General features: G+C 38.0%; 2 protein-coding genes across 4 annotated transcripts; one reads left to right on the forward strand and one right to left on the reverse strand.

Annotated features, from left to right (window-relative positions):
* Positions 1-5,908: 5,908 nt before the first annotated feature.
* On the reverse strand, positions 5,909-40,607 carry TfIIA-S (Transcription-factor-IIA-S). 2 transcript variants are annotated; one of them, XM_068347415.1, is made up of 4 exons: positions 40,393-40,607; positions 35,150-35,254; positions 11,126-11,255; positions 5,909-6,060 (listed from the first exon to the last, which is right to left on the reverse strand). In XM_068347415.1, the coding sequence occupies exons 1-4, from the start codon at positions 40,462-40,464 to the stop codon at positions 5,924-5,926; spliced, it is 444 nt and encodes a 147-aa protein (XP_068203516.1). In that variant the 5' UTR covers positions 40,465-40,607; the 3' UTR covers positions 5,909-5,923. The 2 variants fall into 2 exon arrangements, with proteins under 2 accessions (XP_068203516.1, XP_068203517.1); XM_068347416.1 differs by lacking the exon at positions 5,909-6,060 and adding an exon at positions 7,245-7,533.
* Positions 40,608-48,387: 7,780 nt separating this feature from the next.
* Positions 48,388-69,981, forward strand: Ilp7 (Insulin-like peptide 7). 2 transcript variants are annotated; one of them, XM_068346909.1, is made up of 6 exons: positions 48,388-48,469; positions 50,886-51,064; positions 61,071-61,156; positions 62,589-62,752; positions 67,177-67,300; positions 69,202-69,981. In XM_068346909.1, the coding sequence occupies exons 2-6, from the start codon at positions 51,050-51,052 to the stop codon at positions 69,401-69,403; spliced, it is 591 nt and encodes a 196-aa protein (XP_068203010.1). In that variant the 5' UTR covers positions 48,388-48,469; positions 50,886-51,049; the 3' UTR covers positions 69,404-69,981. The 2 variants fall into 2 exon arrangements, with proteins under 2 accessions (XP_068203010.1, XP_068203011.1); XM_068346910.1 differs by lacking the exon at positions 48,388-48,469 and having other exon boundaries at positions 50,856-51,064.
* The last annotated feature ends 2,108 nt before the right edge of the window (positions 69,982-72,089 follow it).

Genomic DNA, 72,089 nt, shown 5'->3' on the forward strand with positions numbered 1-72,089 from the left:
TGATAAAAGAGCATATATATATATATATATATATATATATATATATATATATATATATATATATATATATATATATATATATATATATATATTAGTATATAATTTGAGAACATCTAGCTGGGGCAGAATATGAGAGCCTGGTTGTGCTAGGTGATTTAAATGCAACTGTATGGTAAATCACAAAAAGAGAGGGAGGTTTTCAGTAGGCACGGGAGTCAAGGAGTAAATGGAAATGGAGAATGTTGTAATAATATATTTTTGGAAATGCAGTTGATCGTTGGAAAGGTATGGTTTCAAATATAATATTCCTAAGAATATTTTTGAAAGATAGTGCATGGATGAGAAAGTGCATGGATGAGAAAGGTTGATGGCTTTAAAGGTGAAAAGTGGAGAGCATTATCTTGATATGGATAAAGGAAAGATAAGACGGATATTATTATTGGTATTATTACTTGCTAAGCTACAACCCTAGTTGGAAAAGCAGTATATATAAACTATGATACGTAACTAATATAATAATTAAATGGGGAGAGCTTGTGAGAGAAAAAAATTAACAGTGTAACAGGGTTGAATTGAAGGGATTGAAAGGCATAAGAGAGAAATTTGTAAAATTTCATGTTGGAGCAGAATAACAATAGAGATTTTTTTTGTGTGTAGAAGGATAGGAAGTTGAAGCATAAAGAGTAATTGGTATAAAGAGGAAATAAGCCATTGATTTGTATTTGGTTTAAAGAGGAAATTAAAGACTGATTTATATTTGGTACAAAAATGAAATAAAAAACTGATTTATATTTGCTGTGAAGAGAAAATAAAACACTGATTTATATTTGGTATAAAGAGGAAATACGAAACCGATTTATATTTGGTGTGAAAAGAAAATAAACAACTGATTTTAAGTCAAAATATCATATGAGGCGCAATTAGATTTAAAAATGTACAAAAATGTGCAGGTATAAAAAAATAAATAAAATAAAAAAACATATTAATTACATTAGAAGGAAAATATGTGTTTAAAAACATTCCTTACCGAAAGTATATACAGAGGTTGAATGAACAAATGGGTGGCAGATGCCAATCAAACGTTATCTTTGCCTTCACTGTCCTGCACATTATCTTTTTTACCTTCACTAGGTCCTTCTTCACCTTTTATATATATATATATATATATATATATATATATATATATATATATATATATATATATATATATATATATATATATATATACATATATATATATATACATATATATATATATACATATATATATATATACATATATATATATATACATATATATATATATACATATATATATATATACATATATATATATATATATATATATATATATATATATTATATATATATATATATATATATATATATATACATATATATATATACATATATATATATATACATATATATATATATATACACATATATATATATATATATTATAATATATATATATATATATATATATATATATATATGTATATATATATATATATATATATATATGTGGGTGTGTGTGTGTGTGTGAGAGAGAGAGAGAGAGAGGGAGAGAGAGAGAGAGAGAGAGAGAGAGAGAGAGAGAGAGAGAGAGAGAGAGAGATTAAATCTACTAAAGTTTACCACATGCATTGTACACTAGAAAGTTCTCCATTTTGCAATTAGGCTTTTGAGGATTTCTATCCATTAAAATAAATTTCTTTTAATTTATGGAAGGAAAACATTAAGAGTTTTCTTTCAGAAAAAAAGGTTACATAAAATTTGCCTCTATAAACATCTCCGTTTTCTTTGTCTAACTTGAACAATAAACATTTTCTATTGTTGTTGCTATGACTGACTCGGGAATATTGATAAACAATTTGGATTTGTATGTCTGGCTTATACTACGTCTTTTATGATATTGTAATGATGATATACCATTAATATAAACTGTAAATCCCAAAGATATCAATCTTTATCAATGTTAATGTTACAAAACGTTCTGTGAATTAAATGAGTTGAAGTTGTAATTAACCAGATTTTGAAGTTTGTTTGATACCTAACTTTTTTATTCTCTTTTTTTATAAAAATGTTATAAAGCAATGTCTTGTTCATCATCCTATTATCACCAAAGGAGAGAGAGAGAGAGAGAGAGAGAGAGAGAGAGAGAGAGAGAGAGAGAGAGAGAGAGAGAGAGAGAGAGAGAGAGAGAGAGAGAGAACTACAACTAAAATTAATCAAAAACAGACATCTGTTAAAGAGTATTCAATGCTTGTATTGGAATATATTTATTAATCTGGGAAATATGCCCCATTGGAGAGAGAGAGAGAGAGAGAGAGAGAGAGAGAGAGAGAGAGAGAGAGAGAGAGAGAGAGAGAGAGAGAGAGAGAGAGAGAGAAACTACAACTAAAGTTAACAAAAACAGACATCTGTTGAGCATTCAATACTTGTATTGGAATATATTTATTAATTAGGGAAAATTGGCCCAGTGTCAAGGACTGAGACACTACGTAGCCTAGCGCCTGGTGCAACTGGGGGAAACGTCACCCCAACCAGCGGCAGCTCCCCCACAGGTTCAGAGGTTGAACAGCAAAATGGAAGGAACGGAGCTAGCAACAGAGGTAGTATGTTAAAAAAGAAAAAAAAAGGAGTGCAGCTTACAGCGGACAAACGACGTTAACACCCCACACCCACCCCAGGACTCCCTAATGTATGAAAATTTCTCTTAGCGATGAGATTAGTTGTTCTTGAAGAGCATTCTCCTTCCCACGATTTCCATCTTATGATAAATTTCAATTCCATTTATGGTACTATGGTTCATGGTCATTGCTTTTCAACTATCACCAAGATCTAAACTTAGCTACATTCTTCCTTTCATTTTCTCTCTCGATTTTCCATTCATTTCAACGACAAAGCCAAATGTCCCAATAAACTTGTTACGTTACTAGTAACCCCGTTAATGAGCAACTTTGATGACGTGCATACAAATTCAAATCAGTTAATGAGAATTATATTGGTCTCTGAGCAAAAATTTCATTCATTACAGTACAGTATGCGATACTTTGTGAAAAAGTACTAACAAGACTAGCAAATTCTTTAGAATCAATCAATCAATTTCCTGTTCCCAACACCACTACATTACTCCAACACATAGATCAGCAGGCAATCTCTAACTTTTAAGAATCTGTACACACAAGCAATGTTCACGCAATGCTTCGAGGTCACTAAAAGGGCCAACCTCACCCTTCAAGCGTTTTCGAAAGAAATTTCGACATTGTCCACTGCCTTGATATGATTGACAAAGCTTGAGAAAGAGGTCACCAAGAGAATTTTCTATTTTGCAAGGAGGAAATTGTGGCCTGAATGTGATTCTGTGATTCATGGATTCAAACTGATCCAGGAGGCAGTTAACAATGAAATTGTGTCCTTGGGCAAGACAACGGGGTTGGAGATGGACAAGGGCAGCAGCAACGAACCTCTAGACAAGCATAGCAAGTGGCTGATAACCAAGGATATGGTGAAGTTATGTGACGAACTGCAATAAGAGGTTGTGGAAGAAATTTCATCTGAGGAGGAGCAGGGACAGTGTTAAGCCTTTCGCTTCAAGAGATACAAGATACTGAGTGAAGAAAACCATGAAAAAGTTTGTAGAAAAACATCACCCAGATAAAACATCTGCATATGTTTCTCTCTTTGGAAAACTAAAGAAGGATGTTAATTTTTATAATCTAAAATGTCTAAAATGACAATCGAAGAACATTGGCACGCATGGAAGAGACTGTGATTTGACCAATTCGTAAGTAAACCTTTCTAGAGATATTCTGACCAAAATTTCTTTCCTCTACACCAACCAAAACTATTGCCTAGTTTTCAGGAACCAAGTGTGTCTTATGTATTTTAGGGGGAAACTTCGACTACATGAAAACTTAATATGGCCATATGGTGGTTGAAAATTAAGTGAAAGAAGAAAATATTCAATTATCATTCAAGTAGAGGAAGAAAGTACTGTATGTTTAATGTGCAGTTGTAATTTTAATTAACAAATAGAAGATTTCACGTCATCCCATTCACATATCTATGAATGTTGGCAAATATTCTTCGTAACATTGTTAGAGAACCCGATGGTTTTCATTTTGGAAACACTTTAACAACAAATGGATTAGAAGAGATTGAACATCCTATAAATATACAAGCTGGAGTAGCAGCAGATGACATCAGATACACGTTTGCTTATTGTTTCCTGAATGAAGTAGGGGTTTTAAGTTGGTAATACAGTATATTAAAATGACATTGAAAAAGTATGTAAACTTTCTCCTACCTAGTAGTAAGTGCCTTTATGACTAAACATGAGCATTATCTTATGTACGCAGTATTCTTACAATGGTAACAAATGATTAGCCATGTTTTACTTGATAAAAACGCTTGAAAAATCAGATAAATAAATAATAAAAAACACACCATATTCACATTTCTCCTTACCATTAAGATTCTTGAATCCTTCATTCAAACCACAGCATACTTCTCTCCAAGCAGATGTAACAAAATTATGACTTTTATACTCCTACATACTTTTCATATAAAACTGGACTCGTTTCGACTAAAGAAATGTGAAGTTCGATATCAATATCTTGATCCATATCCATATAATTCACGATAAGTTTTCATGATGAAAAGCAGTGACCTATTGATGTTCATCACTTGTAAAGGCGGAAAAAAGCTACCTGATGTGAAGATGCACATCGAACATGATGGCAAACTACAACCGCCAACGGTAGCGGCACTGTTTCAAGCCACTGGGACACCGCTCATGCAGTGTTAGCGCGACGGCAAAAGTGAAAGCCTCAATTAGGTTTACCAGTCAACTTGTGAGCGCGGTGCCGCTCCGCTGGCGAAGGCAGATTTAAATCGCATAATGTGAAAGGGCCCTAATTCTCTGCCTCCCTCTTGATCTTCTGCCCCTAACAGGTTACTCCCAAGCCCTCACTCGCTGCTTTTATCCTACAGTATTCCTCAAACTTAACCCTCACAGCTTCCCTCCTGACTTACAGTAAATCCCAAGTATCTAAATTGTTCTAACTGTTTTATAAATGAACTGCTACTTTCCTGTACGGCTATCCTGTCCCTAGCTTCCTTACTGATCACCATAGCTTCAGTCTTATCTAAATTGACCCTCAAGCCACCCCTTTCCAAAGTCTCTTGTCACCCTACAACCCTTTTCTGTAACTGCCTTCTACAACCCTTCTCTATAACCACCTTCTCCCTTACCTCAAGCATGGCAACCACACCACCTCAAAAGTAAAGGGAGAGTTAATACGCAGTCAATATTTCTATATTTGTGAATTTATTTGTATTCAATTATCTAATGCTAGGGATTATAACTTGTTTACTAAATTTCATTAGAACCCTTTAAAAATTAGTGTATGTATCAAAGGGTGGAATGCATAGAGTAAATTTCCTTAATTTCGTACGGGAAAACTTGTTTCTGTTTACGAGCTTTTTAATTTATGAGCTTGCTCCCTGAATGAATTAAAATCTTAAAAGGAACCACCTTATAGCCTATATAAAGATTTATTGTACAAAATTAATGCCCAATTAATTGATATTTCTCATATATATATAAAATAGAATTGTTTACCAAATATGAAATTTGCAGAAAATAAAACTGACGTTTTCCTGGCACATGTAAAATAGAATTGTTTACCAAACATAAAATTTGCAGAAAACAAAATTGATGTTTTCCTGGCAAATTGAAGAGAAAAAATGAATTTAATACGTGGTGCTTTCCGGACGTAATACACAGAAAATAGTATTATGTAGTGCTTAGTGCTTACTTACAATATTAAGTGCAGAAAATATTGAATAGTTTTCCTACTACGAAAAGTGCAGAAAATAATATGGAATGGTGTTTTCCTAGTATACAGGTGCATTACATAAATAGAAGTGCATACCTGGAATAAAAAATGCAGATTTGCCTGGACATTTTCACTGGGGTAATCAAGATTTGCTTAAGCCAATTTTTGTTCAGGAGGGTTGCAAAATGCAGTGGCACCACTCGTTTGAATCCTAGTCGGAAGAAAATTTGAATATCTAAGTTTCATATCCATTATGTACAAGGAGACAATTGCCCTGATATCAAGTCATGTAAAGTAAGTGCCAAATCTTATCCCACAGAACAGAATATACATCAACATCTTAATATTTTGAAGATCGCATCAGTTTTACATCATTCACTAACAATCTTTCTCCATAAGCACTAGTCATAAGAGGTACCCCAAATATTTGTTACATATGTATTAGACTTCACAAATTCTACATTAAATTTCGGCACATTTTAAACTTTTTCTTGTCTGTGTAGGACAAAACAAACATAACAAATGAATTGAAGATATACGGGTATAAGCTGATAAGGACATCAGCCACATTACAAAGATTTGAAGTTCTCTCACACTAGAGTTAGAGTACTGTTCACTCATCTCTTAATGCAGGCCTAATATTTTCAAATCCTGAAAAGTATCCAGTTAAACAGAATTGTAAAAATTAGAGAAGCACTATTGCTTACCAAAAATCATTATTATTTTCATTGACTCCAATGCCAATATTACTTACTAAATTATCATTTTAAAAGGCTTTATGAATAACAACTTCACTGAAATGTATTTTGTGCAATGCCACTTATTTGTTCTTCTATATTACTGTACACACTTTCACTTGAATGATATCTCACAGACTGAACTGGATTTAAGATATCTGGGTCAACTGATGCAGCACAGGTCAAAAGATTATTCTTTTTAATGTGAGGTGCAATTGGGAAAATACCTTAAACAAACTATTTAGGTGAAGGGAAAGAGGTTGGACAGCAAGATATAAGAGCAACAGAGTAAAAAAAGACCCTTGAATGAAGCCTTTAGTACTGACAGGACTAACCCAAGGGATGGGCCATCCCATGGGTCCATATCATGCTACTACTGTTACCATTATCATTGTTGGTTAGGCCGAGTCCATATTTCTAAACCAAAAATCTTATCAATTCAAAGACCTAACTATTACTTACATAGAGTAATTGCATAATTGCATAAGAGGTAATATTTACATCATGCTAGGTTAATTTATACCAACAAACCCTGTTATAAGAAAAACAACTTTGTACCGATATCCAAATCAACACCACAGGTCCTTTCTACTCCTCATTCCAACCACAATGAGACAATTCTTTTGCAAGCTTCATGTGGATAAGTAAAATATAAATATCACCTTACAACTTTATTTTTTAACTATGACAATAATAAAAATATTCATTCTGCAATACTCATATAACACACTTTAATTTGGTAAAAAAAAAATTAGGAAATTAGTCAATGAAATATTCACTTTCCAGTCTGTGAAGAAATAAATTACATCAAGCAAAAGTACATGCTGTGCTTTTGATGTCATACCAAAATAAAAAAAAAGAAAACGTCACAACAAATACCCACACTACACGTTGCCAGACAATGGTTTCTTCCCCACACCTTTAATCTGCATTTCCAGGCCCTGGCCCTGAAACAATCAAGACAATACAGATGTATCTGTAGCCATATTATATTGGAAACACTAATTTCTTACATTAGGAATCCTTAAGTTAGCAGACATCATAACTTTATTCCTTAAGTCCTCAACACTTGGCATGTGGAACGGTCCAGACAACACACTGTACCGGTACAGTACACGATTGAGTTTCTTGTAGAGTGAAATATTCAGTGCGTATCCAGTTGCTGCAACATATTTTTTGAGAGTATATGAAGTAGCCGCTAAACTTAACAGATCTCAACTTCTCTAAGATGGTTTCATTATTAGGGTGGTTTTGAAAATATATTTTCTAAACATTGCAAATCATTGATATATCTCAGAAGCTGTACAATAAATGTAAAGGGCAATATAGTAAGGCCCAAAATTATACAAAATTACCGTTAGCTGGGGAATAGTGTATCTCAAATATTCATATGAACGCTATACAATACTATATGGTCTTAAGCTATCTGATAAACTGAGGGGCTACTTCATTCAACTAAAACAGAAGACTACCAACAGGTGATACCAGGTGAAACGATTCCTGTACACTGCTTTTATAATTACTTTAAAATTTGTAACTATTCTCCCTGAATTTGTTTTCCACATGTCCTTATACCTGGTCTTCCAATCTCACTGTTTATCAACTGGCATGCAGAATTATAACAAAAAGCTTGACAATCAAAATTACATATAATTTTTCTTAAAACTGTTCCACCTTCAATGAATCATGAAACAAGATGTCCTGGTTACACGACTTTCACAATTACGGCCAATTCCAACAAGTGTTTCTTCCACTGATCCACGGTGTTCCGGATGCAGTACTTGAATGGTTTTAAAATTCACTTAGCCTTGGAGCATGTTTGTCCTGTTTGGACTTATAGTTTTAAGAAAGATTTTACCTTTTCAGTATTAAAACACAAAGAAAAAACTCATTGATGGGAAACATAAAAACAGGTATCTTATGAAAATAAATGTGGCAATTATTGTGCTTATGTTATTAGATTCCCTAATCAATATTTAAAGCTAAAGGATATTATGAGAGTAAACACATTAGAGTACAGCAATAGTTACAAATATAAGTATTTGATAAGTTAAAAGAACCTAAGTTCTATTTTTACAAAAATACTCAAGCTCCTATAAAGTAACAAATTGGAAGATATTGATAATATAGATAGCCAAAATATTATTACAACTTACAATAAATTAAATCAATTAAACCTCTGATTACAGTAGTTGCATACTTGACAAAAGTTTGTCCCAACATGTTCAAATTCACTTTGTGTGTTCATTGTAAACATTTTCAACATTCTAAAAATTCTATGACCTTAGGGTTTGACAGTTTTTTATTAAGTCTAAACATCCTAAAACAATGCAATCTTTTTAAATGACCAGCATAAGAGTGGTTGGAGACAACTTTCAAAAGACTAAATCTACCATGCCAGGTACTCCATGGAGTATTAACTATAGTCCATTTCTTTTAGCGAGGCAGATTTGCACCGACTCGCAGCGGTGCCCTTTTAGCTCGGAAAAGTAGTCCTGATCGCTGATTGGTTAGAATTATCTTGTCCAACCAATCAGCGATCAGGAAACTTTTCCGAGCTAAAAGGACACCGATGCGAGTCGGTGCAAATATGCCTCGCTAAAAGAAATGGACTATAGTGATGATAATGCTGGCCAATTTTCATTTAATCCCATGCAAAATGAAGCTTTTAATTTCTAACAGAAATCTACAGAAGATTAGTGAACTGATGGTCAGTGGAATAAGAGCCTAAAGTCAAGACAAGGAAAAATTAACCTTTTGATTATTTGATCTATGAAAATTTTCCACACCATAATTAGGTGTGGGATGGTAACACTTATAACACATCTAACTAGGCAAACTTGATAATGCTTCCTACTTTCAATTCTGAGATTACTATTAAAGAGCATTGAAGACATTTTATTCAGTTTTAACAGATAGTTTAGTCTTGTTTGTGTTACTTGTATGTTCACATCTTTCACTTTGCCAAAATGGAAGTAACATGTCCGGATGTCATCTTAAGCCAATACAGAAAGCATTCTGCTAGGCAATCTTCAATAAGCTTTATTTCAAAACAGAACTTTGGCAATCGCCTTTCATACATTTCCCCAAAATTTCTAATTGTTTTGCCAAGTATCAGCATTCAAATTCTGTTATAAGTGTCTTGATTGGTTTTATCAATTTACATACTGCTTGCCAAGTACTTGCACGATGAGATGTTAGTTGAATTGAATATATATTGCACTGCCCCACAGATTGCCAACTTGTTCTGATTTGATTGACGAACGTTCGATTTATGAACCTGGCACTGGAACTGCTAGAATATTCATATCTGCTCCTTGGTTCTACTCACTGGTATGGTGAGCTAGTGTATTATGCAGTTAATATACATACACTAGGCTACACCCTGGCATTTGTTTACAGTATCATGTTATATGGAAACTGTCTCATTATCCCAATTTACTATTCAAGTGCTGAAATCTCAGCAGCTGGCTTATAAATGTTGATACTCAAATGTATGTTAAGTCATGGTGGTCCTTAGCTGTAATATTACTGACTATTTCACAGTTGCTATCTTTGTTTACAATTGTTTATTTACCTTTACTTTCATCTATATTTTATAGTAACTCTCATAATCTTTGCTATTGTTCTCTTCAATGGAAGTTTCCTCAGGATGTTAGCCACCTTTTTAGCCTCTACAGAGTAATGTTTACAAGTATAAAACATACAGTGATCATAATCTCTCGGTAAAATGTTAACTAAATATGAAGTTCCTCACTTCCCCGAAGTTCTCGGACTGAACCAAATAGACTCTTCTGCCAACTGTAACATGGCGTCTCAAATAAAACATCGGACACACCTGCACAGTACCAGCTTCGTGACCTTATAATGTGAACTTCCATAATCCTTGAATGATGACGCTGAAACAAGCTCATGTCATTTATTTCTTTTGGATGGTAAAATAACAGCAACTTTATTTTTTCCAAATGTTTGACAGCTGCATAGCATCACATTAATGCAATAACAGAATACATCCATTTTTTTTTTATATCACACACTAGTAAATCCTAATCACCTTTTTTGTAATGAATGCAACCATTTCCCAAGTATTGATACACTCTAACTAAAAAAAACATGAAATGTTAAGTGATTTATTAAGACACTAACCTACTTATGCTATTATCCTTTTATGATACAAGAAGATGCAAAATTAACATTAAGAACACGCTAAGTATTCAAACTCTACTACAACAGTTTCAGAGTATTCACCACAATGAACTCACTACACAAACCACAGCCTTAACACACCATAACTATTTCTGAATATTGTAATTCCAACTTCCTTTTTCTATACCTTTGGTAATGACACAAGCTTCCTTCGGTAAACATATCACACGCACCCGCGCAGTAGTAGTATGGTACATTAATGAAAAATAATAAAACGTTTCCGTGAAAATAAAATGCGCACTAAAGAAACTCCGTATATCTCAAATCATGACCCATGCGCAGATCAAGTACTACTGTGTACAATAAAACCATTCGCCTATTTACTAGACTCACCTCTGCCATCACAAGCAACAATTTTCAACTTGTCAACTTGGGCAAACTCTTGAACATCTTTAAACTCCACTTCTGACATTAAGAATGTCCAGACATTATCACAAAAACGATAGGTGTTGAGCTTGCTAGCCTGTAAACAGATAAGAATGATAAAAATAAAAAATAATTCACATACATTCCTAAAGCTAGAATCACTTGGATTTATGCTACTTACAGACACATTTAAAGATAGAATCACTCAGATTTATGCAATCCATCATCATCAATTTTTAAAGTAATTTGTACTTTTTTCTAACAATACATACCAGAGTCCTTTATTATTACTATCATTACAAGCTAATCTCCAAACCTAGTTGGAAAAACAGGATGCTATAATACCAAGGGCTCCAACAGGGAAAAATAGCCCAGGGAGGAAAGGAAACAAGGAAATAAATAAACTACAATCAAAATAAAATATTTCAAGAACAGTACAGTAACATCAAATAACATATATAAACTATAAAACCTTAAACACAAGAAGTGGTGATAGTTACTGCCAGGTGGCAGGAAAAGGGTGCTCCGCCCACCCAACAGTCCACCGAGACCTCTATTTGACATTTAGCCTTGGGCGGGAGGAAATCCTTATAACCAAACTGACTGATTTACTATCCCGGGACTCCTGTCAACCTCCCAACGACCTGGACATGAAGATACCACAGGTGTTACGTTAGGAACTGGTAGACAGCCGAGGAAAACCCGTACTGTATCCGTGTGGAAGACATGTTACAATGTACAGACATTATTATTATTATTACCAGCTAAGCTACAATCTTAGTTGGAAAAGCAGGATGCTATAAGCCAAGGGCTCCAACAGGGAAAAATAGCACAGAGGAAAGGAAGAAAGGATATATTTAAACTCCAGTAAATGAAATAATGAATAACGAATATAAAATAACTGAAGATCAGCATCAGCACTAAAATAAATACGTCACATATAAATCATGAAGAAAGACCTCTGTCAGCCTGTTCAACATGAAAACATTAGCTGCAAGCTTGAACCTCCACTGATTTAACCACCCAATTAGAAAGATCATTCCACAATCTGGTCACAGCTGGAATAAAACTTCAAGAATACAGTACTGTGTAGTATTGAGCCTTATGGTGCAAAGGCAAGTGTGTTCGAACTCAACAACAGCGCCAGAGATTATAATGAAAATGAACAGCATAAATTTGCCCATTTTCCCCATCATCAGGGAGGATGGGGGAGAAGCTTTTAAAATGGAGTTTTTATGATAAAACAAAGTTTTATGAATACTTACCTGGCAGTTATATATACATAGCTAATTATCTCTATTTCGGCAGAATTTTTTCTAAAACTAGGCAACCGCCTTGTGGTGGTTGGGTGGTAACACCCGTTAAAGGGTGGTAGGAGGAATCATTCCCGTTTTCTGTTCTTCAGTTCATCTATGCCCGACCTGTCTCCTGAGGGGAGGTGGGTGGGCCTTCGAATGTATATATAACTGCCAGGTAAGTATTCATAAAACTTTGTTTTATCATAAAAACTCCATTTTTACGAATAGAACTTACCTGGCAGTTATATATACATAGCTGATTAACACACTTGGAGGAGGGTGATAGACAGTAACATCGTTGGGGAAACAACCAAAAAAGTTGTAGGATAAATAAACACCTTGATTCCTTACCTGCTAAGGTAGCTGACTTCAAAGGTTCCTGCCTCTTGAGTCGCTTTCCCTTAGGAGTGTCAGCCAGGATGTGACCTGCAGTGCTGAAAACACTCAATCGAGTCTGTCAACGGGGTGAGACCAACAATCTGACTAGACTTCAGGACTACCTATTGCCCAAAATAAAAAACCGCAACTTTACCAAACCAACCACCTAACATTTGCAAAGTAGATAAAAATGATCTAACTAGACTGAGGTGACTGTACACAAGTCGAAGTCCTCAGACAACCAATAAAAAATACACCAACCTATGCACAAGTAAACAAAACTAAGGTTGAGGGGAGGTAGTAACTCCTTTGCCTAATACAGAAGCCGTAGCTACGTATGGTCCCAAGGTACTGTATAACATTTCTCATAATCCACCCTCACCTCTCTGAGGTAATGAGAGGCGAACACAGAGTTGCTCCTCCAGAATGTCGCATCCATAATTTGACGGAGCGACATGTTCTTGCGGTAAGCAAGCGAGGTCGCAATGGCCCTCACTTCGTGGGCTTGCACTTTTAAAAGTCCGAAGTGTTCCTCCTCACACAAGAGATGCGCTTCTCTTATCACTTCCCTCAGGAAAAAGGATAAAGCGTTCTTGGAAAGGGGCTTTTGAGGATCTTTCACAGAACACCACAGGGAGCTAGAAGAGCCTCTCACACTTTTTGTGCGAGACAAGTAGGTCTTGAGGGCTCGTACTGGACAGAGCAGCCTCTCTTGCTCTTGACCCACTAGGTTTGTCAAGTTAGGAACCTCAAAGGTCCTCGGCCAGGGCTTAGAAGGGTTCTCGTTCTTAGCGAGAAAGTCTAATCTCAAGGCACAAACTGCCCCATTCAGATTGAAGCCTACCTGTTTTTCAATTGCATGGACTTCACTAACTCTTTTAGCTGTTGCTAAGGCCAAAAGAAAGAGGGTCTTCTTGGTAACCTCCCTAAGGGGAGCCTGTGAGATGGGCTCAAATCTCTTGGTGCACAGAAATTTAAGAACTACATCAAGGTTCCAAGAAGGGGGCTTTAACTGGGTCTGCTTGGTCGTCTCAAAAGACTTCAAGAGGTCATGTAAGTCCTTGTCGCGAGACAAGTCCAAGCCCCTATGCCGACAGACGGAAGAGAGCATACTTTTGTACCCTTTGATAGTGGACACAGCTAGCTTAGCGTCCTGTCTGAGGTACAACAAGAAATCCGCAATCTGGCTCACAGAGGTAGTGGATGAGGAAACCTTGTGCTTCCTACACCAAGCCCTAAAAGTCTCCCACTTGGACTGGTAGACCCTCTGCGAAGAGACCCTCCTCGCTCTGGCGATAGCTTTCGCAGCTTGCGCTGAAAAGCCTCTCGATCTGACGAGCTTCTCGATAGTCTGAAGGCAGTCAGATTGAGAGCGAGGGGGTTTTGATGATATCTCTCGAAGTGGGGTTGTCTGAGCAGATTTGGACTTGCAGGGAGGCTTCTTGGAAAGTCCATCAACAAGTCCACCACCTCCGTGAACCATTCCCTCATCGGCCAGAACGGAGCTATCAGGATCATCCGTCCCGAATCGAGGAGGGCGAATTTCCTGACTACCAGATTGATGATCTTGAACGGGGGAAAAGCATAAGTGTCCATCCCCGTCCAATCCATCAAAAAGTCGTCTACTGCTATTGCCTCTCTGTCCGGAACTAGGGAGCAATAGATGGGGATCCTCTTGGATAAATTGGAGGCGAAAAGATCGATGAGGGGTCTCCCCCACAGCCTCCAGAGACTCTGACAGACCTGTTGGTTGAGGGTCCATTCTGTGGGAAGGACCTGCCCTTTCCTGCTGAGCATGTCCGCCCTCACATTCTTCTGTCCCTGAACAAACCTCGTCAGCAGGCTTATCCTGTTCTCCTTCGCCCAAAGAAGGAGCTCTCTTGCTGTCTCGAAGAGAGACAGAGAGTGAGTCCCTCCTTGCTTCCTGATGTAAGCAAGAGCTGTGGTGTTGTCTGAGTTGACCTCCACAATCTTCCCAGACACCAAGTCCTTGAAGGCCTTTAGCCCCAGAAAAATGGCCATCAGCTCCTTGTTGTTGATGTGCCATCCCAGCTGAATTCCTTCCCAATAGCCTGAGACCTCCTTGCTTTCTAGTGTTGCCCCCCAGCCTGACTCTGATGCGTCTGAAAACAACACTAGGTCTGGGTTCTTCTTGTGTAAGGAGATCCCTTCCCCTAACAAGGTTGGGTCCAGCCACCACTTCAGAAGAGTCTTGACTTCTATTGGAATGGGGAAGGAAAAGGAGTCTTCCTGCATCTTTCTGTTCCATGTCTTCGAAAGAAAGTGCTGAAGAGGCCTTAGGTGGAGTCTCCCCAGAGAGACAAACAGTTCGAGGGAGGACAGAGTCCCCAGCAAACTCATCCACTCCTTCGCTGTGCATCTCTTCTTGTCCAGGAAAGTTCTGACTTTTACGAGACACTTGGCCTGTCTTTCCTGAGAGGGAGAAGCCCGAAAAAGAACTGAATTCAGAACTATCCCCAAATAGAGAATAGTCTGATTCGGTCTGATCTGAGACTTCTCCCTGTTGATGACCAGGCCTAGATCCTGAGCCATCATAAAAGTCTTCCGTAAATCCTCCAGACATTTCTCCCTCGATCGTGAACGAATCAGCCAATCGTCCAGATAGAAGGATATCCTTATCCCTTCCTGATGCTGCCAACCTGACACATTCGCCATTACCCTGGTGAAGACTTGAGGAGCCGTGCTGAGACCGAAGCAAAGAGCTCTGAATTGGAAGCACTTGCCCTCCATTACAAACCTCAGGTACTTCCTCGAAGTCGGATGGATGGGGACATGGAAATATGCGTCCTGCAAGTCGAGGGACACCATCCAGTCCCCTGGACGTACTGACGCCAGCACCGACTGAGTCGTCTCCATGGAGAACTTTGTCTTCTCCACAAATACGTTGAGCGCGCTGACATCCAGGACGGGTCTCCATCCGCCCGAGTTCTTGGGGACCAGAAACAGGCGATTGTAAAAGCCTGGGGAGACTAGATCCCGAACCGGTTCTATCGCCCCCTTGTCTAGCATTTGGTTGACAAGGTCTACTAGAGCCTTCTGTTTCCCAGGATCTGAGTACCGGGCTACTAAGGCCAGCGGATCATCTGCGAGAGGAGGTTTTTTCAGAAAGGGGATCTTGTATCCTTCCTTGATGACTGAGAGGGACCAGGTGTCTGCCCCTCTCCTCTTCCAGGACTGCCAAAAACCTGACAGTCTTGCGCCTACCGTCTGGAGGAGACGAACTTCATTTCCTGGAGCGAGGTCTGAAAGAACCCCTGGTAGATCTTGGTCCTGAATCTTGCCTTCTCCCTCTAAAATCTGATCTTGAAGTAGTCCTGCCCCGAAAGGGCTGCTGGAATCTCCTTTCCTCCCGTTTCAAAGAAGAAGGAGGGGCTGCAAAGGGCTTACGAGCAGAACGAGATAAAAGGTCTTGGGTGGCTTTTTGGGCCAGAGAACGCGTAATGTCATTAACCAGAGACTCGGGAAAAAGATGTTGAGAGAGGGGGGCGTAAAGAAGCTCAGACTTTTGAGCATTGGTAACAGACCTAGAAGCAAAAGAGCAAAGCAGAGCTCTCTTCTTTAGGACCCCAGCTGAGAACAGAGCAGCCAACTCATTCGCCCCATCTCTGAGGGCCTTATCCATACAGGACATAATGCTCGTAAGGTCCCTAGATCCATCCATCTGTTCAGTTTTCCTTGCGAGAGTCCCAAGCGACCAGTCTAGGAAACTAAAAACCTCAAAGGCTCTAAAAATACCTTTGACGAGATGATCCAGCTCCGACATTGACCACATGACCTTGTCTGAGTTGAGAGCATGCCTTCTAGCAGAGTCCACTAAACCAGAGAAGTCACCCTTGGAGGAGGAAGGCACTCCCAGACCCAAAGGTTCTCCAGTTGCATACCACATACCCGCTCTTGAAGCAAGACGAGCTGGTGGAAACGAGAAGGAAGTCTTAACTGTTTGTCTCCGCTCCATCATCCAGTCATCAATCTTCGTGAGAGCCTTCTTTGCGGAGATAGACAGCTTCATCTTGATGAAGGCCGACTGTTTCTTGGCCTTCTTTCTGTTAAATTGGGACTGAGGAGATTGAGGGGCAGCAGGTTGGAATTCCTCTCCAAAAAGTTCAAGAAGGGAGCGAGAGAGAACTTTGTAATCTCCCACAGCATCGGCAGGATTATCATCGTCATCAGAAACATCCTCGAGGGCCTGATCCACATCTGCAATATCCTTCGAAAGAGAAGAATCCTTAGAACCCGACAAGGGCAAATCAAAGGCATCATCCTGCAAAAGACGGGTTGCATCCTGGAGTCCCGCGCTAGAAGAATCCTTGTAACGAGAGGCAGTATCGTCCCGAAGAGGCAGGGTGGTATCGCCCTGGGACCGAGAACGAGAGGCAGAGTCGTTCTGTCGTCGAGAGCGAGAGGCGGTATCGTCATGGCGGCGAGAATGAGAGGCGGTATCGTCGTGGCGGCGAGAATGAGAGGCGGTATCGTCGTGGCGTCGTGAACGAGAGGCGGTATCGTCGTGGCGTCGAGAACTAGGGTCGGTATCGTCGTGGCGTCGTGAACGAGAGGAGGTATCGTCGTGGCGAAGCGAACGAGAGGAGGTATCGTCGTGGCGAAGCGAACGAGAGGAGGTATCGTCGTGTCGAAGCGAACGGGAGGCGGTATCGTCTTGGTATCGAGAACGAGAAGCAGCTTCGTTCGATAAGGTATCGTCCCGGTATCGAGAACGAGAAAACGTATCGCCCTGGTATCGCGAAGAAGTATCGCCTGGCGCAAGCACACATTCCTCATCCTGGCGTAGAGAGGGAGAAGTTCTCTTTAAAGAAGAACTCCGTTCTCTCTTAGAAGCAGACTTCTTAATCGGCAACGAGTCGTCTTTACGTCTGTCAGACTGGGCGTGAGGGCGACTAAAGGCTTGTACTAAAGTCAAAAGTTGTTCCTGCATGACAGACATAAAGGATTTAGCAACATCAGCTGGGTCTTGCGGATCCGAAGGGGGGGGCTGACGAATAACACTCGTATCTTCGGCAGCAGGCTTCGTCCTTTTCACAGGCACGGAGTCGAAATCATCCTCCGACGGACAAGGTTCATAACTGCTAGAACCGGGAGAGAAAGAACGAGACCGTTCGTCGCGGTTCCATCTCCTCTTAGTAGGTCTTGAAGCTTCATACTTCCATTTACGTCTGGACGAATTCGGAGAAGAAAACAACACATCCGACTCGTCTTTCCCGTGACGGTCAAGAGCAGCCTGGGAATAGACAACAGGACTGTCTGAGGCGACGGCTGACCGAGGGTACGTACCTCTCACCCCCTTTCGGTCATCGACGTACCTTCTCCCTTGGTCCTGGGAGCTTGGTAGAGGTCTAGGCCTAGGGGTATGACAGATTCGGTCGGTCGCCACCTCCACTGCACTAACACAAGCACTTTCACTTTCCTTACCTTTAAAGGCCTCCAGCTGTTCTTTAATGGCCTTCAACTCGGCCGCCAGGCTAGCGTACCGAGGGTCATCCGTAGATACGGAACCTGTAGGAGGTGCAGGAGTTACTACCTCAAGGGAAGGATCAACTTCCAAAGAGGAATCAATAATAGGATCAATAGATAAATCTACGCTAAGTTCGTCTTCCTTACCACTAACAGACTTAGACTTAGACCTAGAAGCTCTCCTAACTCTATCGAGCTCTAGCTTACGCACATAGCGCTTCATAATTAACCAATCTTTCTCATCCAAAACCTTACATTCCCCGCACCTATTATCAAGGGCACAAACAAAACCCCTACAATGAGAACAAACAGTGTGAGGATCAACCGCCATTTTGGGTAGTCTCACCTTACATTCCTCATTCGCACAGAGACGGTAATGACTCTTTTCACTCATAATGAAAAACAGCAAAAAAAAAAGCTAAGAGAAAACAAAATACTACGATCGCCAAAACCCCAAATCAGAGTACTTCACCAAAAAAAGCAGACTGGTACACCGAGCAGGGAAATCGAAGAAAAAACTCTTAATGACGGACCAACGTGTTATCGATCCGGCCGGCAGAGATGAACTGAAGAACAGAAAACGGGAATGATTCCTCCTACCACCCTTTAACGGGTGTTACCACCCAACCACCACAAGGCGGTTGCCTAGTTTTAGAAAAAATTCTGCCGAAATAGAGATAATTAGCTATGTATATATAACTGCCAGGTAAGTTCTATTCGTAAAACAAAACATTCTTGTCTTTCTTTTTAGAAAATTTGCTCGATCGTGTGGCTCCCCTACATCTAATTTCCAATCTAACCAATACACAAAAAAGGTGTAGAAGGGCCAGTTGATTTACCTCTCTTTCTAAATATACATTGCAACAGCCTCTTAGATGAGAAGTTTCTAGTCTCATGAAGGAGCAAGATTTACTACACCATCTATTGAGCGACTAACACCAGGCCAGGAATACCTGTATTAGTTATCCAAGGACCTATAAGTATACTTCACTACGTAAAGGGCGCAGATGGTTCTGCCATTACTCAACTCTTGCCTTCATGAATTGCGCCCCTGACATGTTCTACCCGAGATATGAGGTAGACCTGTTGTGTCTGACTTCACGGGCTCGAATACAGGATTATCACTTCATCTAATCACCAGCCAAAGGAGCACATCTGAATGTCCCACGAAGCCTGAAAGAACAATGATCTAAGTGTTTTTTTCTTACTCCTTCTATTACTGTAGGAAGAGTTGGAGTGGCTACCCCCAAGATGGGAAGGGTATTCATCCTGGTCCCCCTTAGTCACTTCTAGTAGGGAAGAGATATTGAGGGACTTGAAGTCAAGAATGACTGGGTTCTAGGTTCTGACCACTAACTCCTGACAAAAGCTAGAAGGGGCTTGTGCTGGAAAAAGAGAGAAGGGCAAAAACACTTTCTCCTTAAGGTATTGAAAGCACTTTTTCTTGAAAAAGAGTACAGGTAGCTGGTGTGTAAGGAATTACATCACATACAGATACATGTCTACAAGGAAGGAATGTTTCCCGAGCAATGCATGAAAAGTGCTTGAAAAGAAAGGTACTCGCAATCAGAAGCTTACTTGCGAACATATAAGCCCAACCGAGCATGTGATTGCCTTAAGTCCAATGAATGCACGCTAAACAGAGTGTGCTTCCACTAGAGTGAAGATGTGACCACAGGTGATTAAATGAATGGTACATGAGCAGCATGGGACCCAATTGAAGAGCATGTACCATCAGGGGTCAGCACATAAACAGGGGAAAATTCAAAGTCCGAAGCATGCACGCTAAATGCAGAGAGGGTGATCCGAAGAGTGAACGCACCCTCATAGGTCTTGGGCTGAAAGTATAACTAGCTGAAAGAGGTTCAGGAATTTTTCTCATATCTTTCTTGGTTAGTAACATGACAAATTCGGAGATAATTTGTATTTTTCCTAACCATACAAACCTTAGCTATTTACATAGGGTATTACTTTCGGCGTAGCTGAAATTGACGAGCCATTAGATTTTTAACGAGGGTTTACTACCCACGCGCTAGTTAGCAGGGGTAGGGGAGGGGTAGCTTGCTACCCCTCCCCCCTCACACACCGGTGAAATGTCTCACTTCACTTAGAGGTAGGACTTGTCTTGGGGGACAGGGCTGGCGGGCAAATGTGTGTAAATAGCTAAGGTTTGTATGGTTAGGAAAAATACAAATTATCTCCGAATTTGTCATTTGTTCCATAACCGGAATGCAAACCACACTATTTACATAGGGTGACTTACCCCTTAGGAAGGGTGGAAAGTCCCCAGCCTTACTGGCTTTGGCTTACCCGGGGACTCAGAATCCAAGTGAGCAGCACTCAAGAAAAGGAGTCCCTGCACCTCACAAGTTCCTTGCTCTGCAAGGAACGTGTGGCCTACATAAGCTTGTGTGTGAAGGAATAAAGTGTGACTCGTCCTAGGCAGTTGACCTGGAGTTCTTTAGACAGAACTCTAGGTTAGGACATTCCCAATACCACCTCGTCAGGGGATGGGGGACGCGACAGTATTATCTTAATACTCGGAACACAAGGAAGCATGGTTTACCTGCAGAGGTTTGAGGTCAGCTATGCCGAGACCAGGATGCTGCTTTCCCCAGGAGAGGGGAGGATGAAGAAAGAAGTAAGGGCCAGACATACTTCTTCCGTTCATGCAGTCTAAAACCCGGTAACAATGCCCTCAACCTTCTGCTACCTGTCCAAAAAGGAGCCTGGGGTTAGACCAGCTGTTGTGTAGCCACCACAGGGCGATAGAAAACGTATCGATACTCCTGTGGGTCACGTCCTGCAGGAAGTGGGCTGTGAAGGTCATTAGACGCTTCCAGACTCCGGCTTGTAGCACCTGCGTCACAGAGTAGTCCCTCTTGAAGGCCAGGGACGTTGCGATGTATCTGACATCGTGTGCTGTAGGGCGACGTGACGGAGGAGGGTCTGGATTAAGGTCGAGATGAATGACCTTGAATCCGGGCTGAAAAGTCATTCTTGGTGACCCTCCCGTGTCCTTCCTGTGCTCCCAAACAGGGCTTGCACGTGAGGACGAACTGCAGCTGTTCTTAAAGATAACCCCTCCGGTTCCTTACTGGCAAGTAGGAGAGGGTTTGGGTCATCTGTTACAAAACGGAGACTCAAAATCTTGACGGAGTCGTACCAAAGGACCGGGACTCCAAGATTCTGAGTCTAGTAACCAACTCAGGAACGAACCTGAATGTTACCTCCCCCTATCCTCCTGAAAGGGCGACGTCGTATGAGAGACCATGAAGATTGCTTACACCCTTGGCCGAGGCCAGAGCGAGCAGGAGCACCGTCTCCCAAGACGGGCGACGATTAGAGGCCTGACGTAAAGGTTCGCAAGAAGATCTCCTAAGGGTCTTAAGAGCCCGAACCATGTTCCAAGGAGGAGATCTCACTCCGACTGGGGGCAGGTAAGTTCGTAACTTTGTATGAGCGAAGAAAGACCCAGCGGGAGGAAATGTCTATCCTTCAGCCTGAAGGCCAAGGAAAGGCTGAGCGATAGGCTTCACGCCGAGCGGGAAAATCGAATCTCCTCCCGCCGTTAAACAATAATTTATTATTGCTGGAGTAGAGGGATCAAGGGGAGAGGTACCTCTCCCACGACACCAACCACAGAAGACTCTCCACTTCGCCTGGTAGACCCCTGCGGGTGACTATCGCAGGTGACGAGACCTACGCTTCGCGACTGTTGCAGGGTGCCTCTTTGTGAGGAGATGTCGTATAATCTCCAGGTGTGAAGCCGAAACGATGCTACAGCTCATGATAGATGCTGCAGTGTGGTTGTTTGAGTAGCCTGTGTCGTGGAGGAAGCTCTCCCGGAAGTTCCGCCAGGGGATGCAGAAGGTCCGGAAACCGTTCTGCGAAAAATCACAGCGGAGCTCTCAGGGTCATCGATAGGCTGACCGACAATCTGGTCTCGTTGAGCCCCCTTCTCAACAGACAAAATGGTGGGAAGACGTAGGCGTCGATGCTGTCCCACTGTAATAGGAAGGCATCTTGCCAAAGAGTCTTGGGGTCTGAGACTGGGGGGTAGTACAGCGGCAGCTTGAAGATCAAGGCTGTCGTGAGCAGGTCCCCCAGGTCAGGGCTTTGCTGGTTACTTGGGGCCGAAGACCCCCAGGTACTCTCTATCTGTGAGTCCCTGCTCAGATTGTCGGAGAGCACATTCCTTTGCCTGGAATGAAGCGAGCCGATAGTGGTATTGAGTGGACTTCGGTTCATCTCAGTATCTCTACTGCAAGATGCAAAAGTATGAAAATGTACCTCCCTGCTAGTTGAAATATGCCAGTACCGTGGAGTTGTCGCTCACGGAGTGACTCGCCAGGATCTGTTGGAACTGTTGAAGGGCCAGACCACGGCCCTAATCCTAGCTGATTGATGTGGAGGTACCCTTCAGGTCCTGACCATAGGCCTGAATGGGGACGAGGGCAAACGTTGGCGCGCTATGCGCACATAAGGAAGGGAAGTGCCGAAGCGCGCTACCAAGCAGGTGATCGTGGGCGTTCAGGAGACCATTGGCGCGTAGCAAGAAAGGGCGCGCAGATGTGCGCTGGCGAGCTGAAGAGCGCTGGCGCACAGAAGGTCTCAGAAGCACAGGTGAGCGCTGGCGACCAGAAGATCTATGGCGAGACTCAACTACAGGAGATCGTGGTCCACATCAAGCGAGCGCTAGCGCTACTGTGCGCTCGTTGGCGCGCAGGTAAAACCCGGCACTTAAGGGACTTACCCACACCGTGGAATAAGCCCCTTAGCCCCGAATGGACCGGTGCCCGTTGGAACGGGGTGCGTTGGCGCCCACAGCGCATCTGCGTCCAGGAACGGAGATGACGACTAGAAGGTCTGGCAGGAGTCGGAGATCGCGAACGATCTTCCGAGGGACAGAGAAGTAGCTGCAGCGGTCAGTACTCGTCGAGGAGGGTCCTCTGCAGAGAACGTCGAATGAAGATGAAGACGACCTCGGACAGGCGCAACGCCCTCCGACCTCCGAAGAGGAGTCTCTGATAGTGAACTCTCCCGAGGGGAAGAGTCACTGGCAGGAGAGACCGTTGGCATCAGCCGTCCCCGAAGGGAACTGAGCCCTCAGCAACAACAGCAACAATAGCAGGAGGAGTCCTCCGAAGAGGAGTCTCTGTGGTGAACTCCCCCCCGGGGGAGAAGCACTCACAGGAGAGACCGTAGGGCTCAGCTGCCCCCCGAAGGGAACTGAGCCTTCAGCAACAACAGCAGAAGGAGTCCTCCGAAGAGGAGTCTCTGTGGTGAACTCCCCCCCCAGGGGAGAAGCACTCGCAGGAGAGACTGTAGGGCTCAGCTGCCCCCGAAGGGGACTGAGCCTTCAGCAACAGCAGCAGAAGGAGTCCTCCGAAGAGGAGTCTCTATGAGTGTCCTCCCTCGCGAACGAGAGAGGAACACTTCGTAGAAGAGACTGAAGAAGGGGCCCATAGGGCCGAAAGGTCAACAAGTGACCTAAAATGAGCAATCCTCCGAAGAGGGGCTCCTGCAGCTGCTCAGCCCCTTGAGCGTAGCTGCAGGTGCGACCGCTCAGCACCAAGACCATAGTCGCACGAATTCCATGGTCTGAGCTTGCAACCGCTCAGCCCCTTGAGCAAGGTTACAAAGACGGTCGCTCAGCACCAAGAGCATAACCGCCGGAGGACCAGGAACAAAATAAAAATAAAGGTAAGAGAAGTTCCCCCAAAGGGAAAAAACTCAAACCTGGGCAGGGAACCTTCCCTCGGAAGGGAAGTTACCTACCCAAGGAGGCGAACCTCCTGAGCGTAATAAGATGAACTAAAGAGCTGTCAGTTGTCACGGGAGAACTTCCAGGAGAAGGAGCACGCCCCTGACGAAGTCCTATTGAGGAGGCAGCAACAGCAGACTCCACAGGCCCCAATAAGACAGCTCACTCCGTTGTCACAAATGCAAACGAAAAACTAGATCGTTATCTGTGAAAATAAAAAGTAATTAGTTAACATTCATTCCCCCGGGGAGACTCCATAGAGGAATCCCCAGGGAAAAGAACACAAGAATTACACAACAGGCATGTGCCCTCTACCCCACTCACACTCACGAGAAGGGGGAAGGGCGGAGAGCTGTAACAAAAACAGAATTATAACAATTATAATTATATGATTCAATTAAGAATGTTCACTAAAGTAAGAACGAAAAAACCCCGAAGGGAAGCGTTCTACAAAAAGCTGCTAAATTAACAAATACAATTAGATTCATAAAAATAATTGAGATAAAATGTACGGCGTAGCAACTCCACCCGACACGGGAAGGAAGCTACCGAGTACGTAGTAAAGGGTGAACGACCTCAAGAGAGAGAGACAGTAGTCAAACTCGATTGCAACCCATAAAAATACACCGAGGTGGCCTGACTGCCGGCGGGCTACAAGGAGATATCGTACTCTACACACACCAGCATGAACACTGAAAAGATTTCTATACTCAAATATATACATAAACATGAAAATATGTTTACATATATATAGAGTATAAGAAAAGTAAGTAATTAAGTAAAGACAAAACATTAAATGGCTGCCAAGCGAGGACGAAAGACAGACACGTCTGTACATCGTCCGAGCCAAAAGTGAAGGGAGACATTTCACCGGTGTGTGAAGGGGGAGGGGTAGCAAGCTACCCCTCCCCTACCCCCTGCTAACTAGCGCGGAGGTAGTAAACCCTCGTTAAAAATCTAATGGCTCGTCAATTTCAGCTACGCCGAAAGTAATGCCCTATGTAAATAGCGTGGTTTGTATTTCGGTTACGGAACAAACCCATAATAGACAGGCCCTCAAAATAATGTCACAAAATTATTCTTAGTGCTATTGAAAAGTTTTTAAAGCTACAATAATGTAAGTGAGCATGAACAGGTGATTGCTTATAAGCAATGCTCCTTTAAGTTCTTATCATAATTCTCTCTGTGCAAAGAAGATTCGTCTTCTGAGGATGTAAAACTACATCTCTTATCAGCAGGCCTAAGTAGATTCCTGGGAGAGAGAATGACTACCTTTTCACCTCCAAGAAGTTATAAACTGATCACGAACAGGTGAGGTGAAGTAATAAGATGAGGGAGCGCAAAGAAATGATGCAACACTGCTGTTGGAGCACGTAGGCAAACAGACGAGGTGGCATATCTGTAGGAGTACACTAATGAGCTCAAGAGCGGAAAGATGGGCCCATTTACAAACATGTGAGGTGGTTCACCTGTAGAAGCCACGTACGAACATATGAGGTGATGCTCCTGTGGGTTACACAGAAACAGTCAGTCCACTACAGTTATCAAGAAAAATGTTTTCATTAGTAAAATAAATTTTTGAATATACTTACCCGATAATCATGTAGCTGTCAACTCCGTTGCCCGACAGAATTCTACGGGAGGGATACGCCAGCTATCACTATACTAGAAGGGGGTGTACTCACAAGCGCCACCTGTGGCCAGGTACTACAGTACTTGTTGTTGACGCCACCTCACTTTTTCCTCGGTCCACTGGTTCTCTATGGGGAGGAAGGGTGGGTCAATTAAATCATGATTATCGGGTAAGTATATTCAAAAATTTATTTTACTAATGAAAATAACATTTTTCAATATTAAACTTACCCGATAATCATGTAGCTGATTCACACCCAGGGGGGTGGGTGAAAAACCAGTGTACAAGACTAAAGGATAGCTAAGTATCCCGTATTTCATATAATCAGTTATCCACAATAACAATGAAATAATAAGTACCTGGTAAGGAAGTCGACTTGAACCGTTACTCTGCCTTTAATAAGATCGTCTTCCTTACTGAGCGCAGCGTTCCTCTTGGAAGGCTGAATCAACTCAAAGGTGCTAAAGTATACAGGGCTGCAACCCATACTAAAGGACCTCATCACAACCTTTAACCTCGGCGCTTCTCAAGAAAGAATTGACCACCCGCCAAATCAACAAGGATGTGGAAGGCTTCTTAGCCGACCGTACAACCCATAAAAAGTATTCAAGAGAAAGGTTAAAAGGTTATGGGATTATGGGAATGTAGTGGCTGAGCCCTCGCCTACTACTGCATTCGTTGCTACGAATGGTCCCAGGGTGTAGCAGTACTCGTAAAGAGACTGGACATCTTTGAGATAGAATGATGCGAACACTGACTTGCTTCTCCAATAGGTTGCATCCATAACACTCTGCAGAGAATGGCTCTGTTTGAAGGCCACTGAAGTAGCCACAGCTCCCACTTCATGTGTCCTTACCTTCAGCAAAGCAAGGTCTTCTTCCTTCAGATGAGAATGTGTTTCTCTAATCAGAAGCCTGAATAGTAAGAAACTGAGTTCTTAGAACTTGGAAAAGAAGGTTTCTTGATAGCACACTATAAGGCTTCTGATTGTCCTTGTAAAGGTTAAGACCTTTTTAGATAGTACCTAAGAGCTCTAACTGGGCAAAGTACTCTCTCCAGTTCATTCCCCACCAAGTTGGACAGGCTTGGGATCTCGAACGACTTAGGCCAAGGACGTGAAGGAAGCTTGTTTAGCAAAAACCGAGCTGCAAGGAACATGTAGCCGTTTCAGATGTGAAAACAATGATCCTGCTGAAGGCGTGGATCTCACTTACTCTTTTAGCTGTTGTCAAGCACACGAGGAAAAGAGTTTTTAATGTGAGGTCCTAAAAAGAGGCTGATTGGAGAGGTTCAAATCTTGATGACATAAGGAACCTTAGGACAACGTCTAGATTCCAGCCTGGAGTGGACAACCGACGTTCCTTTGAGGTCTCAAAAGACCTAGGGAGGTCCTGTAGATCTTTGTTGGTGGAAAGATCCAAGCCTCTGTGGCGGAAAACCGCTGCCAACATACTTCTGTAACCCTTGATCGTAGGAGCTGAAAGGGATCTTACTTTCCTTAGATATAACAGGAAGTCAGCAATCTGGGTTACAGTGGTACTGGTTGAGGAAACTGCATTGGTCTTGTACCAGCTACGGAAGACTTCCCCTTGAGACTGATAGATTCTGAGAGTGGATGTTCTCCTTGCTTTGGCAATCGTTCTGGCTGCCTCCTTCGAAAAGCCCCTAGCTCTTGAGAGTCTTTCGAAAGTCTGAAGGCAGTCAGACGAAGAGCGTGGAGGTTCGGGTGTACCTTCTTTACGTGAGGTAGACGTAGAAGGTTCACTCCTAGAGGAAGAGTCCTGGGAATGTCGACCAGCCATTGCAGTACCTCTAAGAACCATTCTCTCGCGGGCCAGAGCGGAGCCAACCAACGTCAGCCATGTCCCTTTGCCAGAGGAGAACTTCTGAAGTACCCTGTTGACAATCTTGAACTGCGGGAATGCATACAGGTCGAGATGGAACCAATCCAGCAGAAAAGCATCCACGTGAACTGCTGCTGAGTCTGGAATCGGAGAACAATACAATAGGAGTCTCTAGGTTATCGAGGTAGCGAACAGATCTATGGTTGGCTGACCCCACAGGGCCCAAAGTCTGCTGCAAACATTCTTGTGAAGGGTCCACTCTGTGGGGATGACCTGACCCTTCCGGCTGAGGTGATCTGCCATGACCTTCATACCGCCCTGAATGAACCTCGTTACCAGCGTGAGCTTTCGATCTTTAGACCAGATGAGGAGGTCCCTTGCGATCTAGAACAACTTCACGAAAGAGTCCCTCCCTGCTTGAAGGTGTCAGCCAGGGCTGTGGTGTTGTCAGAGTCCACCTCCACCACTTTGTGAAGCTGGAGGGACTTGAAGTTTATCAAGGCCAGAAGAACTGCCAACAACTCCTGCAATTGATGTGAAGTGTCCTTTGCTCCTGATTCCATGTTCTCGATCATTCCTGTCCGTCCAAAGTCGCACCCCAGCCCGTGTCTGATGTGTCCGAGAGGAGACGGCGGTCGGGTTTCTGAACAGCCAAAGGTAGACTTCCTTGGGAAGAAAGCTGTTCTTACACCACGCGAGAGAAGACCTCCTCTCTTCGGAAACAGGAACTGAGACCGTCTCTAGCGTCATGTCCTTTATCCAGTGAGCAGCTAGATGATACTGAAGGGGGGGAGGTGGATTCTCCCTAACACGATGAACAGGGCCAGCGATGAAAGTGTCCCTGTTAGACTCATCCACTACCTGACTGAGCATCGGTTCCTTCTCAGCATGCTCTGGATGCATTCTAGGGCTTGGAAGATCCTTGGGGCCGACGGAAAAGCCCGAAAAGCTCGACTCTGAAGATCCATACCCAGGGAGACAATGGTCTGGGATGGGATGAGCGGAGACTCCTCAAAATTGACCAGGAGGCCCAGTTCCTTGGTCAGATCCATAGTCCATCTGAGAATCTCCAGACAGCGACGACTTGTGGGAGCTCTTAAAAGCCAGTCGTCTGACGGAGCCGGACACAAGATCATGGTACTGCTGCACAGTCTGTGAACTGTCAACCATGGGGAAGCGAGGAAGTACATTGACAACCCGAAGCTGTCTAGACTGTCTGGGTCGTACAGACAACTCCTTATCGGGTTGCTGAGGTTGCCGCACTGCGTCACAACAAGTCACTTCTGCTGGTTGTTGAACGTCTTCCCAGTGACACACTGACTCCGTAAACAAAAAATCCTTTAACAAGGACTAAGCTTGGACTGCATGTCTTGCAACACAGCTCAAGGTCTATGGGAGCAGGTGTGGTAACAGACGGGGTTAGTGACTGAAGTGGAACCATTACCTTCCCTGGAAGCATGTTATGCTTAAATAAAAGTCCAAAGGAGGCTACGCAGCTAAAGGCTCCTCTCCAAATGACAGAGTCCTCAAGGGAATATCAGAAGGAGGGAGAAAAGCACTTTCTCATCTACAGGGACCATATCCGAGAAAAGTTAAGTTCTCTCAGTGAGGGTTTCAATGGTGCAAAAGCAGCAGACTAGAAGGCAACATTATGAAACTGCTTGACAGTCTAGTGAGTTGGCAACAACCAAAGATGTATGACTGAGAAGCATGCGGTAAGGTATGCAGAGCATGTTGTATGCAGAGCATGCTGTATGCAGAGCATGTTGTATGCAGAGCATGCTGAATGCAGAGCATGCTGTATGCAGAGCATGTTGTATGCAGAGCATGCTGTATGCAGAGCATGCTGTATGCAGAGCATGCTGTATGTAGAGCATGCTGTAAGGTAAGCAGAGCGTGTTGCATGGCGTTAAACATTTCTCAGAAATTCCATGACCAGTGCTAGAGTGCTTCATGCATGCTTGCATGGGGTTTTAATATCAACATAATATTTACCTTACATTCATAACTCATGATTCATTTTTGTTTTGAAGATATTTTTGCCATATTCTGCGATATTGTTAAAAATATATTGCAAGGAATACATATATATTTTTATATAAGTAAGACAAATAACCTCCATGATCATAATGTTTGTGTAGGCATACTGCAAGTTATGAAAGTAATGAGGTGTTATTATTGTCATTTGTTATTTCTCAAGTTGAGGAGAAAGTAGCAGATGCATGCGTTGAGGTGGCTGACTCATAGCATGAGGTAGCTGCCTCAACAGTTGCGCTTGCTGTAAGGTTGATGGATGCGCAGTAGCGAGTTCCTGAGGAACGAGTTGAGGTTCCTGCGGTGTGAGCTGTGAGCGATGAGGTAGTGGCTGCGCAGAACGCAGTAATTGTCTCGCGAGTTGAGGCTCCTGAGGCGCAAGGCTAAGGTGTTGATGCGCTTGCCTTGAGAAGGGTTGAGCTCGCTGCAGCGAGGGCTGAGGAGACTGACTCATAGGTGGGAGAGGTTGTTGTACCTCAAGAGAGTTTTGCCTCACTGGTGGAACTGCAAGTGGAAGCGGAGGAAGTAGGGTATAAGCTTCCTGTTCCCATTGCTGAGGTTGTCTTAAGGAAGGCAGAGGGGGCTGCACACCGCTGGAAACAGTAAACTCAGAACGTGGTAAGGTATTATCAAGACCGCAAGTTGTGAATGCATGGACTGCAGTAGAGACAACTTGGGGTCGGCAGACACTAAGGTCTGCTGAGGCGAAGCCTTAACAGAAGAGATCTGTTGCGGCAGAACCTTACTCCTTTTAGGAGGTGTGCAGTCACCTGATGACTGAGGAGAGTCAGAGCTAACCCAATGACTGCATCCGGGTTGTTGAACTCTAACTTCGTACGTCTGGCATAGGTCTGGACTTTACGTTCAAGAGGTCTTGAGACCTGAGACCAGCGTTTTCTCCCCGAAATTTCTTCTGCAGACGAGCAAATTAAGGGCTCAATCGTCTGCGGGTGGGAGTGACGGTCTCTGAAAGACACGCCCGCAACCACCGAGGATACTTCTGTGCGCCGATCAAGGCCTGCCGAACCCTTTTGCCCTTCGACATTGCTTCTCCCCTGGGCTTGGGAGCTTGCAAGAGGTCCCGGACTGGGAGGACGACTGGCACGCACAGAAGTACCCTCACGCACAACACTGACACACTTTGCGCTAATCACTTATCACTTTTGATTTTCTGTTTGCACTTATTTCACTGAACTCGAAACTTTAAGTGGTTTGTACCTGAAACACGCAATTCTATCCTTTCTCAAAAGTTAGTAATTGCAAAAACAGAATTACAATGTAACAGAAAAATCTAATGAAAGATAAATAATTCAGTGGCTGGAAAGAGACTAAACACTAGATCAAATAAACTACGTTTAAAATCTCTCACCGCATAAAGCTTGAGAACAAGAAAAACTCTAGAAACATTTACCTTCTTCCCCTAAAGAGACTAGGGAGAAGAGCAAAAACGATAACAACGTTACTCGCTTGAACGAAACGTTTATCCCCCCCCCCCCCCTCTCTCTCTCTCTCTCTCTCTCTCTCTCTCTCTCTCTCTCTCTCTCTCTCTCTCTCTCTCTCTCTCTCTCTCTCTCTCTCTCGACTTAGAACCTGAGAGAAGAGCCCAATCATATATATCGTTAAAACATATTATTGTTAAAGGAAAAAACTGAAATATTTCCCAATTTATTAGAATTAAAACCATTAAGTTAAGAAAGAATGAACAAAACGCTAGACACGGTTACTCTTACTGCAACGTGACACCGTGAAAATTTTCTCTCTATCGTGACGATAGAGCGCAAGTTGAACGTTCTGAACGTCAACAACTGCAGAGACAAAACAAAACGTTAGTTCAACTTTGAAAACAGTACGAGACTATCAAAGAAATTCTTTCAAAAACATTAAAATAGCAAAATATGTTAACAGGTAAAACCGAAATGACGGGCTCAATGTTAATTAACTTCGGTACCAAGAAAAGACCGCCTACTATTAGGAAAGGTCGAAAATAAACAAATATAAAAATTAATTTTAATAAGTTTATAATAAAAGGAAGTTAATCGAAGAGGCCTATAAAAGGCGGAGAGATATAAAATAAATCTATAACTTTGGTTAAGCAAAATTAAGAAAGAGAGTCTATACTCTCTTAGACACCAACACTTCCGTCTAAGGGAAGGATCGGCCATTTAAAGGTGAAAGAGAGTTCATACTCTCTTCGTCACCATAATTAAATTAATTCCAAAAGCTAACTAAGCTAATATAGAAGTTTCTAGTATAGCGAATAGCTGCAAATTTTAGAGAAATACTTCACCAAACCGTGAACAATACTCCAAAATCATAAGCGTATCCAAGAACGTCTTGCCGGAAGCACGACAGAGGAAAAAGTGAGGTGGCGTCAACAACAAGTACTGTAGTACCTGGCCACAGGTGGCGCTTGTGAGTACACCCCCTTCTAGTATAGTGATAGCTGGCGTATCCCTCCCGTAGAATTCTGTCGGGCAACGGAGTTGACAGCTACATGATTATCGGGTAAGTTTAATATTGAAAACTGCAAAACATTTCTTCTTCCTTCATTAATTTTCCTTGCACACAAACTGCTAACCATTATCTAGAAGAAAACCAAAAAATAAAAACAGCCAGTTGGCAATGCCAAGAGTACGTCTGTACTCTCCAGTACCTGAAAACTAAGGGACTACTAGGTGGGGGGGCTTGCTGCCCTCTACCAATACAGTAACAAAATCGGGTATAATGCCGACCTGGTCAGGTAGTACAATGACTTAAGGATATCATCCTATATAAAGTTTAAACGTGTCCCAACTCCCCACATAATATTCAATAGGAACATCTTAACCTGGATATAAAATACGTATATCGAAGGGGAAGCCCACTGGCGTAGGCTACCTTCCGAAGCCGCATACCGCCCGGTCGGGTAGGCTGACCAAATGAATGCCAAAATAGCCTAACTAATACTCAAACGTTAATAAACTTCAATAACCATACTTAAAAACTGTAAAAGATGTCTAGAACTAAATATGATATTTTGATTATAAAATAAATTTTTGAATATACTTACCCGGTGAATATATAATAGCTGACGTCTCCGACGGCTCGACAGATTCCAAAAACTCGCGAGCGATCGCCGTGAAGGTTGCGGGTGTGCCTCTCGTCCCCTTAAGTCCTACAACATTACTTCTCCCTGGTGCAGGGGAGCCTGAAAGAGGTCTCGGACTAGGGGAGCGACAAGCACGAACAAACGAACCCTCCGCAACACAGAACATGTTTTCTTGCACTCACTTCACTGATATCGTATTTTTCAATAATTTCACATTAGGCATGAATAAAACTGATATCTACCTGAAGCACGCAATTCTCCCTTACATCAAAAGGTTATAATTGCGAAATGAGTCGTATAATGTAAGCACATTAGTACAAAATGAAACACACATGCAAAAATAAAAAAACATATACATATATATCGAATAAAACGGAAATATATAAAGTTAAAAAGGATCAGTGACTGGGGAGGAGACTAAACACTAGTTCACTAAAGACTACGTTTTCAATCTCTCACCGTACAGTGCCTTGGGACGAGAGTAAAAAAAAAAAAAAAAAAAACTGAATCGAGAACAACGTTACTCGCTCCCAAACTCCTTACTTGGGACGAGAATAAAGATCGGATCGTTCTCTCTTTCTCTCTCTGTCTCTCTCTCTCTCTTGTCACACACAAGAGAATTGCCCACTCACCCTTCGTCAATAAACAGGTTATTTGACCAAAGGAAAAAACTGAAAGGACTAAGAAATTGAAAATTAACAAGTTCCTTTAAATTAGTATTTAAAACACTTCAGTTTGAAAGAAGAATGAACAAAACGTCAAAATCGATTTACTCTTTCTGCAAAGTGAAACCGTGATTCTCTCTTTCTCTATCGTAACGATAGAGCGCAAACTGCGTAGCATAAATAAACCAAATGTTAGTTCATCTTTGAAAAAAAAAAACAGCACGAAGACTATACAAAGAATATATTTCTTAAAATATTTTCTAAAAAATATTCATTTCATAACTCTTACAGAGCAAATGATTTAAACTTAACGAAAATAAAAGTTGAATGGGCTCAACGTTGTTTAACTTCGGTTTCCAAGTTAGGACCGCCTACATCTCGGACTAGGGGAGGAATAGGTAAAGGCCGCATATAAACAAAACATAAAATTTATCTTGATGTTTAGTATAAAAGGAAAGCTAATCGAAGAGGCCTAATAAAGGCAGGTGAGATATAAAATATATAGAGGAAAATCTATAATTATCAACAATAATTTATAACGTGATAAAATAATTACTAAAAGCCTTAAACACACTTCCGTACACTGAGGGAAGGGTCGGCTATCTTTACTCTATGGAAAAACCAGAGATAAAAAAGCAAGGGCAAAACACTTTTCCTCTCCTTTCAAAAGCATTTCTTTTGAAGATAGTATTGAATACAGTAATCCAACACGGCGAAAGCAATAAAACCAAAACCAAGTACTTCACCAATTCGGTAGAAAACTCGAGGTCATAAAGCGAGTGGAATCAACTTGTCGATGAAACCGACAGAGAAGAACTGGAGCTGTTTACATGTATATGCGGTATCTGGCCGATAGTCGGCGCTGGTGGGCACACCCGCAACCTTCATGGCGATCGCTCGCGAGTTTTTGGAATCTGTCGAGCCGTCGGAGACGTCAGCTATTATATATTCACCGGCTAAGTTTAATATTTAAAAAAACAAGACTACAATTAGTATGAGGAACTAATTGGAAGTCACCAAGTAAGCATGAAGCTCTCGGAGGTAGCGACACCAAAATGGCTGCCAGGGGAGAAGCATCATACGCCGCTGTACGCTACCCATCCAGACTAAAATTAACAATATTATAAAAATTTTGTGTGTCGCTACCTCAGCTCATCAAAATTGATAATTGCAATACTTAACTTGGGAGTAGAAGACTCTAGAAGCTCGGGCATTGTCACTAAACACAAAATAAAGGTTCTGAACACAAGAACGCATGTTGATAACACGGTGCTAAAAGAATGATAGGAGACGCGTGGGTGGTGGTGGTGGTGGGGGGGGCAGTAGCCGTAGTAGCGGGCAGTAGTCGGATGTAGAACAGCACCTCGTAGTATCGGGGGATATTGAGGAAGAAGACTAATTGGTAAGGGACCTCTGGCATTGGTTCTAACACGCCCTAGTTACTATACCGACACCATATAAGGGTGGGCGAGCTGGGTATATTCCTAGCATTCCATGCAACTTTTTCTCTGGTATATTTAGCAGTATTTATACCTTAGAAATGGTGCTATAAGGCGCATTTCATGGAGCGACACAGGTGCCTCGCCCGTAAATAGATTTTTCCTTTGTCAAAATCCCTTAAATATTGACAGCCAAGTTTTACCAAAAGTGAAAACATATTCCCATTAAACACAAGGGTTTGCATTTGTGTAGGAATGAATATTATTTTGACAAGAGATATATTCTATATATTATAGACATTTTAAGCACAATATGAAAATTTATTTTACAACCCTAATAAATAACAACACTACAAACCTTAAAAGTGATACGTGCGCGAACTTTGTTAGCCAATGCTTGATTTATGGCCCTGTCAAACTGAAGCAGTACACGCAGTGCAAGCGAAGGAGATATCTGCTGGAACTGAAAAGAAAAAGCATACTCAAATTATTTGAGTAAATAAACAACAGCTAAATATGTGCTAGTCATATTTATACCACATTTTCAACTAAAGAATTGTAATATTTACTAGTTAAATATTTTTTGGATTTTAGCAGCAATCATCAGCTACAAAGAGGAATTCAGAGAATTGATCAGTGCTGTATCATGTTCCACAAGCAAAAATCCACTGATAGGTTATGAGTTAAACTTCAGCCCATCTGCGGCCTAATGCTATGTGTGCCAGATATACTGATGTTTTTTCCCAAGCCTCAGCAACCCCTCTCTTTCATTCAACCTCAGCGATACCATGAGAGTAAGATTCAATTACCTACGAATACAATAACTTTCTAAACCCTATGACGATAATGTTTCTATTCTCACATGGCTAAACAAGCAGTGAATCATTCCCACCCTAGGTATATGGAGTTTTAAACTTCATGTTAAATACACCCCAATTTGTCTTATCTTTTATTATAATCCTCATCGGTCACTGTTAAACTGATGATGCCTTTAATTAGTTTTAAATAATGTACAGTATACAAAAGTTTGACAACACACCATATAGTTTGTTTTCCATTAATTGTACCATCAAACACACTTACTTTAATGTGTTTTACAAGGGATATCATTAGTTCATTAAGAATAAAAGTGTTTGAGAAGGCCATATGAGAAAAGACTGAATAAACTTTTGTCATAAAGCAATGAAATTCAAGTAAACTTTCCTAATTGTTGGGTACCAGTGGGCTCAATTAAGTCATGAACTAAAAATTCTAGGTTGTTTCGAGAGGAAACCATGCTAGTTTTTTTTATAAGCCCTCCCCCCTTGCTCAGCATATCTTGCCATTTTTCACCTTCCAGCATTTAAAGAACCTCCTAATTACTGTACACGAAGAGGAAAGCTGCAGGACTGCATAATTTGGGAATAAATGGAGAGCGTGGTCTTGTAAACAAATACAGTACTGTACCTAAAATATTGTGGACCTCTCATGGATTAGCTACTCATTACAACGGATTTCTCTATCCTGAAATTCCCATCTGCATTAAATGGATTAATGTGATTCTATGATCTTCAAAGAAGGGTCCAAGTGAATGCTGGCATCGGAATACCAAATGGCTTACACATTTCATGGACAACGATGTCAAATGGGGAGGCCTAAGGAACCCCTGGTCAGGCAGACCCTAACATCGAACATCTAGCTGAATCCCTACATTGCACTGATAAGATTTAATTCTCTATAGTCTCAGAAAGCAGTTGCTTAAGGATTTGAGTGTACTTTGACATCAAATTCAATCAATCTACATACCCTAACTGCAGAATTTATGATGGTATTGATCAAATTAATCCGTCGAGGAACAAAGAAAAGAAACAAACATATAAAAATAGAAGTCTTTCCTAAAAAATGTTGCCCATAGTCTAGCCAAGCTCACTAAGCAAGGCTATAAAGTTAAATAAGCTAGATTAGTTGTGATAGGCCTACACAAACTTTTTTTATTAACTCAAAGTTAACATCTTGAAATTGTACTTTAATTCTTTGCTAAATAGATTTTTCATACTATTTACCTCAAGTCTTATAAATTTAAAACCCAAACTGTTGGTGTATACTTTGGTTTTTCTGAGCCCCAACTATGGGCGAACCTTCATGGTAAACTGGTGAGGGAACATAAAGAATAATAAAATGACACCACTCAGAACGAGTAGATATTCATAAATCACACCATAACCAGCTGAAAAAATGTGCCACCCACTACAATAATGGAAATACATATATGTAACAAAAATATACACAGAACCATTACAGGGTTCCATTAAAACTTAATCTCACCTAACCTAGTTTGCCAGGTCCTTACTTGAACAATTAAGTTTCGCTCCCCTGGATCACACCATACCTTGACCTAGAGCACTATAAGTCATAGTACTGTAAATAATGGGGGAGAGTTATATCATAATGTAGTGGTAAGAATAGGCCTTACCTGACTAAGAACACTACAAGTCATACAAAATACAGGTGTGTGTGCTAAATTAACATAGCATACGTCAATATTCGAGTTCTTGCCGACAGGTGGGAGGGGGAAATTACGCGCCCCTTGAATCCCGCTACTTACCTATCCTAGAAGACCTCATGACAATAAAAGACTCGCCCCAACCTAACCTTGCACAATATACTCTACTTGACAAAGAACCAATATTTTTGAAGTGTTATTTTAAGATAATGTTTTCTTTAATGAATATGGAGTAGTTTAAGGTATGATTTCATAAACAAAAGCTTCAATATGATACCACTTCCCAAATTCAGAAAACATCCAGGTACAGAAGAATGAAAATACTGTATAAGGAAGTTTTTATTGACTCAAAACATTAGTTAACAATTATGTAACTGAAAATTCCCAACGTTTGGTAGCAAATAGCCCACTTGCAATAAGCAGTCATTACCTTTTGAAACAACAACAGACTTGGAATATAACAACACTTGACATCTTATAGGTCAATACATACAGTAGTTCTTAATCATCCGACCCTCGTATTCCCTATAAGAAGAAAAAGCCAAATGGCAACCACCTTTACATCCTTAGAGCATATTCCATGACATAATGGTACAGTAGTATTACCTTTACAGAATTAGCCTAACCTACTCTAGGCTATCAATGACAATCTGGAACTAGGCCAAACTTGTTCCATTTTGGTGTAACATTTCAAAACTTCTCATTTCTCCCACACTAGGATGCTGTTCTCGCTAACCCCTCTCCCACGCAAGAACCACCTTATATCTCGGTATCTCTGAATAGTGCAAAGGTAAAGATACCTTGCTACACCTTTACCCCTGTGCCATCAACAGTAAATTTTAAAACATAACGTTCAACCCTTAACCTAACCTAATATCCAATATACTGGCTCATCATACTTATGATCACCTCTGAACAGCACACAGGCACAGATAAGGTTATACCAACATACCATTTTGTTTTTGGAAATGCAACCACTTTTTAAATAAACCTATCATAGGCTAGTCGGAGCCTTTGTATATCAGCGGCCAGTTCTTTCCTTGTGGATTACAAATGGATATCAACTAACTTAAACTTTTCCCCCTAACCTAACCTACAAACCGTGTCCATGCCTACTTACATAACGGGGGGCGTGCGACCCCCCTTACACTGCCGTATTCTAAGTTAGCTGTAATCATACATGCAAGTGGCGCTATCATACATATAGGCTACCCCGGCTAGTCTGAGCTGCTATTGTTTTCCTATGGGAGACAAGCTTATAATGGAATAGTAAATATTTACAAAATTACCACCAATTCCAAATTCCTATGATGATTGAAGTCACCGATACATCAAAGAAATCAGCGAGATATATACGAACCTAACCTTGCAAACCGATTTCAAGTTCCATTATCATGAAATAATAAATTGAACCATCAGTAATTATTCTCGTGTCTACACGATTCGTTGGCTGCATGGATGAAAGTTGATTACAAAGAACAAGATTGTTCAAATAAGAATAATTAGGCCTAGTCCCATTAATGCCATGAGAAAATTTAAATATATAAAATTAATTAGGCCTAGTCCTATCAATACCATGAAAAAATTTAAATATATATTTAAATTTTCTTATAGCATTAATAGGACTAGGCATAATTATTTTGGTAGTTTGTAGCGCTACGGCCACCCGGCCATATTTTGTTTATTATCGCTCCCACTGTTATCTTGTATAGAATAAGATCGTTTGGAAATGGTCTACGGATCTTAAATATGTGCTTAAACGCACACTATTATGTTTTTTGCTGAAAACTCTAAATTACCTGAAAATTTATGTGGCTCGAGTTCTTACTCCGGCCACGAATCTTCTCGCTCCCGTAGTTAAAAAAACTAGCTGTAGTTGGCGTTACGATAGCGATAGCACCGCTGTAGTGACAAATTACCGAACTAATCGCGGCCGCGGTACTTTTGAAACGACCCAATGAGACCCCACTTGACCTGCGGATTAGCCTAAGGGCATTTTTTTGCCCAATCAGAATTCAAGAATTCAAAAATCTCGATCATACCATACCTCACACGAAGCACGCTCGTTCTTTCTAGTGCAGACACCATGTCGTTCGGTGCTACATCTCGTGTTTCTGAAGATATAATTAATTTCGACCAAATTAACGACCCTACTTTTTTTCAAGTGTTCAGTTTCATGGCCACTAATAATTTCAGTGAATATTTGTATTTCAAAGGCCTGTTAGGTGAACGGACCTGGCCGTCACCCTACAAAGGCTCCATGGTCACCAACTAACCTACACTTATCCCCTAATAGTAACCTAACCTACAAGCAGTGTCCTTACCTACTCACCTAAACGGGGGCGAACTGCCATATTCATGGTAAGCCATCATCATTTATGTAAGTGGCCGTTATCATACATACACCTCAAAAACGGAAGTTTTCTCATAAGAAAAATAGTATTTTTGGTAAATTTGAATTGTATTACAGGGTGTGATTTTCGAACAGAAAATATATGATTTCCTATAGTTAATAACGTGATTTAAACGAATTTTAACTTCATTTCAACCGTTAACAACAGATCAACCAACCCGACTAACTTAAAGTTGACGAATTGGTCGATGTTATTACGGATGAAATTAAGGGGAAACCCGGTGGTAAATTTGTATTGTATTACAAGGTGTGATTTCCTATGGTAAATAACGTGATTTAACCGAATTTGAACTTTAGTTGATTACCAAGGTTACATTGCCCTGTAATACACTTCAATGAAACCGTATTTACTATTAGAGAATGTTGTCCTGATCGGAACCATAATAAACGTACATAGACCTATGGGTTGGTGTAGTCTAACCTAGACCTAATGAGTAGCCTTCACTAGACCTAATGAGTAGCCTTCACTAGACCTAATGAGTAGCCTTCACTAGACCTAATGAGTAGCCTTCACTAGACCTAATGAGTAGCCTTCACTAGACCTACTCAACATATCTGTGAGACTCGAGGTAGTATTATCCTCTTATGGTAAGTTGGTTTACCAGTAAGTTTTGCTTAACATTGGAATGCATACTTCTAGCCTATTGATATGGCTAATAGGCCTACTTCCAATGGAGGCTTACTAAATCTCGAACTATAAACAAACCTGTATCAGTTCATCCAAACTCTCTTGTAGAGTATTTCCCAGAGTGGTATTCCTGTACAATTGGTACGCCATCGTCTTGGAAAATGTCACTGGTGACGGTTAGATCCTTGTTGCATTAATAACGGTAGAGTAGAGACGCGTAGAACCGTAGATCGAAACGAAATGAATCAGCTCATCAAGTAGAGCTTGACGAAACAGTACTGCACGATCTGTACAGACAGTCTCAGGGTTGCCAGGTTGGCCTTTTTTCAGGCCAAAAAAAAATCAAATTTTGGCCTTTTTGTAGTTAGTTGCCCTTTAATAATGTCATGAAAAATGTTTGCTTTAAATACTATATTTTTGGACTTTTTCTAATAATGGGTTGGCCTTTTAAAGCTACAGTTCATTAGAAGTTGGCCTTTTCTCATATAGAAACCCTGGCAACCCTGTGTACAGTCTCCTCGGACTGTTCGATTCCTTGTCGTTCCGGAAACCGCAAATATCTTTGGTCAAAATGCAAATAAAAATATTTTCCTTTGCTTTATTCTGATTAAAAGTTCCTTATAAATATTTATTTTATTATTCTTGAATTCATAATTAAATAAGATTATTCAATAGAATATAAAAAGTTATATATTGTTTTTCTAAAGCGTGCATACATTCGGACGAAAGTGTGCTCTTTCACTTCTTCATTGTGTAAACAATAATAGACTCATGGAGAAGCATTTCCGTTTTCCTCATCCCCTCTAAGTCCCTTTTCATTATTCTTGAATTCATAATTAAATAAGATTAATTAATAGAAGATAAAAAGTTATATATTTTATTTCCTAAAGCGTACATGCATTCGGACGAAAGTGTCCTCCTTCACTTCTTCATTGTGTAAACAATAATAGACTCATGGAGAAGCATTTCCGTTTTCCTCATCCCCTTTAAGTCCCCAAACTCAAAGAATTAATTAAAGTTTTCTTGCAAAAGTAGTTCATTATATTATTTTACTTGTAAATTTATGAAATGCTCGTTTTCTATCAGTTACCAAGTCTAGTTAGATAGGTAACCTACCGATTTTATTTTTTTTTGCAATTTTTCCTTGTTTTATTTGTCTTACTGAGAAATTTTACATGAAACTGGCATGTCTTTTCTTATTTCCTAATGATAATAATGATGTTAACTGATATGAACAAATATAATCTTAAATATTTCAATAACTAAAATCTGGGGGCCGCTATCAACACGTCACAAATCGCTCCTCTAGAACCTGCTGCAGTAGAGGGACATCATCATCATCTCCTCCTACGCCTATTGACGCAAAGGGCCTCGGTTAGATTTCGCCAGTCGTCTCTATTTTGAGCTTTTAAATCAATACTTCTCCGTTCATTATCTCCTACTCCACGTTTCATAGCCCACAGTCATGTCGGCATAGCTCTTCCAACTCTTCAAGTGCCTTGTGAAGCCCAGTTGAAAGTTTGGTGAACTAATCTCTCTTGGGGAGTACGAAGAGCATCCCAAACCATCTCCATCTGCCCCTCTCCATGGTTTAATTCACATATGGCACTCTAGTAATCTCTCTTATAGTATAACTACATCTTTGACCACTATCTTTCACATGTCGGATGTCCGGTTCTAACTTGATGAGTTATTGTACACAAGGTCTATATATGTAAGGTCAGCCAGACAGTGACGTCACTGCGGCCAAGGTCTATATACAGACCTTGATTGTACATATCTTAAAATTTATTCTAGCTTTAATAAGCAACCAGTGGAGTAATCCATTCTCGTGATGTGATTAAAAAAATTATATTCAAGAAATCTTTAAATCTTCGGTGGTCAATCTATCCTGAGGAAATTTTTTTTATTCTATTCTATCCTGTTTTGAGTATCATTTTCTTGTCTGGTCTTCAGATGCTGACTCTCATCTTAATCTTTTTGACAAAAACTTAATGTTTATTAAATTCCTAATCTGGTTATCAATCTCTGGCAGAGTCGTTCAACTACTTTTTTGTACATGTCGCATATAATGTGTCACAATTCTGACTAACCTTTGCACTCAGACCTTCCAGTTTTACCTTCTCGGTCATGATAAGGTCCAATATTACGCAGTGTACTACTGCAGAAAGATGTTGATCTTCCAAATATGATGGTTGAATCGACGGAACTTCACATTTTTAAACTTACTGCAAATGCTTTCCTCTTAAACAGGTTGACATAAGTTTCCTTCCCTGTTGTTACTGATCTTCGTATATTATACATCCATTATTAACTACTTTTCATGTATACCTATTAATCCTATTTATTTCCTTTCCATTCTTGGCTATTCTCTTTATTGAAGCCCTTGGTCTTGTAGCATTCTGCTTTTTCAACTAAAGTTGTAGCTTGGCTAGTAATAATAGTAATTGTTGGCCTATGGATGAGATAAGTGAAAAGATCCAATAAATGAGCTCACAAGACTAGGTCTACATTTAAAATACAAGAAATGAGATATAAATAAGCAAACGTTCAAATTATACATGACCATGAAAACACGTTAATTATAATGTGGTCTCTTGAGTATCCTGCCAATGGGGAACAAATAAGAGAACTAATTTATATAATTCCGCTTGACATTTTAATACTAGAAGAAAAATTGCTAGAGATATTATAGAATCTATAGGGTTATAGTTGCCTTAACAAATCAATGACTTATAACTATGAACTTAGCTGTATATATTAATACTTAGGCCTACACCTTTTTTATGTTTCTTTGCAGATGATTTACGTGGTTATTGTTCAACATCAAAGAACCTGCTAAATGAAGTCATTGTTCTTATTTAGATACGTAAAACTGAATAAGAAAAGTTAATAGTTTTAAACAGTATTCAGAACTGATGTATTGTTAATACTTTCTTCTTTACTTAGGAGTATAACTAAACGTTTTTATTGGGATAACATTCGACATCCAAATTATTCTCGAACACTTGAACTCTTGTAGATATTATAAATATAATACTATAAGAGACCCTTGTTTTAACAGGAATCTGATGAATTATTAAAACAAGTTTGTATTTCTCCTTTCTTTTCACATTTATTGGAAAAAACAAGAAAGCTATATTTGACTGTCTCTGGTGATCATTACTTTTAAAAAAATATATATATATTTGTTTAGAATAATTCCATGGATGACAAGAGAATAGAGCAAACAGCGTCAATGAGTTGAGTTAAAAACAGAAATCGTTTAAGATTGTATTTATGGTTCATGCAAAAGAAATCAGATGGGACATACATCACATGTATCCAGGAAAGAATGTGAAAATATGTAGGTTAGGGCTACGGTCACCTGTCTTTGAAAAAAACAGTGAAGTTCGTAATTTTTCTCTACTTACGAGCATGGTATTATATTATTACTAGAAACATATACAATGTCGTTAATAGTGTAGCCTATACATTGGATAAGTTGGCAACTATTTCTTGCATATGTGTATTATCACGCGGTCCTCACTTGGATATGGTAAAATGTGGCCGCCAGTTAACGAACGGTTGTCCATGCCTACCTCCCTCTTTCAAAGTAAATTATAGTAAATTCCGATCATATTCGCTTACGGGCTGCCAACGCAAGAGGCCGTGTCTTGCATAAGACAAGGAAATCTTTACAAAACAGAACAGCCCATGCCCGTTCTAGTGTTTTCGAATATGTGGCCCAAGATTGTATAACAAGCTCAGAGGCCCAAACTAGACACCCATGGGACTGAAGATATTAAGGGTTTCGAGAAGTTGAAGACTCTTGTTTTCGGGGTGGTAAGGTAACGTGGATTATACAAACAATGCGGATTACGCTGATGCCTAAGAATGTATACGACAAACAAATATTGTAGGTCTTTCGGGGCGCAGGGATTTTCCATGTGTGACCGGACCAGGAAAACAACCATTATAGTAGTAAAGTATAATGGGACGGGTAGCCGAAGACTGTAAAGCTACGAAAAGGTAAAGTGCTCATAGTATCGGCTAGACCGTGGGGATGAGTTAATGTCCGTTAAGTAAGAACTTGCCTTTAATATTGGTTACTTTTTACAAGGTTTAACAGCAAGATTCCGAGAATGGGTCGAGTACAATTTATCGCTAGCATTTTATCTCTGGCTCTCAACTCATCGCAAGGCCCAGCTCATCGCCTCAACTAACACCCACCAAAATCGGAAACAAATAAACCTGTTACTCTTCATAATAAGTAATTACCGACTAACTAGGCCCACAAATTACTATTTGTCACCAAACATTAGTCCTTATTCATCTTTCGATTCATGCTACTTCTGTTATAAATTCTTCCAGTAAACCTATTACAATGGAGCGAGTTTTAAGTCAACAGGGCAAAGAGAAGTTTTCTCATATTAGATATTTGTTCAGTTGGTTAGTATATACTTTGATTTCCAGCGAAACTGGAATTCGCCATTAGAAATGAACGAGTACTGGCAATTTTCTCTGTATAATTAATTGGACTGCGGCATTATAACTAACGTATCGATCGGATAAAATGTAAAGTTTATTTCGGAGTCTTTAAGTTCATTGTTTACATTTGGGAGACTGGTTCCCGGTTCCTTATTGCTCACTCTGCAAAAGAAGTTTGCGGGCACTGTATCACTTTATAGATAAGTGCAAAGCTTTTAAGCTTATTCTTATTATTGTAATTAATCTTATTTTACCTTAATGGTCGTGGGTTATCGTGCTATTTGTATATGCATTGGTTTTAATATCTTCGGTGAGCTTTCTATGTATTTGGAATGACGTATTCAACAAGTTTTTTTTTTCCTTTAACCAATTAACAACTTATAACTTACAAGTACTTAAGCATAAGTTCCCGGATGTATTGTACTTTTACAATACCCATCCGCAACGTCTTTCTTTTCAGTTCCACATGGATACAGGCACAGTGAGCTTCTGATGCCCCCACGAGAGACTTGGATACTATGTTAGTGTTCTTTTTAGTAAATATCACCTAACATAAGACTTTTTGAAGCAGCAATAGTTCCAGTACCCACAATACTTACAAAGGGCTATCAAACTTAAGGTAAGGAATACTGTAAATATGCCTACATGTTATGATAATTTGATAGACTCATGGCGATGTAGGCTACTGTTTGCCAGAACAGAGCAGTGAAATTGTTTAATATTGGTGTTTCTCTTGGTTTGAAATATAATATAGAATTAGGTTTACGGTTTACAAATCAAACACAAGGTTGAGATTTTGTTAGAGTAAGCTTAGGATATTATTATTATTATTATTATTATTATTATTATTACTAGCTAAGCTACCCTAGTTGGAAAAGCAAGATGCTAAAAGCCCAAGGGCTCCAACATGGAAAATTAGCTCCGTGAGGAAAGGAAATAAGGAATTGAATAAACGATATGAGAAGTAATGAAAATTAAAACAAAATATTTTAAAAACATATTTGATTTATAAACTATGAAAGTACTTATGCAAGCCTGTTCAACTCAAAAACATTTTCGGCGAGTTTGAACTTTTGAAGTTCTACTGATGGTAGTTTAAGGTGGGTGGGGGGGGGGGGGGGGGCAACGTGTCCTTTAGATATTGTACTAAGGTAAGGATACGACAGTTTAAGGTTACGCTTTTAGGTTAGGTTAGGTTAGGAACCTTAGGTTGGCTGGTGTTCTTGTGTGTGTGTGTGTTTTTATATATTTTTTTCAGTCAGTTTGGAAATTATGATACTTTGACGCAAATTACAATAACCATACATTTTTTTCCAACTGGGTATCTTGTGTTTATTATGAGTTTATATATATATATATATATATATATATATATATATATATATATATATATATATATATATATATATAATAATAATAATAATAATAATATGATTATTCCTAAATAGATGCCATATCGATTGCCTCATTCATAAATATATTGGTCGGTTAAACAGACTCAGAAATAGCACACGTGCCCCATTCTTCCAAAAGTTAAAAAACCTGCAGCGAATGTTTCTATGTTGAACTGGTTGACGTAAGTCTCTTTTTATAGTTTATATAGGAAAGATTTATTTTAATGTTGTTACTGTCCTTAGAATATCTTATTTTAATTTTTCATTAGGCCTAGGCTACGTCTCTCGTAGTTTATTTCATTTCCTCACTGGGCAATTTTTCCCTGTTGGAGCCCCTGGGCTTATAGCATCCTGCTTTTCCAACTAGGGTTGTAGTTTAGATAATAATAATAATAATAATAATAATAATAATAATAATAATAATAATAAATTAGTTACATCATTCATGTTATCGACTGTAGTGTTACGCTAACATTCGAGGTTCAATGTATCACTGCATAGAATCTTCAGAGATCTTGACTTATCTAGTTCTCAAGTCAGTTTTATTTCCATCTAACTTTCCAAAACAATTGATTACTGCATATCCCATACCGTCCATGCATATTCATCAAAATGGGAATAATACCTAATCATACAAAAATAAATATAAAGATTAATGCAACAATGAATGCTGGGAACCTTTTCTTGTTTGGTACAAACGTAACTGTGTCCAGGTGTGACTATCTGAGCAAGTTCAATTTCATAATTTTCTCTTCTACGCTTTTTTTCACTTTCCACTTATCCTTTGTGCATTTCTTCTCGTCATAAGCTTGCTTCATATCTGAAAATTCTCATTACCTCCGCCAAAGAAGTTGGTATGAGGTTATGTTTTACCCCCTGTTTATGTGTGTGTGTGTGTGTGTGTGTGTGTGTGTGTTTGTGAACAACTTCCTGGCCACAATTTTAATCGTAGAGTAATGAAACTTGCAGAGATTAACTGTTATGTAAAAAGCTGGAAATTATCAAAGTTTGGAAGGTCAAGGTCAGGGTCAAGCGAAATGTCAAATTCACGTAATCAGCCATAAGTTTGGACATCATTGTCACAGCGAGTTCAAACTTGGTCCATAGTTGTGTATGAAAATCCAAGCCAATTAATACATGTTAAGGTCAAGGTCAAGCAAAAGGTCTGCGTTCTACTGAGTGCCCCTCTATAGTCAATTTTTTTTAGCGAGGCAGATTTGCACCGACTCGTAATGGTACCCCTTTAGCTTGGAAAAGTTTCCTGATCGCTAATTGGTTGGACAAGATAATTCCAACCAATCAGATAGCAGGAAAAATTTCCGAGCTACAAGGGCACTGCTGCGAGTCGGTGCAAATGCGCCTCATTAAAAGAAATTGACTATAGTTTCTCATACATTCCCCATATCTTCACTTTTATTGATATTTGAAATTTAATCCTTTTGAAGTGGTTTCATTCGATTTATCTAAGTAGGTCTAAGAAAGGAAGAGTGAAAAGACTTGATTAGAGTCCATCGATATCACTAATAAGACGAAAGTAATAACTCAAATTAAGTCTTTTCAATTTCTGTCGTGACTCTAATACAATTTTATGCTTATCACGTGTCAGCTTTCGTGATTTCTACACGATTTCTTCGTCTTCTTCTTCTTCTTCTTTTTATTATTATTATTATTATTATTATTATTATTATTATTATTATTATTATTTATTATCTATTAATTGTTGTTTATTATTTATTATTATTATTATTATTATTATTATTATTATTATTATTATTATTATTATTATTATTATTATTATTATTATCAGCCAAGCTAAAACCCTAGACGGAAGAGCAAGATGCTATAAACACAAGGGTTCCAAAAGTATCCCAATGAGAAAAGTAAATAATGAAATAAATAAACTGTACAAGAAGTAATGAATGAAAATATAAAATATTTAAGATCAGTACTAACGATAAATTTATCTTTCATATATAAGAATATAAAGAGGGACTTGTGGAAACCTGTACTGCGAGTTTGTACTTCTGAAGTTGCACCGATTCAACTGCCAGATTAGGGAGATCATTCCACAATCTGGTTGCAGCTGGAATAAAACGTCTGGAATACTGTATCCTATACTAATAATGATATCGAATTCTTAATGTACAGACCACTGCTCGCTGTACTTTTAATATATTTGATTAATACAATATCTTCTTTCTATACCAACAGATGGCACTGCAATCACGTGATGGGGAAAATGTAAAATTTTCATTGTTGCTTCGATGTGGAACTGGGTATAGATATCACAGGTATGTATATGAATACCATTGTGTATGCTTGCCAGGAATTAAGCTCGTATAGACCTATTTCGAATTTGTCCTTTATTTCAAAAGTGCCAGAACTTGCAATTCTTCAACAACTAATGAGTCACTTAGAAGAAGTAGAAATTTTGCCAGACAACTAGTCTGCTTACAGAAAATAATACTCTACGGAGACTGCTATCTGTTCTGTGGGTTCTCTTCCTTGAGGGTACACTCGGGCACACTATTCTATCTTATTTCTCTTCCTCTTGTTTTGTTAGTTTTTATAGTTCATGTAGTAGATATTAATTTTAATGTTACTGTTCTTGAAATATTTTTTTTTTTCATTGTTTCCTTTCCTCACTGGGCTATTTTCCCTGCTGGAGCCCCTTGGGCTTATAGTATTCTGCTTTTCCAACTAGGGTTGTAGCTTAGTAATAATAATAATAATAATAATAATAATAATAATAATAACAATAATAATAATAATATACTGGAAATTAATGGGCTGACACTGTTCTGTTATATAAAGAATTATAATTTTAAGCATTGTTACCATAAGGAAATTCTTATCAGAATAATTTTTATTCAATTTGTCATATTTGTTAATCAACAAACTTTTGAAAGTAATTAATGATTCTAATTTTTAAAATATATTATTTAATGAGATCATTACAAACGTAAACACGTAGCTCATCATTAGAATCATCTTGAGGATCCTACATTAATTAAGGGATTTTCTTTCATTAATACCAACATCTAAAAAGTAAATATTGACTCTAATTTTTGAAAACCACAGCAATAATATTTTCATTTATTATTATTATTATTATTATTATTATTATTATTATTATTATTATTATTATTATTATTATTATTATCATTATTATTATTATTATTATTATTATTATTACTTGCTAAGCTACAAACGTAGTGGGAAAGGAAGATGCTATAAGCCCAGGGGCTCCAAAAGGGAAAATAGCCCAGTGAGGAAATGAAACTAGGGAAAAATAAAATATTTTAAGAACAGTAACATCAAAATAAACTATATAAACTATATAAACTGTAACAACATAAGAGGAAGAGAAATAAGATAAAATAGTGTGCCCGGGTGTACCCTCAAGCAAAAGAATTCTAACCCAAGACAGCCGAAGGCCATAGCACAGAGGCTATAGTAATAACCAAGACCAGAGAGCAATGGTTTGATTTTGGAGTGTCTTTCTCCTAGAAGAGCTGCTTACCATAGCTAAAAAGTCTCTTCTGTCCTTACCAAGAGGAAAGTGGCCACTGAACAATTAGAGTGCAGCACTCAACTCATTTAGAGAAAAATATTTGATTGCATTGTAAAAGCTTAAAAAAGGCATAATTCTGGAATTATCTACTTGAGAATCCCTTAATGCAAAGATCACTTTTTTAGAATCTTGTCTTTGAGAAGTTGATAATAAAAGTCTGATTCTCAGTGTAGTTCCATATCGTCTCTTGCTCTTGTTTAATTTATGCCATATTCTGGAAGTTTCACATGCGCCATTTTTCAAGTTTTTTGTCGTGTAATAAGGATTGTAATTCATTAATATATCAATGAATTTATCATTGTGATAATAATCATAAAAATATTCATAATAACATTACTAAGGATGACGGGGTTAATAATAATAATAATAATAATAATAATAATAATAATAATAATAACCTTATCATCATTATAATCATTAGCACTGGACTTTTAGCCACAACGAATTTATTGTAAGACACCACAGCTAAACTTCATTTATAAATTAATAAGTCGGGTAAAACTAAAAGAAATGCGATTGTATTAGTCTATGTATTGAGATGAGTCACGAACTCACATACAGTACTATGTTAATCTATTTTATTTTCATGTAAGTCTTTACAAGAAAATATCCTCATGAACCTTACATTCAAAGCAATAGAACGCCCAAGACAGTGTCCTATTATTATTATTATTATTATTATTATTATTATTATTATTATTATTATTATTATTATTATTATTATTATTATTATTATTATTATTACTTGCTAAGCTACAACAGTATTTGGAAAAAGCAGGATGCTATTCGCCCAGGGGCTCCAACAGGGAAAATGAATTATTCTCTGCAACCTCGATTTTGAAGAGAATTTACTCCGCAGTAAAGATAGCCATAATTATCTCTTAAAATCTCCCGAAAGTGTTTTTATCACACAGCTCAGAAGAAACCTCAACCATAGTTAATATCAACACTCACGGAGGGATTACGAACTCCCAACACCTGAGACAAGAGGTTTAGCCAATGGGAGGGTCGGAATGAATGGGATATTCTTTCAGCCAATGGGGAGAGGCGATGCTGGAAAAGGCGTGTGGGACGAGAGAGAGGAGCCTTGTTGCTTGAGTCGTGCTACGCTTTTACTTAAGACTTCATTCCAGTGTCAAAGCCTCGAGGGGGAAGCTGGCGGAACTGGAGGGCTGCTGATAACGGAAGAAGGAGCGGGGCGGTCGAGTAAACGAGGCCCTAGCTTTCAAGACGAGGAGCGCGCCCTTTGGGAGGAGTGGTTTGACGGCGACTTCCATCCGGGGGGAAATCTTCACTGATGAAAAAGGATATGGTGAGTTGAGTTTCTTCGTGAAAGTTTAGTATTTGTTGGGGATTTTGAAATAGTTTTTGCTTATTCAATAAGACTTTACAATAGCCATGGTGTTATTTTTATTTTTGGACTCGAAATGGAGCTTAATGCATTGCTAAGGACTAAAAAACATACAAAATTGCCATGTATTGCAATTTGCTAGCAATACAGCGATTTTTGCAAGCAAAAAAAATCTTTTCGGAAATTTAATTTTGCTCAGATGGGAAAATATAGTATTTTGCCCTTGTAATCACCAAATTATGAGAGCAATTGCAAGAAAATGCTATTTTCTTGCAATTTAGCAATATCGCAAGCACAAGATATACTGTTAAACTCGAATCCGAAAAGGAAATAGATGAGGAAACCATTTTTCCTTTTATATAATTTTCCTATTTTTCCCTTTACCGTGCGTGGGTTCGAGTCCTATCATGGAAGGAGGAAGAGCTACTAGGAGTTACAAGGATTTTACATGTCTCAAAGACTGTTCAGTCCATCCGCGGAGACTATTTGCTCTTGGGTAAAGCGACTTAGTTTAAACGTTTAGAGAGTTTTTATGATCTTGCCTGACTTATTCTTGAATTCTTTCCCCGTGTTACTGTTCATATTGAGAGAGAGAGAGAGAGAGAGAGAGAGAGAGAGAGAGAGAGAGAGAGAGAGAGAGAGAGAGAATTACAAGGATTTTGGATGTCTCAAATTCATTTTAGTCCACCCGCGGAGACTCCATTTGCTCTTGGGTAAATCAATTTTTTTAAACGTTTAGAGAGTTTTTATGATCCTGTCTAACTTATTCTTGAATTCGTTTACTGTGTTACTGTTTACTACATCCACCGGAAGTATGTTCCGTGTATTTGCTACTTTGTATGTGAAGAAATGACCTCATTGAGTGGTGCTGTATCTTTTCAATTCCAGAGTTTGAGGAAGAGAAACTTCATTTATTTCCTCTAAGTATTCGAGAATTTTATCGGGGAGCGATTCCAAAATGTGTGAAGAGATGATTAGTATATAGACATTAGTAATATCCATTTTAAGGAAATATGGCCAGTGGGGTTGTATGTCTGTCTGTCTGTGTAGATTGCCTTACCTTGTGTAAGACACGGGCTCTTGCCCGTAAAGGGGTTGTATGTAAAGCAATAAAAGATATTCAATGATTATACAACAATACGTTTTGGATACCTTATTAAAAAAAACCCGCAATTTTAATCGCAAATTCTCCGTAAAAATATAGTTCTCAGCCGTGTTTCTGTAAAATACAGGCGACCGTAATTTTACCCTACTTTGTTATTATATTTAACGGTTTGTTGACCGTAATATCACTCCTTTACGTCAATATATTCGTTTTTAAAACGGTAAGTGCTTGGCAACAATTATCCCAAGATTTTTACCGTTTTTTACGGTAAATTTTCAACAGTGTAATACGCAACATTGACAACATTAGCGCATGGTCATTTATTTGCTATTTGGTTCATTAGAAATACCCCAAATAGATTGTGGATCTCTATACTTGCTTTTCTCTATTCCGAAAACTTTTTTTTTTCCTCACAGGATCTGAGTTTTCACTTCCGACGAGGTTAGATCCAATGATATTTTTTTCTGCCTGTTACTTTTTTCTGTTTAGACCCTTCTCTAATTAAGGCTTTCAGTTGTCCATTTTTTCCGGGGTTTGTCATAAGAATGAGAAAATATATATTTTTCTCGATTTCGTAGTTCGGAGGCTTCCCTTTGCGATTGGAATAATTAGTAAATATTTGAATTCATTAATGAAACTTTTCAAAAAATCTATTCTTTTTCTCCTTAATAGTTTATATAATAATTTATCTATCTAATATTCAACCATTCACTAATTTACCTATATTTTACTTAGCTACCTATTTATTCATTCATTCTTTTATTTCATAATAAATTTTTTTAATATTTCAATTTTCCATCGATATGTTTATCGATTAACTCATTCATATATCAGTTTCAGTTCACTTTTTCAAACAACGGTACATACAAGTGCGTAGCTACAATTTCATGGGAAGAAGTAAATGCGTTTACTTATTGATAATTGCGCAACTTCTACTTGAAGATCATTTTAGAAACTGTAGTTTGAATCGAATTATCGTAAAGAAAAGGATAATTCTCTATAACTTATGTTTTCTTTGTAATGTTAAAACAAGGCCTGCCTGTAAATAAGAAAAAAAAAAAAAGATGGCGAAACAATCCAAACAGGACATGTTCCCAAAATGTGGTAAAAATTTAAGTGGTTTTGCAGTTCACGTCGTACCTACGTCAAGTACTTAAATTAAGATAAATTTATTTTTATTTGTTACCTTCGCCAACGAAGTTGGAAGGAGGTTATGTTTTCCCCCTGGTTTGTGTGTTTGTTTCTGTGTGTGTGTGTATGTTTGTTTGTTTGTGAACAGCTTCCTGGCCACAATTTTAATCGTAGAGTCATGAAACTTGCAGGGATTAACTGTTATGTAAAAAACTTGAAATGATTAAATTTGGGAAGGTCAAGGTCACAGTCAAGCAAATTGTCCAATCCACGTAATCAGCCATAAGTTTGGACATCGCTGTCACATAGACTTAAAACTTGGTTTATATTTGAGAGTATGAATATCCACGCCAGTTAATACATGTTAAGGTAAAAGGTCAAGGTCAAGAAATAAGCTGCCACGACGGAGGTCTGCGCTCTACTGAGTGCCCCTCTAGTTAGGGCTTGTGTCATTTTGATACTTGGGATGATACTGCATTGTGTATCACATGAGAGGTATTGAATTACTTGGGGTTACTCATGGAGACTGATAGTTTAACCCTTTCACTGCCAATGGTGACTTCAGCAAAGCTTCTGACGTAACAAATTATTTCAAGACCACAAAAGCCTTACTTATAGTAAATTCTTTTCAGTGAGGCAGATATGCACCGACTCGCAAGGATACCCTTTTAGCTCGGAAAAGCTTCCTGATCGTTGATTGGTTGGACGAGATAATTCTAAACAATCAGGTAGCAGGAAACTTTTCCGAGCTAAAAGGGCACCGCTGCGAGTCATTGCATATGCGCCTCATTAAAAAAAATTGAGTATAATGGCAGTGAAAGGGCTTAATGGATTTCACTGCCTATGTAATACCTGTTATATACCTAAAAGTAGATATATCTATATAAAGTGTCTGAGTATATTTGAAAGGTATATTTAAAAATATGGAATTTTCAATAATTTCTTTTAAATATTCTTACAATGAAAGTACTCTTAATAGCATTTGTAAGTTAGATAAAAATAGAAAAAGAGTTTAATTAAAATCAATGATCGCTTTAACATATCCTTTGTATTTATTCATAAAATTTACACAATCTTTGTCGTCTTCTTCATTATTATTATTATTATTATTATTATTATTATTATTATTATTATTATTATTATTATTATTATTCCCTACCTCCTAATATAATAGAATAACGATAAGAGAATTAACAATATACTGTTATATGAGAAAAGTTAAAATTTCCCATTCAAATTGCCCATTGTTCATGTTTGTGATTATATATATATATATAGATATATATATATATATATATATATATATATATATATATATATATATATATATGTGTGTGTGTGTGTATATATATATATATATATATATATGCATATATATGTGTGCATATATATATATATATACATATATTCTGTATATCTGTGTGTATGTATTATCGAAAATAACAAATTATTGCTTTCTCCACTCAGTACTGTTTGTAAAGAAAGGGTCATTGCTATAACCTCAACGTTTAAAGCCACGGTACCACTTAGGCACCCCAACAAAATTCAAAAGTTGTAGATGAAAAGATTCATAAAAAAATCTTTAGCTATTGTATGCACCTCGTCTAGGTGAAGGACATTCCAAAATCAAACCATTGTTCTCTAGTCTTGGGTAGTGCCATAGCCTCTGTACCATGGTTTTCCACTGTCTTGGGCATAGAGCTCTTGCTTGAGGATACACTCAGGCACATTATAATTTTTTCCTTCTTTCCTTTCCTCACTGGGATATTTTCCCAGTTGAAGCTCTTGGGCTTATAACATCCTGCTTTTCCAGCTAGTGTTGTAGCTTAGCTACTAATGATAGTAATGATGATAAAATGTTTTCTTATGTGATTCCAGCTGTCTATGAAAACTGGAAAACTGGATGATGATAAAACGTTTTCTTATGTGATTCCAGCTGTCTATGAAAACTGGAAAACTGGATGATGATAAAACGTTTTCTTATGTGATTCCAGCTGTCTATGAAAACTGGAAAACTGGATGATGATAAAACGTTTTCTTATGTGATTCCAGCTGTCTATGAAAACTGGAAAACTGGATGATGATAAAACGTTTTCTTATGTGATTCCAGCTGTCTATGAAAACTGGAAAACTGGATGATGATAAAACGTTTTCTTATGTGATTCCAGCTATATCTATGAAAACTGGAAAACTGGAAATCATGTCTCGTCACGGAAATCCTATATTCCAGATAATTTAGTTCTGAAGTTATCATTAGGAGATAATGGAGTACTGTAAAGTTAATTTCCACTAATTCTGCGACTGTCAATTTCATTTGAATAGTTGATATCAGAATTATCAACCAATCTCTCATAAAATCTAAATTTATTTATGTGTTAATCTTTAGTCACATTCTGAGACAGGTGTTGTGAGGGGCCGAGAGAAGGTTCTGACTCAAAGACAGGATGAAAGCAACTGAGTGAGTTTAGTATAGAACACTCTCCTTTATATACAAAAGCTTAATTCAACAGGAAATTTCATGTTCAAAATCAACACCGTTACCGATGAGAAAAACAGATATGTTTTTTCAGGTTCTTTTTAGTGCGAGGGGAGAGTGAAGATACAAGCATAATATATACACAAAATGAACTATGTACGATAGTGTGATACACGGTTGGTACAGAGTACTCCATTTCCCTGCCTGAGATCAGTGACTTATGTCTCAATGAATGGCTATAGGTTTATCGGGGTTAAGTACCTCTTTTAGTATTATCCCATCTTTTTATATTAAAGAAAAACCTGAATGATGAAATAATACTGTTTTCTAAAAGATGTCTTTGGTATTTCGTGTAGCTGGTTTGTGGTGGCCTATTGGAAACGTCCCTGCCTGGCGCTCTGCTGGACAGGAGGTCGAGATCGAGTCCCGCTAAAACTTGTTAGTTTCTTTTGTCCCTGCAACCTCACCATCCTTATGAGCTAAGCATGGGGGTTTTGGGGTGAGCGTATAGGTCTACCTGCCGAGTCTTTCACAGCAATTGCCTGGCCCTCCTTTGCCCTAGCTTGGGTGGAGAGGGGCTTGGGTGCTTATCAAATGGATATATGATTAGTCTCTAGGGCATTGTCCTGCTAGCTGGGACATTTTTCTGCTAGATAGAGCAATGCCCTGACTCCTGCCTTTACCATTCATGAGTGGCCTTTAAACTAAATGTAACTCACACCAAATCAATAGGCATTAAAGCCTGTGGCTGGTAAATTATTTCCCAAACCTTGAATCTCACATGTTTGCTGGCTAGAAAAATATCACGATAAAGAGATGTAGTCTTTGCACTTTCAACGAGACTAAAAGCATAATCACCCTAGGGGGATATGATAGCTTAGAGTACTACAGAGAAGAAAGGCCATTACAAAGATCTCCTATACATTTACTTAAGATTCGTTATTATCTATTTTAGACGCAAAGGAATACCTTCTCTAAATATAAAATTACTTTGTACATATCTAGGACCACATAATTGAAATACATCGATATTTCCCTCAGTACCGAAATGTTTTAAATATTGCAAAATTCTTTAAAAACGAAAAACGGTCAAAGTCAATTTTTAATCTATCATCCATTAAAGACGCAAAGGGCTGCCATTCTCTATATACAAAATTACTTGTTCAGGACTACATAGCTGAAATGCATTTTTCCCTTAGTACAGTATTGTTGCAAAATTGCAAAATTCTTTAATGGAAACAGAAGTCAAAGTTTATTTTCCTCTCAAATTGGATAAAATGCATTATTTTTATATGCAAATCACGAATATTGATGTAAAATTACAACGCACTGCAATCTGCTTAAAGCACAGGGCTACTGCAATCAATACAAAATTTCCCACAATGCCGCACATATGTCGAGAAACGTAAACAAAAACAAACCTCTGATATTATTATTATTATTATTATTATTATTATTATTATTATTATCACTTGCTAAGCTGCAACCCTAATTGGAAAAGCAGGATACTATAAGCACAAGGGCTCCATCAGGGAAAATAGCCCAGTGAGGAAAGGAGATAAGGAAAAACTACGAGTGAAGTTTAAGAACAATAACAACATTAGAATAAATCTTTCATATATAAACTATAAAAACTTATAAATAACAAGAGGAAGAGAAACAAGATAGAATAGTGTGCCCGAGTGTACCCTCAAGCAAGAGATCTCTAACCCAAGGCGCTTGCAATAACAAAAGAACGTTGTATAAACGTATGTATGGAAATGTCCTTGCTTCCTTCCCACAAGACCCTTTACGTGGCGAAGACGATGCCTCCCTAAGCGGTATTTGAATGAGTCCTACCAATCTCTTAGAGCCAGGAGATCCTTCTGGCTCCGACGGAAGTTCCCCATACTCCCCTCCGCCCATCAAGAGCCCGAATAGTATTTTCCAACCCACGCCCACACTGACTGGAGGCAAAAAATAGAGTTAGAGGGATAGATGGGTGGTTAGAGGAGGGGTAGGGAGAGTAAAAAAAATGTCTTTGATGGGGACTTTTAAAGTAGATATCTTCGAGGACACAACATAATAATGGAGATCAAAATAGAGGATTATCTTTACTTGGATGGGACGAAGGCAGGTTTTAGCTACGAATCAGCTTACGTATACTAATGGATCTCTCTCTCTCTCTCTCTCTCTCTCTCTCTCTCTCTCTCTCTCTCTCTCTCTCTCTCTCTCTCTCCATTGAAAAGAATAAAAGGGAAGCCTTAGGAAAACAATACCGAGTTGTAAAAAATAGTAAAACATTACTGGGACTTTGACAAGAGCTGTTTACCTTTTAGTTCTCTCTCTCTCTCTCTCTCTCTCTCTCTCTCTCTCTCTCTCTCTCTCTCTCTCTCTCTCTCTCTCTCTCTCTCTCTCCATCGAAAAGAATAAAAGGGAAGCCTTAGGAAATTACAAATTAATACTACAATACCGAGTTGTAAAAAACAGTAAAACGTCGCTGGAACTTTGACAAGAACTGTTTACCTTTTAGTCTCTCTCTCTCTCTCTCTCTCTCTCTCTCTCTCTCTCTCTCTCTCTCTCTCTCTCTCTCTCTCTCTCTCTCTCTCTCTCTCCATCGAAAAGAATAACAGGAGAGCCTTAGAATATTGCAAGATAATACTACAACACTGAGTTGTAAAAAATAGTAAAACATCACTGGAACTTTGACAAGAACTGTTTACCTTTTAGTCTTTGTGAGATAATGTCCGATGAGGTGGTAGTAAGAGAAACGATTTTATTAGATACGAAAGATAATATTATACACTATTGAATATATAAATACAATTATCAACGAAATCTTATGTCTAAATTTTGATTAGGAAAGCAGGATAGATCACAGAGGGATTGATAGGGGAGGAGCATTGAGCATTAACAATTTCTGGATCAATTCTGTTGTATGAAATATTTGATTTAAATTCTACTCATGAGCGGCAGAGGGAAGAGACATGAGGGAAAACAGCTGAAGAACGGAATGATTTTTCCGTAAGTTCTGGAAGCGTTCCACCGAATTACCATGGCATTAAACCATATAATGTAAAATGTAGTTTTTCCATTAAATCTTAAGATATGTAAGATTAAGAATATATATTTTTGGGGTATTGAACAATTTTCGGATAGGGTTGAAACAATCACGGTGCACATCAGACCTATAACCTAAGTGTTTTTTTTTTATTTATTTATTATTTTTTTTTTTCATTTCCTGAATTTTACTGTAATCTCATAAGCAAATAACTTTTAGCACTTGGTTCCCTCCTCACCCAGCTAGGACCAAGGGAGACCAGGAAATGGGCAAGGAAGACACATGGGATATACCACTGGGGCTTCAAAAACCCCATTTCTTATAAGCAGGGTCAGTAAGGTCCTTATTTCCCCTTTGAAATCTATCAGCCTGAGCTTGAATACTAGACCAACAGATTGCGTGTCGCTATAATGTCACTGAGCTTCAATTGGAAAAAAAATTAATTTCATGACATGGACTTAAACATTGTTTAAATATATTGAGATCCATTGAAAGCTCTTTTGATAAAAGTAACGGTTCAGTTTAATTTAGTTTAATCCAAAAATATTAGGAATTGTTGTTGGTTATGGAATCTTCTCTATGTGATAAAGAGCAAGTGTCTGGCTATATATATATATATATATATATATATATATATATATATATATATATATATATATATATATATATATATATATATATATATTCCGGTCAATATATTATACATACATATATATATATATATATATATATATGTATATATATATGCATATATATATATATATATATATATATATATATATATATATCCCGGTCAATATAATATATATGTATATACATATATATATATATACATATATATATATATATATATATATATATATATATATATATATTTACATATATATTCTTTCCGGTCATGCTCAGCTCTACCCGTTCTCCAAGTAAGGGGAGGGGAGTAGTCATACCCTGATGAGAGGAGGTTGCGTTTGTGTGCATATCTAAATATATAGCCGATATTTTGACGGGTCGCGTACACTAGCATAGGTAATACTGATGTGGTATTTGTTACTGAAAAAAAAAATTAGCTTATCAGATTTTGGTCATTGTCAATTTCTGTTACTTGTCACTTTTTGTTCCTTATCAGATTTGGATACTTTTCAGATATTGTTACTTATCAGATTGTAGTTCCTTATCAACTTTGTTCACTTATCACGTCTTGTTACTTATCAGTTTTCCTCACTTATCACAATCCCGATCCTTCACCGCATTTGATAAATAGATGAGCTACTATAGATAGCGATATATTATTATTATTATTATTATTATTATTATTATTATTATTATTATTATTATTATTATTATTATTATCATCATCATCATAGTCATTGTCATCGTTATTGTTATTGTCATTGTTATTATTATTATTATTATTACTAGCTAATCTACAACCCTCGTCGGAAAAGCAAGATACTATAAGCCCAAGGGCTCCAACAGGGAGAAATAGCCTAGTGAGGAAAGGAAATAAGGAAATAAATAAACGATATGAGAAGTAATGAACAATTAAAATAAAATATTTAAAAAAAGTAACAACATTAAAACATATATTTCATATATAAACTATAAAAAGACTTATGTCAGCCAGTTCTACATAAAAACATTTTCTGCAAGTTTGAATCTTTGAAATTCCACCGGTTCAACTACCCGATTAGGAAGATCATTCCACGTGACTGAATTATAGTTTTGATAATGTTTGTGTAGGCCTATATCTAAATATATATATATATATATATATATATATATATATATATATATATATATATATATATATATACATACATACATTTATATATATATATATATATATATATATATATATATATATATATATATATGTATATATATATAATCACCATCATCATCAACAAGTAACTGTCCACACCAGGACAAGGCCTCAAATATGTTCTACTCGTTTCTGTTTATGATCTTCCTATACCCTCAGATTTTCTTAGCTCGTCAGTCCATCGTGTTCTCTTCCTTCCCCTGTCTCTCTTACAATCTCATTATATACCCTGCGCAAGTCCATTCCTTATTCTTACATGTTAAAATATCCTCTACTTTAATTTGCTCTCGTATCCATAAAGCTCTTTTTTCTGTCTCTTAGTGCTATTCCTACATTTCTTTCCATAGCTCTTTGAGTTTTGACTAGCTTCTTCTTCTCTCTGTTTCGAAACAGGTCGTGTTGGTGTTGGCGGCAACTGTGACTCTCATATCATCGACGTCGGCTTTCGACCAGAACCTCTTGCAGCGCATCGACAGCAGGCAAGTGGTCTTAGAAGAGAAAGTCAGGAAAACTGAGGGGATATTCTATGACTTTTGCAAAATTCATAGCTCTTCGGAGAGTATGACTTTTGCGAAATTTATAGATTTTCGGGGAGTTTGACTTTTGCGAAATTTATAGATTTTCGGGGAGTTTGACTTTTGCGAAATTTATAGATTTTCGGGGAATATGACTTTAGCGAAATTTATAGGTCTTTGGAGAGTATGACTTTTGCGAAACTTATAGATTTTCGGGGAGTATGACTTTTGCGAAATTTATACGTCTTCAGAGAGTATGACTTTTGCGAAATTTATAGCTCTTCGGAGAGTATGACTTTTGCGAAATTTATAGATTTTCGGGGAATATGACTTTAGCGAAATTAATAGGTCTTCGGAGAGTATGACTTTTGCGAAATTTATAGATTTTCGGGGAATATGACTTTTGCGAAATTTATAGATTTTTGGGGAGTATGACTTTTGCGAAATTTATAGCTCTTCGGAGAGTATGACTTTTGCAAAATCTATAGATTTTTGGGGAGTATGACTTTTGCGAAATTTATAGATTTTCGGGGAATATGACTTTTGCGAAATTTATAGATTTTTGGGGAGTATGACTTTTGCAAAATCTATAGATTTTTGGGGAGTATGACTTTTGCGAAATTTATAGCTCTTCGGAGAGTATGACTTTTGCGAAATTTATAGATTTTCGGGGAGTATGACTAGCGAAATTTATAGCTCTTCTAAGAGATAATGTCACTTTAGCTTACGGTAATTTATCAAACTGAAGTGGTATCCCTTCATATCCTGCGACTTTTGCATTATTTGTAGTTCTTAGAGGAGATTTAATCACTATACACTGTTAAAAAAACCGTAATTTTAATCGGAAATTCTCCGTAAAAATATACTGTTCTCAGCCGTATTTCAGTAAAATACAGGCGACCGTAATTTTTACCATACTTTGTTCTTATATTCTAGTGGTTAGTGACCGTAATATCCCTCCATTACGTCAATATATCCGTTTTCAAAACGGTAAAAATCCTGGATAGAATGTTGCCAGGCCTTTATCGTATTTAATGCTAATTTTCAAGTATAGCCTACAGTAATTTAAAGGGCATCACAGCTTCGTATACTGTAAATATTATTTACTAATGGAACAAGTTTTAGAAAATTCCTGAGATTGACTTTGGAATTGAATATCTTTGGTGCCAATGTTCCATAGGATTATCTTACAAGCCTCAAAACAATTTTTTTTTCTTTTTTTTTCTTTGAAGAGTAACAGTTTTTGCTTAATCGTGGACAAAATGTTCACTATGCTATACATTTTTTTCTGTATAATCCAGACTTGTATTCGAAGATGTTATTTTTTGCTAAAAAGCTTCATTTAATCATTTCTTTATTATCAATTCTTCTTAAAAACTTCCTGATATAATTCTAGGACGGTTAGCGAGTGGGAAGCAGCGTGGAGTGAAGAGAGGCTGGCACTATGTCGGGCCAGGCTTAGGCACAACCTGGACGCCATCTGTGGCAAAGATGTCTACCGTAGATCGCCCGGCCAGGTACGCTACAAGAGGAGAGCTCCGAAATGCCATCGGGCACAAGGTTAGATATGTTGAACGATAGCAAATTCTGCTGTTTTATTTTATAAACCGAACCCGAAAAAAAGAACCCGAAAGAAACGAGAAAAGGCGAGGGTCAATATGAGTTGTGCGAGTCTGGCCTGTAAAGTGAGCAATCTGGCTGTCGCCTGTGGGATTCAGGAGGCCAGAAATAAGAAACTGAATGATTAATGTTAATTTGTTCTTCTATGTTCGTATTATGCTATGGAAAATATAAATCATCCTTGTATTTTGTCTTGCCGGACATTAGATAGTCTTCCAGATTTTCTAACCAGTCTCCGATATTGTGTTGAAATTATCAGCTGAAACATCCTCCTAAGAATAGGCTATCGCTTACCCTCAAATATTCATCACTAATGTCTCTATGCTCCATTTGAGCCAAATCATTTATAAGAAATTTCCATTAATCTTTGTCTTGCTTTTATTGTTATCTTAACTTTCTGCATAGCCCAGTATTCATTTTTTTTCATCTTCCTAAACTAACAGCCCAAGGCTTCGAGGTTCTTTGGGCCCCCCGACATCCCCCAGGCGCCCCTCCTCCAGGAGACCTATTTCACACTCTCTTTTCGTACAATATATTACAATAATATTACAACTGAGGTAAATAATTGCTTCAGTTTTCATTTAGGTGGCATTTTGCTCACAACATAAGCTTTTAATGATATAGATTTTCTGATATTTTTGGCCATTTTTTGGCCCACATTATAGGCTTTTAATGATATTATAGATTTTCTGATATTTTTGGCATTTTTCCCCAAAACATAGGCTTTACATGATGTTATAGATTTTCTGATATTTTTGGCATTTTTTCCCCAAAACATAGGCTTTACATGATGTTATAGATTTTCTGATATTTTTGGCATTTTTTCCCCAAAACATAGGCTTTACATGATGTTATAGATTTTCTGATATTTTTGGCATTTTTTCCCCAAAACATAGGCTTTACATGATGTTATAGATTTTCTGATATTTTTGGCATTTTTTCCCCAAAACATAGGCTTTACATGATGTTATAGATTTTCTGATATTTTTAGGTAATTTTGCCCACAATATAGGCTTTTACTGATGTTATAGATTTTCTGATATTTTTAAGCATTTTTGCCCACAACATAGCCTTTTAATGATGTTATAGATTTTCTGATATTTTTAGGCATTTTTTGCCCACAACATAGGCTTTTAATGAGGCTATAGATCTATAGATTTTCTGATAATTTAGGTATTTTTGCCCACAACTTAGGCTCTACATGATGTTATAGATTTTCTGATATTTTAGGTAATTTTGCCCACAACATAGGCTTCTAATGAGGCTGTAGATTTTCTGATATGTTTAACTTCTTATCATCTATCTACAATGGCAGTTTTTGTACATTTGGATGTACATACATATTTCTATTTGATGTGTGCATGTGCACTCGTATGTGAATATGTAATACCTACCTTATTCCAAAAGCAGTTATCTTGTGAAAATCCTCGAATAAGAAACAAAACTCCTACACAAGAATCTAACATTTCACAGATACCTATTATTATTATTATTATTATTATTATTATTATTATTATTATTATTACCTAAGCTACAACCCTAGTTGGAAAAGCAGGATGCTATAAGCCCAGAGGCTCCAACAGGGAAAATAGCCCAGTGAGGAAAGGAAAAACGGAAAATAGATTATTTTAAGATGAGTAAAATAAATATCTCCTATATAAACTATAAAAAAAAACTATAACAAAACAAGAGGAAGAGAAATAAGATAGAATAGTGTGCTTGAGTGTACCCTCAAGCAAGAGAACTGCATTCAAGTCCTCTTAAAATAACGCTACGATATTCATAAAAAGCTTTTAGAAAATGTTAAAGTTTAAACACTGGTCGATATGTCAGTTATAAAACAATGGAATAATTGGGTAGCGTTGGGGGACGAGGACGATATTGATAACCAGGGAGGCAATGCGTCATATAACAGGTGCAGCCGTTTCTACGCCACTGCAGGATAAAGGCCTCAGACATGCCTTTATTCGTGTCTTGGGTTTGGCCATTTCATCACCACGCTGGCCAGTGCGGACTGGTGATGGTGGCAGACTTTGGTCTGATCGCTCAAAGCAAACCAGTCTAGTATGAGTGGCCCTGACTATAGTCAATTCTTATTTGTGAGGCAAATTTGCACCGACTCGCACGGGTGCCCTTTCAGCTCTGAAAAGTTTCCTGCTCGCTGATTGGTTGGCTAGGATAATTCTAACCAATCAGAAAGCCGGAAACTTTTCCGAGCTAAAAGACACCGCTGCGAGTCAGTGCAAATGCGCCTTATTAAAAAAAAATTGAGTATAGTGCAGCTTTCATTTTAATTCGCATTTATTCCTTAGGATTAAATTAAAATATTGCGTATTATCATCAATAGAAAATTCATTTCTAGGATTTTTTTTAGATAATTTTACCTAGCTACTTAACCTGTTTATATATTTCTTTGATGCGAAGTATGCAAAAAAGACAATTGCAGACATGTGCTTTGTCCAATACCTCTTCGAGCGTAATGTGTGACGGGCCGAGAGAGGGTTGTGAACTCAAAGGCAGGATGCAATCAACTGAGTACTTTATTAAGGAACACTCTCCTTTATATACAAAACCTCAAGGCAACAGGAAAATACATGTTCGAGAAAGTGACAATATTACAGAGGAAAACCGGAGACATGATTATTCAGGTTCTTTTTAGTGTGAGGGAAGAGCGCAGATACAAGCATAATATATACAAAATAATTTATGTACGATCGTGTGACACACAGTTGGTACAAATGCGATGCCTGAATGCTATAACCCCAGGGGCTCCAACAGGGAAAATAGCCCAGTGAGGAAATAAGAATCGAGAGAAAAACGGTAAACTTTTACCTTAATCATATTTCGGTGGAATAAGAATTCGTGGATAAACGAATAAATACAATTCATAAACAAACAAACAGCAAATTAAATTAATCACAGATTATCGTAGTGACACCTGAAATGTTGATTACGCTTTGGTGAGAAGAACATTCACCAGTTGATTGATAGATCTTATCCTCTAAATGTTTAATAACTGTTAGTTCAGGGTTCTGCAAGTGACGTCACATTCTGTACTTCTTACACAGGTAGAATAAGCAACGAAGCAAATTAGTCACACCAATTAACCTAACTTAACACCTCAAATGTTGAATTTATTTCGTCTAAAACTTTTTTTGGGGCATGTTACATAATCTGACATGTATAACCAAACCCTAGATCAGTCGGTAGAGTCGTGCTGGCATGGTTTCCGGCCCACAGGTTGGGGTTCGAATCTCCACCCGGCCAGAAGCTGTTACCATAAAACGAATTCTAAGTGGATATATATTCCCAAGATAGAATTCGGTATCAAATGCCTTTCGTGGGGTGATATTTACATTAATTGAAATCACGTGTGCTTGTGATATATGTTCATATGTGTATATATACATATATATATATATATACATAAATATATATATATATATATATATATATATATATATATATATATATATTATATATATATATATATATATATATATAAATTGTGAAGGATTTCCTTGCGATCAAGTTACAACACTACAGTACCCTTTAATTATTTTAATATATGAAAATGACAGAGGAAACCAGAATGAAGTAATACACAATCATAGTTTAAAAGAAAAATTTAATAACAATCTTATGATAAATTTCTCAGCCTCTGAATCGAACACATTTAGATAGATACATAGTTCTGCGATCCTTGTCTGAATTAAAAGAATTAGAGGATACTGTAGAATTATAACTTTATCGCCCTGAAACCCCTAATACACACACTCACACGCTATATATATATATATATATATATATATATATATATATATATATATATATATGTGTGTGTATGTATATATATATATATATATATATATATATATATATATATATATATATATATATATATATATATATTCTCTCTAGACTTTGACCGAACCAGACATAGCATAAAATCAATATGAAGAATGGGAAAAAATGTGTAAGAAAGAGACACGAATGTTTTAACTGACAAACACATCCTCACTAAAACAAAAAAAAAAAAAATCTTACAAATCATTTTAAAAAGTGTCCATTGATCTAATACAACCCTTTCCATAGCTAAATGAAACGTGAAATTTTCTTGATGTTCTCAGACGTCCTTAGTTCCGTAAGTGGCTAGTACAGTGGTAACGTGTTCGCCTAGCATTCTCATGGCAGCAGATCGATCTTGGGACTGTGAGTTTAAACTGTTTACTGGGGAGGCCTTTGCTGTGGTAGAGACTACACTGGGGGAGCTAGGCTTGCCCGGGTAACGTTCCGGTGAGCATCTATTCAGATGGAGCTGGAACTGAAACTAGACGCCTTTAACCTTCAACAATATCTTGCAGGTGGAACGAACAACAACGATGATAACAAGACATCCACTGTTAATACCATTATGAGTTACCCTCCGGCCTCCGCGGATGTTAGACCGTCCCTCCCTGACACAGGCCAAAACACAGAGGAAGTAAGGTGAGTTCTGGCGTTTCCTACTGAAAATGTTATTATTATTATTATTATTATTATTATTATTATTTCTACTACTACTACTATTATTATTATTGTTATTATTATTAATATTATTATTATTATTATTTCTACTACTACTACTACTACTACTACTACTACTACTACTACTATTATTATTATTATTATTATTATTATTATTATTATTATTGCTTGCTAAGCTATAACCCTAGTTGGAAAAACAGGATACCATAAGCCCAAGGGCTCCAACAGGGAAAGTAACCCAGTGAGGAAAGGAAACGAGGAAAAATAGAATATTGTAAGAACAGTAACAGCATTAAAATAAATATTTCCTATATCAACTATGATAACTTTAACAAAACAAGAGGAAGAGAAATAAGATAGAATAGTGTGCCCGAGTGTACAGAGGATATAGCACTACCCATGAAAACAGATGAAAACCTCATTTTAATTATATATCATCTTATTGTATGTATATTTTTGTTAATAATCGAAAGATACCATATGTGAAAGATCTATTTCAATGTTGTTACTATTCTTAAGATACTTTATTTTAATTGTTAATTACTTCTCATTTAGTTTATTTATTACCTTATTTGCTATGCTCACTGAGCTATTTTCCCTGTTGGAGCCCTTGAGCTTATGGCGTCCTCCTTTTCCAACTAGGAATGTATCTTAGCTAATAATAATAATAATAATAATAATAATAATAATAATAATAATAATAATAATAATAAAACAACAACAACAACAACAACAACAACAACAACAACAACAACAACAATAATAATAATAAACTGGAACCTTTTAGGAAAAAAAACTTTTTTTATCTAGATAAAACAGATTCACATAAATTAGTGTTTGTGAATGTCAACATTGTTTCTTTTGGTGTGGCTGAGTTAATGGCTGGGGTAGGGCTGTATCTGGTCTTGCAATAATTATCATTAATATGAGGAAGCAAATCAGATCATTAGTCGTGAATAATGTATTTCATTCAATGTCGTTGTACAAAGAAATCCATACAATTTAATTGAAGTTAAAAATAGTAAAATAAACTGAAAAAATAATTCCATAAAATTTAATTGAAATTAAAAAAGTAGAATTAAGTAAAGTTATCGCATGAAGTTTTGTGTAAAAAAATGAAAAAAAAAATATAGAAATTAAATGTTTTCTAAATTCCCTTCCAGGGACTTGAAAGATGTTATTATTATTATTATTATTATTATTATTATTATTATTATTATTATTATTATTATTATTATTATTATTATTATTATTATTAGCTAAGCTACAACCCTAGTTAGAAAAGCAAGATGCTATAAGCCCATGGGCTCGAATAGGGAAAAATAGCTCAGTGAGGAAAGGAAATAAATGATGAGAATAAATTAACAATAAATCATTCTAAAAAAGGTAACAACGTCAAAACAGATATGTCCTATATAAACTATTAACAACGTCAAAAACAGATATGTCATATATAAACTATAAAAAGACTCATGTCATCCTGGTCAACATGACTTGGTGGTCATGGACACTGATGTTTTCTTTAATCCATGAAATTGAAAATCATTGCTTTTGAAAATGCTTTTTCCGTCAAGCTATTCAGCAAATTGAAACCAAAACAAATAGATAAAAAACAATCATTTATCTTAGGTGGTCTAGGTCTAGTTTCGCACTTTTCTTTTTCTTTACAGAGAAATGCTTTTTCCATCAAGCTATTCAGCAAATTGAAACCAAAACAAATAGATAAAAACAACCATTTATCTTAGCTGGTCTAGGTCTAGTTTCGCACTTTTCATTTTTCTTTACAGAGAATATTTTCTTAGAAAAATATAAAAGGGTCAAAGCTTTCTCGTCAATAATTGTAAACTTTTCATCTTTTTCAGACCACCTTTTCTAAGCGAACAGCAAGCTAACCTTTTTGTCACCACCTGGATGAGGGGAAGGAGTGTTGAACACGGTCGTCGTCGCAGACAGTCTCAATCAATCACTTCAGAGTGTTGTACTGCAGTAGGGTGCACATGGGAAGAATACGCTGAATATTGTCCAACTTCCAGTAGAGTACGGCCTGGAGTTATACCAATCTAAAAAGTGTCAAATGTCCAGTGTCCAGTCTCCGGTAGAAATCGACCTTGAGTTATACCAATCTAAAAGTGTCAAATGTTGTCCAGTTTCCGGCAGAAATCGGACTAGAGTTATACCAATCTAAAAAGTGTTAAATATCCATTATCCAGTTTCCGGCAGAATTCGGCCTGGAGTTATACCAATCCAAAGGTGTCAAATGTTGTCCAGTTTCCGTCAGAAATCGGACTAGAGTTATACCAATCTAAAAGTGTCAAATGTTGTCCACTATCCAGTTTCCGGCAGAAATCGGCCTGGATTTATACCAATCTAAAAAGTGTCAAATGTCCTTTGTCCAGTTTCCGGCAGAAATCGGCCTGGAGTTAAACCAATCTAAAGGTCTCAAATGTTGTCCAGTTTCCGGCAGAAATTGGACTAGAGTTATACCAATCTAAAGGTGTCAAATGTTGTCCAGTTTCCGGCAGAAATTGGACTAGAGTTATACCAATCTAAAGGTGTCAAATGTTGTCCAGTTTCCGGCAGAAATCGGACTAGAGTTATACCTATCTAAAAGTGTCAAATGTTGTTCACTGTCCAGTCTCCGGTAGAAATCGGACTAGAGTTATATCAATCTAAAAGTGTCAAATGTTGTCCACCATCCAGTCTCCGACAGAAATCGTCTTGGAGTTATACCAATCTAAAAAGTGTCAAATGTCCATTGTCCAGTTTCCGGCAGAAATCGGACTGGAGTTAAACCAATCTAAAATGTGTCAAATGTTGTCCACTGTCCAGTCTCCTGCAGAAATCGCCCTGGAATTATATAAATTCGGTGTCAAATATCTTCCAACTTCCTCAAGAATACGGCCTGTTGTTATTTCGATTAAAATACTGTATTTAAACAAATTTATAGCAGTTTCGACTTGTAGTCAGTGTATAGTTTCTATTTGACTTGGTCTACGAACTAAACTTCAAGAACTTCCAATGTCTTGAAACAGCATTTTCCCTTTGCAATCATTCTGTTATCAATATTGATTTTCATTTTCCTCCAATCATGAATTTAAATTTTAGATGTATTACAAGAAATTTAAGTTCAGATATAATTAAAACTTTTATGGTTCTCCTACACTAAAAGGAGCTTGTTAGTTACGGCTAAAATTGTGTTGTCAGCTGCAACGGAAACAGAAGATAGGCGATGCTCGGGTTTTCCGTTTTGTCGCTGATAAATAAGTCTTTTAAACTTGCCCTTTTCATAATCAAGATCATTCAATTATCAAAATTATCCGTAGCAGTTCAACCACTATTAGTGTAGCTATCCCCAAATGAAATCATTGTTAAATAATCCTGTTGAAGTTAGATCACAATGGCTGATGTGATCTTGCTTCAACGGAGCCAAACTCTGGTCGACCATTTTTAAGTCAAACAACCAAACTGTGGCCGATCGTTTTTAAAGTCAAACACCAATGGAGGTTGATAAAATATAAGGAAAAGCAAGCACCATTGTCTTCATTATCTTGATAATTTTCAGAAATATATATATATATATATATATATATATATATATATATATATATATATATATATATATATGAATGCCACTATTATAATAGCTTTAATCAGCTACCAATAAGCTCAACAACATAGTCCTATAGCGGTCTAGTAAATTAAGCACCATGTACAGTACCACCTAAGTATGAATTAAAAGGATTACACAAGATTAGTCTGAGCTTCATCCTTACTAAAAATATGAAAATAAAGTTGGGTATCCTTCCTAGTCCCATGAATTGAGCAAAGACGAAAATATATGTTGTTTATCTTTTTACGAGATAAGGTGAAGGATGATATGGAGAGAGGAGGTTTGGTGGAAGAGGATGCCTTTGGTCGAAGGCATTGGAGAGGGCACATTCAGGCAACCGACCCCTTAATTGTAGGAATAACGGTGGGGAAGATGAAAAAGATTCTTAGATATAAATTCTCACACTTTAACTTCCATCCTTTTTCCTGTTTCTCCCTTATTTCATAAGACATTCTATGTTCCTTATCTATATCAGGCCAATTCTAGTTTTTTTCTATTTCATAAATTCTGTTTAGTTTCTTATTTTATAAGCCCATTCTAGTTTCATTCTTATTTCATAAGCCCTTTTTTATTCTCTTATTTCATAAGGCCTTTCTAGTTTCTTATTTCATAAGCCCTCTTTTATTCTCTTATTTCATAAGGCCTTTCTAGTTTCATTCGTATTTCATAAGCCCTTTTTTATTATCTTATTTCATAAGGCCATTCTAGTTTCTTCTTTCATAAGCCCATTATGATTTCTTTTTAATTCATGACGACGTTTAAGTTTATCTTTTTTAATTCAAGAGACCTTTTTAGTTTTATGTTATTTCTTACGCCTTTTCTAGTTTATTTCTTATTTCATGACCCCTTTTCAGTTTCTTTCTAATTTCATAAGTCCATTCTAGTTTCTTATTTCATAATCCCCTTTTAGTTTCTTATTTCATAGGCCCCTTTTAGTTTCTTATTTCATAAGCCCCTTTTAGTTTCGTATTTCATAAGCCCCTTTTAGTTTCTTATTTCATAAGCCCCTTTTAGTTTCTTATTTCATAAGCCCATTCTAGTTTCTCATTTAATAGTCCCCTTCCTTTGCTTCCCATTCCAAACGCCCTTTTTAGTTTCTCTTATTTCATGAATCCATTCTAGTTTTATTCTTCTTTCATG

Source organism: Palaemon carinicauda, chromosome 23 (assembly GCF_036898095.1).
Source record: "Palaemon carinicauda isolate YSFRI2023 chromosome 23, ASM3689809v2, whole genome shotgun sequence".
Taxonomy (NCBI): Eukaryota; Metazoa; Arthropoda; class Malacostraca; order Decapoda; family Palaemonidae; genus Palaemon; species Palaemon carinicauda.

What these genes read in the sequence shown, in the direction of transcription:
- TfIIA-S (XM_068347415.1), bottom strand. Translation starts at nt 40,464, where the DNA reads ATGGCGTACCAATTGTACAGGAATACCACTCTGGGAAATACTCTACAA. An exon ending in GCGCACGTATCACTTTTAAG is followed by an intron (nt 11,256 to 35,149) that starts GTTTGTAGTGTT and finishes ATCTGTTTACAG; the next exon opens with GCTAGCAAGCTCAACACCTA. An exon ending in TGTTGCTTGTGATGGCAGAG is followed by an intron (nt 6,061 to 11,125) that starts GTGAGTCTAGTA and finishes TCTTCCGACTAG; the next exon opens with GATTCAAACGAGTGGTGCCA.
- Ilp7 (XM_068346909.1), top strand. An exon ending in TTGCAGCGCATCGACAGCAG is followed by an intron (nt 61,157 to 62,588) that starts GCAAGTGGTCTT and finishes ATATAATTCTAG; the next exon opens with GACGGTTAGCGAGTGGGAAG. An exon ending in CAAAACACAGAGGAAGTAAG is followed by an intron (nt 67,301 to 69,201) that starts GTGAGTTCTGGC and finishes CATCTTTTTCAG; the next exon opens with ACCACCTTTTCTAAGCGAAC.